General features: G+C 44.5%; 2 protein-coding genes across 2 annotated transcripts; both read right to left on the reverse strand.

Annotated features, from left to right (window-relative positions):
* Positions 1-3: 3 nt before the first annotated feature.
* Positions 4-32,740, reverse strand: LOC144741042 (cubilin-like; the record flags this gene model as incomplete). Its single annotated transcript, XM_078623732.1, is given in 56 exon segments — positions 4-107; positions 185-325; positions 617-826; positions 958-1,136; positions 1,303-1,477; positions 1,594-1,762; positions 1,835-2,024; positions 2,654-2,801; positions 2,884-3,081; positions 3,154-3,346; positions 3,467-3,648; positions 3,737-3,942; positions 4,177-4,309; positions 4,400-4,493; positions 4,495-4,530; positions 4,583-4,719; positions 4,788-4,841; positions 4,844-4,903; positions 4,979-5,075; positions 5,077-5,136; positions 5,217-5,372; positions 5,375-5,400; positions 5,492-5,660; positions 5,829-6,010; positions 6,078-6,237; positions 6,389-6,468; positions 6,471-6,572; positions 6,671-6,827; positions 11,380-11,561; positions 11,683-11,843; positions 11,917-12,106; positions 12,265-12,395; positions 12,482-12,707; positions 12,805-12,970; positions 13,089-13,157; positions 13,160-13,266; positions 13,337-13,493; positions 13,570-13,760; positions 15,060-15,222; positions 15,414-15,595; positions 15,682-15,916; positions 16,051-16,169; positions 20,632-20,824; positions 24,683-24,804; positions 24,873-24,968; positions 25,093-25,224; positions 25,599-25,767; positions 25,877-26,003; positions 26,274-26,377; positions 26,521-26,622; positions 26,735-26,773; positions 26,842-26,937; positions 27,447-27,576; positions 27,937-28,155; positions 28,866-29,093; positions 32,547-32,740. Coding segments are annotated over 56 exon segments (8,028 nt in total), but the record flags the coding sequence as incomplete, so codon positions are not given.
* A 1,824-nt stretch (positions 32,741-34,564) lies between these two features.
* On the reverse strand, positions 34,565-45,418 carry TRDMT1 (tRNA aspartic acid methyltransferase 1). The gene is made up of 11 exons (XM_078623731.1): positions 45,355-45,418; positions 45,170-45,279; positions 45,022-45,098; positions 44,882-44,953; positions 42,375-42,440; positions 42,222-42,291; positions 41,774-42,144; positions 41,155-41,212; positions 40,908-41,037; positions 40,570-40,743; positions 34,565-35,121 (listed from the first exon to the last, which is right to left on the reverse strand). The coding sequence occupies exons 1-11, from the start codon at positions 45,416-45,418 to the stop codon at positions 34,565-34,567; spliced, it is 1,749 nt and encodes a 582-aa protein (XP_078479857.1).
* Positions 45,419-59,546: the final 14,128 nt, after the last annotated feature.

Raw genomic sequence — 59,546 nt, forward strand, 5'->3', positions numbered from 1 at the left:
AAGCGGCACCACCAACTCCCAACGACACACTCGGCTGTGTGGATACAGGTTGGGATAGTTTGGAGATGAGATGGTTCCAAATGGAGCGCTGAGTTCACCTCCACACACTGCCGGACAGAAAACACACGACCCCTCTGATGTCCGCAAATAAAAGCAACGACCAAATGTTTGAAATCAGTTGGACCTTCGACGCTGGCCTCAAACGTCAGACTGAACCCCGCAGCATTTCCTGAGGCATCACTGACAAACCTCACGTACGCAAAACTGTCAGACGTGTCGATGGAGATTGGAGGGTTTGTTCCACAGTGTCTGCTCAGGAGGGGGCCTGGATGCATGAACACAAGATCACAAGAACACATGATCACTTGAACACCAGAACATATGAACACATTATGGAACACATGATACATATGAGCACATGAAGACATTATGGAACACATAATCACATGAACACATGATCATAAGAACACAAGAACAAATGATCATAAGAACACATGAAGACATGACTCTACTTACATGACATCTACTCTAATCTAACACAGATATAAAGCCTAATCACATAAAAATATGAACACATGATAAAACACATGAACTCATAAGCACATGAACCTTTCACCTGAGGCATTGTACTCTCGGACCTCCAAGTAGTCGCCCGTGCAGCCAGGTGTGTCGTCCAGGCTGAAGCTTAGGTACCTGAGCGTCAGGTAGTGACCCGTCGGACCCTCCAGAAACCACTGGCAGTTGGAGCTGTCAGGGTAGTTGGAGCCCGGGAATCCAGGACTGTGTATTGTTCCTGTCTGACCAATGTACGTTCCTCCACACGATGCTGCCAACACACACACAGTCATGTCTACATCAACATCGTCAATCACAACAGTCACCATGAAACTGAAAACCAGCTGTTGAAATGAAATCACATGAGCAGCAGTTTTTTGAAGGCACACACACACTGCCCACCGATGGAGATCTTGGCTTTGAAGCCTTTATGTGTGACGCTGGCATCTGTGCGGAAGCGCAGCAGCAGTGATGAGCCGGTGGAGCGTTGGGTTGATGGTCTGCTGTTGCCGCATAGCCGTGAGATCAGAGCAGCACTGGAGGTCGAACCATCACGCAGCTCCAGGTAGTCATAGAAACAGCTGACACACATGCACACATCATCAGTACCAACCACCAATTACACTGAATCGAACAATCAGTAACACAAAGCTCCAGGTACTCTTAGAAACAGCTGACACACATGCACACATCATCCGTACCAATCACCAATAACACTGAATCGAACAATCAGTAACACAAAGCTACCTGGATGTGGGTTCAATGTAGAACTCCTCCTCAAAGTCGACCTGCACAGATTCTCCATTGGGAACCGTGATGACCCAGATGCAGTCAATGTTCTGAGGGTAGTTCTGAGGGAAGTTTGGTGACGTGATGAATCCTGGAGGTGTGTTGTCATCCAAATCCATGGAGCCGCCGCACGCTGGTACACACACGTCACAGACTGAGACACCTTTGTGATCCCCAAATGTCCTCAGAGGACAGATAGCAGAAAGAGAGAGGACTGACCGAGGACAGACAGAGGATAGTGGGACATACCCAGACTGTGGGCCTCAAAGGTGAGCTTGAACCCACTGGCCTCATTGGACGCATCCGACACGAAGCGGACAAAAAGGACGTTGTCGGTGGTCTGGAAGAAAGGGGGAGGGTTGGACCCGCAGAGACGTCCCCCCAGCAGTGGAGACAAAGCATCGGGACCGTTTCTTAGCTGAGAGGACAGCAGATAATGAGATGGACGCGTTCACTTCCATGACCAAGGACAAACCGCTCATACATTCACCTCCACAAAGTCTCCAGAGCTGCAGTCGCTCCCATAGCCTTGGATCTGGAATGGGCTCTGGAATGAGACAGAAATCCTGAAACCGGGTGTCACCACCACATGCCAGCTGCAGTCTCGATTGGGAGGGTAGTTCTGAGGATGAGCGGGGCTGATGATCACCCCCCGGTCCACGTTGAGGACGCCACCCGCAGTCTGCAGACAAGGAGAAGAATCGTGTCACGTGGGATTCATGTGGACGAGAGGGAATGTTGTTACAGCTCCTGTAAACCTGATCAAAGAACCACAAACTGTTCTCGTCTCTAGAAGACCTAGAGCACACTGCGGACAGGATTCAAACAAAACAACTTACTGCGTGAGAGAACATATTTAGCAGTTCATCTGTCAGCTGAGGTCTCAGACATCATCAACATCAGACCAGATGTCAGATCAAACATCAAATCAGATGTTAGATCAGGTCATAGATCAGACCATGCGAAATGGGGAGTAATATGGACCCAAAAGCAACAAATAAGAACATTAGAGATTTGGGCAAATGTTTTATTGGGACAGGGGAGATAACTGTTGAGGGGAAACGGGGGAGGTATAAAAGGCTGAACTCAAAAACAGCCCTAACAAAATCTTCTTCAGTCAATTCTCAGTCAAAGATAACTTAACATAATCTCAGACGTCAAACACCAAACCAGACATCAAACATCAGTTCAAACATCCGATCAGATGTCAGACATCAAATCAGATGGGAGATCAGACATCAAACATCAGACCAGACGTCAGACGCACTTGTTCACACTTGTTCCATGTCACATGTAATTCAGTGGCAAACCTTTGGAGTAGGAAGCGTTGAAGCCCCGCCCACTGACTAAGCCATCTGAGGAGAAGTGGATGAACAAGGTGTCTCCTGTTGAGTGAACTGGACCTGGAGGGTCCCGACCACACACACTGGCCAAAACAGGGGACAGACTGGTCTCACCTGGGGACAGAGGCACACAACATCTCTGTTCCTTCACCTCCCTGCAAAGGACATGGGAAGTCCCTGAGGGAACGTTTCCTACCGTCCCTGATAACCAAACTGTCAGAATAACAGCTGGCCGAGTCCTCTGTGTCTAGGAACAACACGTTCAGCTCCACAGTAGCGTCAGGAGAGCGAATGAGCCACGTGCACTCCAGGTTCTCAGGGTAGTTGTCAGGCCAGCCGGGGGAAAAGAGCAGGCCAGAACTTTGTCCTGCCATCAGCACGCCACCACACGCACCTGAAACACACACGCACAGAAATGAGTTCATTCTACATTTCACTGAAGCAGCTCAGGGGAAGAACCACCGACCTGGAGGGACAGTGGGTGGAGGTCCAGAGTCCTGGACAGACGTCCACTCCACCAGGAACCCTCGTCCTCCGACCACTGAGTCTGACATAAACTGCAGTGTGAGCGAGCTGCCTGAGCTCCTCAGTGGGGGTGGCAGGTCCAGACCACAGACTGCAGCGATGGGGTAGTAATGAACGGTGGGACCGTCAAATATCTGGAGACGAGACAAGGAACTAGCAGGTTGTAGAAGTGATCCTCGGTCACACAAATAAAAAAAACTTTACTGTGAACATCATATTCAAATACTTCATCAGCACTAAACACTGCATCTCACTCTGAGCTCGTCGTAGTGGCAGTTGTACAGATCCTCAATGTCCATGTCCAGGAAGCGGATCTGGATGAAACTGTCGCCGTCCACAGTTATGGTCCAGTGGTAGTTGGCATTGTTGGGGTACGTTCTGGGGTAAAGAGGTGATGCTATCTGACCCACCTGCCCCGTCACATCGTTTCCATACACTGACACACACACACACACACACACACACACACACACTGTTTACAGTGGGTACATCTTGAGTTCAGAGAAGAAGGGACTCAAACTCACGGTGGGAGAAGGTGGCTGTGAATCCTGCTCCACTGATGGACTCATCGGACATGAACTTCACCCACAGGACGTGACCCATCACTGATGTGTAGTTAGATGGAAGAGCGCTTCCACAGAAACGTCCGACCAGAGATCCGGAGGAGTTTCCCTCCCTGATCTCCACATAGTCATTGTCACAGCTGGAGGCGCTCTGCAGGTGAAACGTCCTGGAGACAAGCAGACCATGAGACGGTTTCCAGAGGGACGAGACACATGAATGGATGTCTGTGTCCTCTGTGAATGTTCTCTGTCCGTGTACTTTGTCTTTGTCCTCTGTCCTCGTGTCTGTGTCCTCTGTCCGTATGTGATGTGAATGTTCTGCAGATGTTCTGCAGGTGTTCTTTGCATTTCCTTGTATGATTAAATGGAACAGCTGATGTGTGCTATGTACACAGACTCACGTGAAGGACAGCTGCAGGCGGTTCCCTGGCGAAGTCCTGATGGTCCAGACACACTCCACGTTTGGTGGATAAGCGTCTGGATAGTTTGGACTGTTGAAGGCCCCAGTCTCCATCAGTAGATCTCCTCCACAACCTGCAGGAAGACATGTGAGGACTGGGAACCGTTCTGTGATGTGTTAGCATCAATGTGGACAATGGATGTAGCATGGTGTTTTTGTCTTACTGGAGGTGGATGCCAAGAACGTGGCTCTGAAGCCTTTTTTCTGCACGGAGTGGTCGGACAGGAAGTTCACCACTAGAGAGTTACTAAACGATGTGGACTGGGTGAGGAATCTCCAGGCCACAGAAAACGCCCTGAGACGAGAATCAAGGAACGTGGACACAGTAACTACCAATGATCGATCACATGTCAATAATCAGCTGAACTACCTATCAAAGGTGCCTGGTAATTGTCTCCATCCAAAACCTCAACAGCATCATTGGAACAGTTGGAGTTTATCTTCTCGAGCTCGAAGTCGGTGAAGGACAAGGTCACATGGTTGACTGGCACACAGAGAGGTCAAAGGTCAAACCCTCATCAGTCTATGCACAAACACGCTGCAAACACTCACATGGTTCCTCAGCTCGAATGATCCAGCTACAGTTCTGATTGGACGGTATGACGACGGGTACCGTGGCGATGCAATGGCCCCACCCACACTGTCCGCTGTGATTGTTGCACCACAAGCTGTGGAGAACAACACCAGTTTATCAATGATACAAACACACTGATCAATAATTAATCACACCATCAAAGACCCACCGTCAGAGAAACGAGCGCTGAAACCCCGGTGATTTCGACTGGAATCTGACCTGAAGCGGACATAGATGACATTTTGTGTAGAAACAATGGGGGGGGGGCAGGTTGGTTCCACAGACACGGAGTAGCTCGGGAGAAGATATGGTTGGACCGTCATGAATCTACGGAGACAGACACGCCGCATGATGAAACTTCATTGACTTCAGGTTCTCTGTGTGTATGTGCTTGGACAGTCACTCACCACCACGTAGTCCCACTGACAGCTGCCATGACGCTCAATGTCCAGGTCGGAGAAGTTAAGGAGGACTCGATGCTGAGGGTCCACGCTGATCACCCATGAACAGTCTGCGTTGTTGGGGTAACTGCCAGGGTACAGAGGGGAATGGATCTCCCCCTGAAGGGGGCAGTGATGGGGCCGCCGCAGCCTGGGAGGAGTGGGGGGCGGGGGTGATGTCATTGATGTCAGCAGTGATGTCAGTGATGTCAGTGGTATTATCAGTGATGTCGTCAGCATACCTCCTTGTGCTTCAGTCCAGCTTGCATTGAAGCCTCGCCCGCTGATGTAGGCGTCTGATTTGAAGAGGACTGTGAGCAGATTTCCAGTGCTGGATACCTGCATGGGAGTGACAGTGGTCGAGCAGAGCTTTGCCAGCTGAGGAGCTGATGTGTCCGGACCTCCAAACACCTGACAAGAAGTGACATGAATGTTTCAGAGGGAAAGGAACAATACTGATGTACTGTCAGCAGCTGCCAGCTGTTCATTGGGTCAGAACATCAATAGAATAAGTGAATGGACAGTACACTTACTGTCAACTGTCCTTGCTATGAGGATGAAGAAATGATCCCTTCTCACCTCAAGGATGTCGTAGTTACAGTCCTGGTGGAACTCCACATCAAATTCATATATAGTAAGAGTGATGCTGCTGCCAATTGCCGTAGTGATGTGCCAGAGACACTGTCTGTTTGCTGGGTAACTATTGGGGTAGTTGGGGCTATTGAAGGAACCACTGGCGCTGAAGAACTCACCACCGCAACCTGCAGGTTTATTAGAGCACATTATTCACATGCGACAGACTGCACACACACACACGTGCGTCCTTACCCCCCTGGTCCCACACCATCTGGAAGCCGGACCTGAATATGGACGAGTCGCTGTGGAACACGATGGTTAACCCTGAGCTGGTGGTGCTGCCCGCCGGGGGGGTGGAGGAGCCACAAAATGTACCAATCAGAGGAGACTGCTCATTAGGCCCGTCATAAAGCTATGACAGGAAGACGTGAAAATATGTTTAGAATGAGTATTTTATAAAGAAACTGAATTCAGATCAGTGATTGAACATATTATCAGTTATTGATCGACTCTTTGCATGATCAGATGACCTATGGAGATAGTGTATGTGTAATGTATAATACCTTAATGAAGTCATAGGAGCAGATGTAGGACTCCTCCAGTTGGAATGCAGTGAAGCTGTAGTTGACACTGTTACTCCATTGGCTTGGATCGTCCAGCTGCAGCGGGCGTTGGCAGGATAGTCATTGGGAAAGTTGAGTGACTCGACCGCTCCACGGAATCGACCAGCGATGTTCCTTTGACAATCTACAACAAACCACAGGTTCACAGCTCAGAGTTCCAATGTAGCTGACACAGAGAACACGTGTGTGAGTGTGTGTGTGTGTATGTGTGTGTGCTCTCACTGGTGGTGTATGAAGCCAAGAAGCCTCCGGTGCTGATGCTGCTGTCAGTTCTCAGTTTGATGTAGAGCTGGTGGCTGGAAGAGTTGATGGTTCTAGGAGATTGAGACCCACACAGCCGGGCCAGTTCCAGAGCACTGCTGCTGTTCCCATCATACACCTGAGAACGTGCGCGTGCACACACACACACACACACACACCACACACACACACACACACACACACACACACACACACACACACACACACACGTGTCAGGTGCTCACTCATCAGGGGCGTTCCAGAATGCAGGCTGAGAATATCCTGAGCCCAATTGCGATCTTTCTATTGACAGAGCCTGAGATGGGAATAAAATGCGGTTGAACTCGGAATTTAACGGAATTTAACGGAGAGATTGAACCAGTGACATGCAGTCAGGGGAGGGATGTGAGGCTGTGCCTGAAATCATGGAAAAGAAATTGGAAAATGGAAAAAATAAATTAAATAGTTACATTTTTTAGATTTGTGCTATGAAGTTACTTTCCATTTAACTTCAACAATCTTGGATCTTGGATCAACAAAGTTGGATTGTATTTCCCGCTGAAATCCTGAGAAGTGACGTGTGTTGAGTCACCAGCTGTCTGAGCCTCACCGGGGATTGCTAGCAGGGAGACCGGACTGATGTCTCTCTGGATGTCAATGTTAAAATGCTCAAACACTTGCATATGAACTAAATTTACATAGTTTATCTGATGTACACAATGTACAGTATTTGTACAGTGTCAACAACAGTATGTGTGTGCATCACTATTGATGTGGTGAGAGAATGTAAGACGGCTGTGAAGAGACAATTGGTTACACATGCAGTAGCAGTGCCTCATGCTTGGGGGCCCTAGTGAGCCCACAGATTCTTCTTGCGACACCGTCCTCAGCAGAATAAGTGATAGCGGCTACAATCTACAGTCAGTGAGTCATTTGTTTTTACTTTCCAAATAGAGGATTACAGATCTTAACTCAAACCATTTTCTTAACTGGACTTTCAATGAAAGAAAGAGGTAATAATTAAAGAAGACCAGTGATCTCAATCGAGACAGGGAGACTTTTGAAACTGAGGGACGATAAGGAACTCAGGAATAAGGAACGGAAAAGGAATAAGGATTTCTACAAACAAGTTATGATGCTTAAGTGCAGAGGAGTGGCGGATAGACTTTTTTTAGGTAAAGGTTTTTGTTTGTTTCAGTTTGTATGTTTAAAGATGCTGATATGACACTTTAAACAACCCACTAACTGTTGACAATCAAATGGTGAATTATGCTTCATCTAGGGAGCCACTAGGGAGCAGTTGCGGAAGCCATTGTTGACTGGTGCCGGTCCCAAGCCCGGATAAATGGGGAGGGTTGCGTCAGGAATGGCATCCGGTGTAAAACTTATGCCAAATCAAATATGCGAGTGATCAAAATGATTTCCAAACCGTATGGGTCGAGGCCCGGGTCAACAACGACCGCCAACAGTGCTGTTCACCTACAGGGTATTGTTGGAAATTGGACTACTGTTGGTCAAAGAAGAAGAGGACGAAGAAGAAGAGGAGGACGATTGGTACAGGGAAAGAGGGAAAAGAGGAAGGTTAGAAGGATCAGTCTGAGGTTAGGAACTCTGAATGTAGGTTCAATGACAGGGAAAGGTAGAGAATTAGCTGACATGATGGAGAGGAGAAGAGTAGATATTTTGTGTGTGCAGGAGACTAGGTGGAAGGGCAGCAAGGCAAGAAACATTGGAGGAGGCTACAAGTTGTTCTATTATGGTCTAGATGGGAAGAGGAAAGGAGTAGGGGTGATTATTAAGGAAGAGTATGCTAGGCATGTGGTGGAGGTGAAACGAGAGTCAGACAGGTTGATGTGTGTAAAGGTAGAGATAGAAGGAGTAATGGTGAATGTAGTTAGTGGTTATGCCCCACAGGTAGGCTGTGAGTTAGAAGAAAAGGAAAAGTTCTGGAATGAGCTAGATAGAGTGATAGAGAGATATTCTATGTAGAAGAGGTCTTATGAGGGAGGTTAGCGACTGTAAGGTGGTGCCAGGAGAGAGTGTAGCCAAACAGCATAGGATGGTAGTATGTAAGATGGTGATGGAGGTGACAAAAAGGAAGAGGGTGAAGACAGAGAAGAAAATCAAATGGTGGAAATTGAGGAAAGAGGAATGTTGTGAAGAATTCAGGAAGGAGGTAAGGGCAGTGCTGGGCCGTGTTGAGGAATTCCCAGATGATTGGGAGGCTACGGCAACAGTGATGAGGGAGACAGGTAGGAAGGTGCTAGGTGTGGCCTCAGGACAGAGAAAGGAGGACAAGGAAACCTGGTGGTGGAACAGAAGAGAACAGGCTAGAGTACAAAGAGAGGGCAAGGGAAGTGAAGAGGGAAGTGGCCAAGGCCAAACATAAGGCATATGAGGAGTTGTATGAGAGGTTAGATACAAAGGAAGGTGAAAAAGACTTGTACAGGTTGGCGAGGCAGAGAAATCAGGCTGGGAAGGATGTACAGCGAGTTAGGTGATTAAGGACAGGGAGGGAAGTGTCATCACCAGTGAGGAAAGTGTGCTGAAGAGATGGAAAGAATACTTTGAGGAATTGTTAAATGAAGAAAACGATAGGGAATGTAGGAATGAGGAGCCAGAAATGATTAGGAAGGAGGTTGATCAGATTAGAAAGGATGAAGTCAGGAAAGCTTTAAAAAGGATGAAGAGTGGCAAGGCAGTTGGTCCAGATGACATACCAGTGGAGGTATGGAAGTGCTTAGGGGAAGTGTCTGCAGATTTTCTGACTAGGTTGTTTAACAAAATATTAGACAGTAACAAGATGCCTGATGAGTGGAGTGGAGGAGTGGAGTCTCCCTGGACTATGATGTTTGCAGATGACATTGTGATCTGTAGTGAGAGTAGGCAGCAGTTGGAAGAGAACCTAGAAAGGTGGAGGTTTGCTCTAGAGAGAAGAGGAATGAAGGTCGTAGCAAGACAGAGTATATGTGCATAAATGAAAGGGAGACCAGTGGAAGAGTGAGGTTACAGGGAGCAGAGGTGGTGAAGGTGCAGGAGTTTAAGTACTTAGGATCAACAGTGCAGAGTAGTGGAGACTGTGGAAGAGAAGTGAAGAATAGGGTGCAGGCAGCGTGGAACAGCTGGAGAAAAGTGTCAGAAGTGATTTGTGATAGAAGAGTTTCAGCTAAGGTGAAGGGAAAGGTTTACAGGACTGTGGTTAGACCAGCTATGATGTATGGTTTAGAGACACTAGCGATAGGCAGAAGACAGGAGGCAGAGCTGGAGGTGGAGTTAAAGATGCTGAGATTCTCTTTAGGAGTGACCAGGATGGATAGGATTAGGAATGAGGTCATCAGAGGGACAACACAGACAGGAAGGTTAGGAGAAAAAGCTAGAGATGCTAGATTGAGATGGTTTGGACATGTGCAGAGGAGGGACAGTGGATACATTGGTAGGAGAATGTTAGAGATGGAGTTGCCAGGTAGGAGACAGTGAGGAAGGCCAAAGAGGAGGTTTATAGATGCAGTGAGGGAGGACATGGAGGTAGTTGGAGTCAGAGTAGAGGATACAGAGAACAGGGAAAGATGGAAATCAATGATTCGCTGTGGCAAAGCCAAAAGGAGAAGAAGAAGAAGCTTCATCTGTAGGTTCATATGTTTGTAAATCTGATTGGGATGAAGTCAGTGGTCACCAGACATGAACCTCACTGCACGTCACTGGATTGAACATACAGTATATTTAGAAAAAAAACAAATAAAGTAGCCACAGTTAATCAGTGCGATTTGACATGGATGAATCTTGCAGAGCGTCTGCTCAGTAATGAGAAGTTGTGTAATGTGGTGCGGTGGTTCACCTTTAATTTCATGTATGAGCAATTTCATGCTCTGTCCTACATGACAACTTACAAGGTCCTCTAACAGATCAAATTTAAGGAGGATGATCACCTACCTCCGGAACACAACTGAGCAATGTTCAGTAATGTGCACCTGCATGTGTGCCATAATGAATTGATTGTAAGTAAATATTTGAAAGCACGTCTTTTTATCTGCAGGGCATAATACAGAAAAATAAATCCAAATTATGACAATTGGTGATTTCCATCAGGTTATTTGAAAGTAATATGAAGGCATGTGCTACCCACATTGGGGAGCACATCTGTGACTTCACATTGTGAGACAACAGTGCTAACCACAATAATTGCAAAACTATATATTGATTTTCCATTTTAATTTCATTTAATCAAAAGTGTATTTTTGTCTGAATGTTTCTTTACTCTCATTTTCAACTTGAAAAAAATGGCACATTGATGCTGTGAACTGACTTCCTATTGATAATATCTCTTTTGTTCTCCAACAGAGCTGTGATGGGGATGTGAGTCTCTTTATGCAGCCGATTCCACCGGGGAATCCTTAAATATGTGTGAGTATTATAATATATCTGAGTTCATCCTTCATTAACAAACAGACACATCACATCTGATGTGAAGTGATCAGTGTGAGCTAAAATGGAGCAAACCTGACAGCAGGTTTCTTTTACGGAACATGTTACCATCGCAATTCCTTCCGGGTTACGCCAAGCTTGCTTTCTGGAACATAAAATACAGACTTTCCCTGATCTTAGCCTGAGCATATTCAGAGTTTTCAGTAATCCTGCCTTCTAGATATAGCATATTGCTGGATATAAGTATATTGCTTGGGTGCTGCACTCACAGCCAGGTAATCGTAGAGGCAGGAGGAGCTGGATTCCAGGTGGAAGTTAGAGAAGGAGAGCAGCAGCTTGCTGCCCTGACTGGTCCTGATGCTCCAATAACACTCGGCATTGGGGTGATAGGGCAATGGATAGTTTGGGGAGGAAAATGATCCAGATGCAGTTGTTAAACTCCCCCCACACCCTAAGAGCAAAACATCATAGGACAATAGGACATAGGACAATAAGAATGTGCATGGGTGGATTGGTGTGAACTTATGCTGCATCACATCTTCTCTGAATGCTAAAGCAGAAGATTGAAGTACCAGACTGTGAGCCGTCCCAGTGGGCCATGAATCCTCCACGAGTCACAAATGAATCAGAGTGGAACCTAATCCAGTAGCGATTGCTATGGGATACCAGGACTGGAGGTTTCTCACTGCCACAGAATGTGCCGACCAGAGGAGACGTCTCATAGCCTCCGTCCCTGCGGACGTCCACAGAGTCTCACATACAGACAAAAAAATCAACAAATTACTGTTTGAGAATTGTGACCTCACCTGATCTCCACAAAGTCAAAACTGCAGGATGGAGTGGAACCTTCCAGGTCAAAGCTGCTGAAGTTCAGTGTGACCTGCATGTTGACTGGTACAGTGATAGTGAACACACAGTCTCTGTTGTTAGGATAGTAGTTGGGATAGTTGGGAGAGCTGAAGGATCCAGTGGGCGAGTTGAAGTTTTCACCACAGTCTGATGGAACATTTCAACACTGAAATCACTTTCACATCACAAATAGAAACAACAATAGTACTTATGGTAGTACAGGCAGTATACGTGCAGTGGTACCTATGGTAGTACAGGCAGTATTACATGCAGAAGTACATGCACAAGTACATGCACCTGCATACCTGTGGTGGCATCGATGGAAGTGTAGCTAGCAGAGAATCCCTCTGTTGCCAAACTTGAGTCAGACACAAAGAGCAGAGTCAGCAGTCGGTCCGTACTGGTGATTGAGGGAGGAACTGAACGTCCACAGAACCTGCACACAGACACGCACACACACACAGAGACACACACACACTGAGCACATGTAACAAACCTGAGCAGTTGAAACAATCCTCTCACCTGCCAATCTTTGCTCCGGTCTGCACAGTGCCATTGTCGTAGACCTCCAGGTAGTCGTAGTTACAGCCGCTGTGGTACTCCAAGTTAAAGGAGTCAAAGGTCAGACGGATCAGGTTGCCAGGGTCAACACTGATGTACCAAGTACAGTTGGTACCATGTGGATAATTAGTGGGATGTCCGGGGGTTGTGATGGTGCCCGATGGACTTGTGAACGTTTCTCCACATCCTGGAAAAACATGGAGGAACAAACAAAAACTTTGTGCTGACATTCATAAACATAAACACACACACACAAACACACACACACACACACACACACACACCCTCGGTCGCGGAGCCATAGGCAGCTTCAAAGCCCAGGTTGCTGACAGAGGAATCGGTCCTGAAGCGGACAAACATGGACCTCTGGCTGGACTGAAGCCTGGGAGGAATGTCAGTGCCACAGAATGTTCCCAGCAGAGGAGAACTGGATGAAGACCCGTCCCTCACCTGAAGACAGGAACATACAGTGATCATGGACAACAAATAGTCGACTTGACATTGATCATGTAAAATCACCAATCAATCCATCGTTCAGTCAACAGAAGAAACTGTCTTTCTGCTTCACCTCAACAAAGTCAAAGGTGCAGGATCCTCCCTCCACGTCGAAAGACAGGAAGGACAGCGTGACCACGAAAACCCGCCGGCTGGTTGATTGACCCACTCACACATCTTGTTGTGCGGATATGCGTTGGGGTGGAAAGGAGAACGGAACTGACCGGTTCCAGACAGAACGCCGCCACAGGCTGATAACATGGCGACAGAGAAGATTAGACACAAAGATCAAATGTGTACTGTATTGTGATTTTCTCTCACCTGTGGTGTAAATGGCTCTGAAACCAGCTCGGCTCACAGAGCTGTCTGACTTGAAGCGAATCCACAGGTGGTTGGACGATGAGCTGATTGGCGCTGGCAGAGAATTCCCACAGAACTTTCCAATCAAAGGATCAGCCTCGCTCCCTCCATCACGCACCTGAAGGAAAGAGAAGAGAAAGGTGGCAGCGACCTCACTGACTGTGAACCATCACAGATGAGTCAGGGTGTTTTACCTCCACATAGTCGAAGGTGCAACTGCTGTGACTCTCCAGGTTCATGTGGGTGAAGGTGAGATTCACCGTCTCAGCTGCCGGGAGACGGATCACGTAGATGCACTGGCGGTTGTGAGCGTAGTCGTTGGGCCAGTTGGGGGAGATAATGATTCCTTCGCTCTGCGTGAATGTGCCACCACATCCAGGATCACCTAAGGAAATAGGTTGTGTCAGCACACCGACACTGACACATGTCAGAGGCCAGATGTCATGTGTTTGCTTGTCGCTGGTGTTTAAATAAAACTACTGCACTGGTCCTCTCAGCTGGAGCCTCCAGCGAGCCAAACGACAGTTGCACTGACCAGCTTCAGTGGTTTTACAAAAGCATGAAACATATTTCAACATAATACCATATCATATAATTTGGCCAATAGCCAAAGCTCGAATCCAGGAGGAACAATGCGTATTTGTCCGGGCCGTGGAACACTGGACCAACTCTACACCCTCCACAGGGTGCTTGAGTGGTCATGGGAGTTTGCCCAACCAGTCCACATGTGTTTTGTGGACCTGGAGAAAGCATTTGACTGTGTCCCTCGTGGCATGGGGTCTTGTTTACAAGTAAGGGAAAAATGACGGATCTTTATCGGTCCCTTGTGGTGAAAAAGGATTTATCAATACTTATTAATCTATGTTCCTACCCTCATCTATGGTTACGACCTAGGGATCATGACCGAAGAACAAGATCTCGGACAGAAGCAGGCGAAATGAGGTTCCTTCGTAGGGTGGCGGGGCGCTCCCTTAGAGATAGGGTGAGGAGCTCTGTCACCTGGGAGGAGCTTGGAGTAGAGCCGCTGTTCCTCCACATTGAGAGGAGCCAGCTGAGGTGGCTCAGGCATCTCTATCGGATGCCCCCTGGACGCCTCCCTAGGGAGGTCTTCCAGGCATGCCCCACCGGGAGGAGACCCCAGGGAAGACCCAGGACACGCTCGGCTGGCCTGGAATCACCTTGGGGTCCTCCTGGAAGAACTGGAGGAGGTGTCTGGGGAGAGGGAAGTCTCGGTGTCCCTTCTCAGGCTGCTGCCCCTGCGACCTGGTCCCGGATAAGCGGAAGAAGATGGATGGATGAATGCGCTCCCTATGTCTGGGTTCGCTCTGGTTTTCTCCGACTTCCTCCCACCTCCAAAACCATGCTGAGGTGAACTGGTCACTGTATGTAAATCACCTGTAGGTGTGAGTGTGAATGGTTGTCTGTCCTTTGTGTGTCCCTGAGGGGTTGGTGACTCATCTGGGGTGTACCCTGACATTCACCCATTGACAGCTGGGAAAAAACATGACCCATAACAAATAACCCGGAACTGTAGTAAGTGGGAAAAGATAAATGAATGAATTAATAATATACTATAATATAATCAAATGGTAGATAGACTTATATAAAAAATAGTTGTCAGGATTTAAAGAACCAAGTAGCAACACCTGGATAAGTTGATGTGCTGCTGCTGCTATGTTCTTACTCTTTGATGTTGTGTAAGTGATGTGGAATCCCTGGTCGGACACACTGTAGTCAGAGTGGAAGTGAATCCACGCAGACGGGCCGGTGGTCTGCAGAGGAGGAGGCTGAGCAGTGCTGCAGAACTTCCCCAGAACGGTGGCATCAGGAAGAAGACCGTCACGGATCTGCCAAGTTTGAGCACACAGGAAGAGAGATGAACAGGAGAGAAGCACCTACTTATCTATCTATCTATCTTTCTATCTATCTAGCAGTGCTGCAAGTACACATACATGTACAAGTGGATGGAACAAGTACAAGTACATGTAACAACAAATACACAGGAACAGGTACATGTATCTGTCGGGGGCAAACTTACCTCTAAGAAGTCGTAGCTGCAGTCAGAATGTTGTTCCAGACTCAAAGTTCCAAATGCAAATGTGATGAGCAGACTCGGCTCCACCGCCACCGTCCAGTAACAGTCCCGGCTGGGAGGGTAGTTTCCAGGGTAACCGGGGGAGTTGATGCTGCCATACGGCGCCGTGAATTCCCCTCCGCACACTGACAGGGAGTTACACACAGGTGGAAGTTCTCTGGTTCTCAAGTAACAACCTTCTCAGCAGCAAAGACAAAAACACTCATGTTACCAGGGTCCTGAGACTGCCACGCCACTGTGAATCCACCGCGACTGACTGACTGGTCCGAGCGGAACCAGAAATACAAGGAGTTGTGGGAACTGAAGAGCTCTGCAGGGTTATTCTGGCCGCAGTACTTTCCAATCATGTAGGCAGAGGCGGTGTCTCCGTCATGGATCTGCAGGAAGTCATAGTTGCAGTTGCTGCTGCTCTCCAGGTCAAAAAATGGGAATGTAATACGCAGAATCTAAGGACAAAAAAGAACTTCAGTGAACTTCCACAGAGACTTCATCACAATCTGGGACTCCAACAGACTGAACAACAAAGAACCACAAGTAGAACCTTCACACAGATTCTCAGTGACACAAACGAGGCAATGACCTGGTTCTGTTGGATGCGGATCACCCATGCACAGCTGACTTGGTGGTTGTAGTCATCGTGACCGGGGGTGTTTGGGTAACTGAAGGATCCAGCAGGACCTGACAGAGAACCACCACACTCTGGAACAAAACATGGAGATGTCAGCAACTTAGCTTCAACTTTAGCACCGGCTCTGCATTCTTGATACTGCTTCCTTGCGTGGTTGGGTAAATACAGAAGCACTCAGATGCAGGACACATCTCAGAGCGTTTAAAACATTTCTCGAATAAACAAGTCTTGTCGGGGAAGAATTCAAATCCATATGATCATAAAATATCGTGGCATAATATGATGGTATAATCCTACAGTGAAAACCAGTTTAAAAAAAAAAGTTTTAAAAAGTACTTACAGGTACAAGAAAATCAAAAAGCTGCCACTCACATCTGTGCCCTTGATCAACTCAAAATACCAAAAATCAAAATACTTAAATCATCAGTACTCAACTCAGAGAGAGATGGAACAGATTGAATAGGAACTGGTATGGGGCCCTCTGCACCACAACTCAAAATTCACATACAAAATCCTGTAAATACATCAATCAGAATCAAACCTCATCTTCAAATTCCATTTCAGCACATCATGTCTGCCTGTGTTCTCTGAAGGACTTGCAGTTTTTACATAAAATTTGATCCAGTGTCCTTGTATGCCTTCTTCGCCCTTTGCTAGGTTAATCTGCTGGTTTGTCGTTTGATCCTCTCCAGCCAGACCTCACCCTCCTCGCGATACCATTATTTGTATATTTCTTCTGTATTGTAGATGCACATTTTTCCCTCAGAGAACACCCTCATTTTCATCGGAAACAGTGTCTGAAATCAAATTTCTCATGTGAAATACTCTCTTAAACATACTCCTTGTGATTTTTCAATGTTGGTTGGTTTCAGTTCAATGTTCAATGTTTTTTATGTTGTGAAATGATCTATGCCCTTAAAAAAATTCTCATAAGATCTTATATTGGAATTTCAATTACTCATTCAAGCTTTTTAACTCAAGATCAGGTAGCCCACTTTTTATATTGCTGCCATGTTGGATCTGCACCAGTTAACACAATGCAAAGCTTTTGGTAAAATGGAGCTAGGCTGGGTACAGAGAGATGTAGTGGACACCCTGCTTGGTATCATTCCTCCACATTCCTTTCTCATCACTTGTGAATCAGCCCATCTGAGGTCACACCAGCATGACACATGCTGACTTCTCCTCAACACAGAACCTCTTTATCAAGATGGCACTAAGAGCCATCTTGAATGGGCCTCCTTCCTCTTAGTTCACTCTCTGGGCATCAAACCATAAAGTTGTCACTGCTGACATAAGACAAACACCTTGCAGGGAGAAGAATCTTCCTCCCTTCCACAGTTTATGACTCCAATGACCCAAATCTCAAACTCCCCCACTCTCTTCTTTGGGGGCCAAACTCAACTCCAGACCTTTTCATACATTCCTGAGCAGGACTGAGACTCAGAGACTCCTTTGTTTTAATTGTAACCTAACAAATGTATTATGTATGTACATATTATGTGTCTCATGGTAATATTATATACTCGTATATAAGAACATTATTTCTTTACTACCAGTTTACCTGAGGTTGATATTAGAATCATGGACGTTTTGATGTTTGCTGTTCAACATTGTCCCCTTTTCTGATGACGTACTCTAAAGTCTTGCTAGAGACTTCCCCAGTGTGAAATGTGTAATGCCAATACGTCTTTTCTGGATGTTATTTCTTCTAGAATGTTCATTCTAGTATCCTTGAACCATTTAATATGTAATCTTCTTACAGATCCTGACTCTTCCTTATCGTAAGATAAGTAATGATGCGTAGTTATACTAGGATATCTAGTCTTTAACCTCATGATACATTCTGTGCCAGTAGTTTACAAGAGTTCACACATTGGGTCATGGTGTTTGGAGAACGTTAACACAAAAGATTAATGCGTGTCTCCTGGGGCCTGGTACAGGCACTGAGCCCGCCAGTCGTAAATTAGTACTATTATCTCCTCCTCTAACTTGTTACTTGAGGTGTGACTGGACATTAACTTGACCAATTCATGCATAGTGATGAGTTATCTGAAACCACCTCCTCCCATGATAAAAGGGCAACACACCCTTTGTCCTCCGAGCAGACGAGCAGTCATTTTATTCACTACAAGCAGTCATTTTCAGAGCAGAGCATTTTTCCTACCCTCGCTCCTACAGAATTCTGCAAGTTTGTGCCGCACGTTCGTTCAGCTTAGCCTTCGTTTTCTTTCTTCGTAACCAAGTTGTGCCTCTTAAGCTTGAGTATTAGTGCCTAGAGTTAAACCTAGTTTTTACACTTTTATTTTGGGGACTACAACTTGCAAACCGCGTTGTTGTAGCAAATCCTATTTTTCTTCTTTTTATTTTTATGGGTTTTATATTCTTGTTTTAGAGGATCCTGAATGCCTAGCCAACGTTTCAATCCTCTCCACAAACCAGGAATCATTTTTCTCAGATCGTTACCAGAACTTTTGACCAAAACTCTCAGCCACCTGCAGTCAAAACTGCATCTGCACGCATACACGCACGCACACACACACGCACACACACACACACACACACACACACACACACACACACACACACACACACACACACACTGCGATAGGTTAGTCATTAGTTCAGTTATTAAGGGATTAATAATTGATCAATAACTTTCTCCTACCACCATCACCCAGAATTTATCTTTTGTCTTCTTTTACATTCTGTTTCTGTTCTTTGTTTGTCTTGTGTTTTGTCATTTTATTGTTATATGTGTGTATTAGTGTCGATAAATACTATAATATAAATATAAATAATAAACTCGTTGTTGCCTTTTTCCTTTGTGCACAGAGACATGATCCATTGAATCTAAAAGATCTCCTATGCTGCCCATGAACAAAAACTGGGTTATTGCTACAGAGAGATTAAACAGGGTAGCTCTATCTCAGAGCCCCAGCACATCAGTTTCATTGTTTGAGCAGTTTATGATGTCGAACCCAGCCCAGCAGCTACCAGATAATGAAGCTATCTACAAAGTTGTGGCCAAAAACAACAGCAGTAAGCAACAACATGGCAAGAGGAATAAGGCCTTTGTCAGGGCTGGAGAGCAGCTGCAGTCACAGCCCAAGAGTCGGCAATCTAATATCAGCGTTGAACTGGGATCTGCGAGTTGACTTGGCAGCTCAAGTTTCCAGACCACGTCACAACAACCTCCCTGAGGCCAGACGTCATGCTTTCATCAGTTTCTTCAAGGTATACCATGAGCCCATTGAAGTGGGATATAGAGGCTTTTGTTGGCCACCCACTGCAATGCTACCCAAGTAGCATGTAAGGCGTACATGCTACTTGGCATCACAGGGGCAACAAAAAAGAGAGGCATCAAGTCAAGAGGCAGCAGAGAGAGCCTCCAGATGGATTTGGATCAGGAGGAGCAATCTGTGGGCTGATGCTACTGGGACACAAGCAAGGGTCTGATCAAACCTGGCTGAGTCATCTGAGGGAGGACATATAATGTTGAAAGACATGAAAAATCTGATGATCTCAGGAACATCCTAGTGAATCTTACGATGTATTTTTCATTCAATTGTGGCAACCAGGGACATTCAACATCTGCAAGATTCTGTCTGAAAAGGTGTCATCTGCTAAAGTAAACTAGGCAAAAAGCGGAAGCCTTCTATTGTGCCAGTGGAGGGATCAGGTAATCCTTACTCTCCCTGGAGAGTGAGTGGGGGAGTGAAGGCCTTATATAACACTGTATACTGAGGGTTTCATGCTAAGATAACTGGGAGGATGTCAAGGAGAAAGTGTGTGTAAAGTTTTCTAAATGGAAATGGCTGCTGCCCCAACTGTCTTGTAGGGGAAGTTCTGGTTGTCAACAACTTGGTTGCTTCGACTCTCTGGCATAAAGTGATTGCTCTGACACCGCCAAGCAAGCTCAAAGAGGAAATTCAGAGGACCATCCTGTAATTATTTTGGGTAGGGAAACCCTCGGTCAAGGCTGCAGACCTATAGGAGGACAGGGACTGCTACACATCCAGTCCAAGATGGCCGCTTTCACACGAAGACTTCTTAAAGATTCCTTTCTAACATTGGTCCAAGATAGACAAACATTGCTGCACTGCTGTTGAGGAAATCTGGACATCAGCTTTTCTTGCAGCTGTCCAAAGATGTGGACTATGCATCACTCAACCCATTCCACATCTCTGTACTGCAGGCCTGGAAACTTTGATAAACTGAACATGTGGCCAGTCGGGCTGCAGACATAGATAGATAGATAGATAGATAGATAGATAGATAGATAGATAGATAGATAGATAGATAGATAGATAGATAGATAGATAGATAGATAGCGGACACCCTGCTTGGTATCATTCCTCCACATTCCTTTCTAACCACTTGTCAATCAACCTTTTTCCGAAAGGCAGTTTGCAGTCCCTGTACAAGGTACCCATTGAAAGCATAGAATAATAAATACTGGAGGCAGAATGTGTCTAGGAGACAGAAAACTAACTACTAACCTAACTAACTAATCCACCCCCTCCTCATTACCTTGCTGCTGGATCTGGCAGAGTGGACCAGTCCACTGAGCTGTGCAGGAACACAAGAAACCGTTGTCGGCATCGGTGCAGGTTCCTCCGTTTTGACACGGGCTGCTGCTGCACTCATTGATGTTCTGGTCACAGTTGGTTCCCTCCCAGCCTGCGTCACATCTACAGGTGTAGCCAGGAGACGAGGTGCTGGTCTGAGGTCAGATGGAGTAATCAGGAGTGTGTGTGTCTGTGGGTGTTTGTATGTGTGTGCAACCCTGTCTTGTAAGAATAACATTCCCAGTCAACCTTTGACCCATGGCCTGCGAAGGGTCAGAAGTCCAGTGGAAAGGCCAGAGTGGACAGAGTGTGACAGCCTCAGGAATAAAAACAACATTCGTTGAACTCCTCTCTGCTGTGGGCTCCATTTTGGCTGAATATACATTAAAAGGCACTATTTTTATCAAGATTTTTTTCCTGATCCCAAATGTGCAAGTCTCAAACATGTTCCATTTTTGGGTAACATGCCGAGAAAGCCAAGGTCCTCTGATGAAATTGGAGCAAAATCATCTGACAAACAAAAAAAACATAACAGAACTTTTTCATGCTGTGGGAGCTACTCTTGCCCTAAGTGCATAAAAAACCAACCACGTAAGTCTGAAAGCTGGATGGTTTTCCGTTTTTTGCATAACTGCACCAAAAGCACCAGGTCCTCCTCTGAGCTGGGCAACTTTTTTACGAAACAATTTTGTGCTGTGGACTCTCGCTAGCTATGGATAACATTATCAACGTTATCAAAGCCAGCTAAAATGCCGTAGGGTTACAACCCGGAAGGAGGGGTTGTGTGTCAACCATCTGTGTTTTCGGATTATGTGTAAATAACCTGGGTAATTTGCATATTATACGTTTTTTTTACCCGCAATATATATATATATATATATATATATATATATATATATATATATATATATATATATATACATACAGTTGAAGCCAGAAGTTTACATACATTGGGCAAAAACACACATTTCATTTTTTGTCTCACTGTCTGAAGTGAAATCAGAATAAACCTTTCCTGTTTTAGGTCAGCCACGATTACCAAAATTATTTCATTTTGTTAAATGCCACAATAACGAGAGAGAATTTCTTAGAGAATTTTATATTATTTTTGTTGAGGTCAAAAGTTTACATACATTTCCTTAGTATTGAGTAGCATTTCCTTTGAACTGCATGACATGGGTCAAACGTTTTGGGTAACCTTTCACAAGCTTCTGACAGTACTCCTCCAGTACTCCTGACAGAACTGGTGTAACTGAGTCATGTTTGTGCTCGCACACTGTCATGAGTGTCTGTTCTGGGTCTGTTTTGGTGTTTTGTTTTGTTTTTCCCCCTGTGTTCCTCCTCCCTCTGGCTGGCAGTGGAGGTGCGGCCAGGCTGATTGGGAGCAATTGGCGCACCTGATTCTCATTGGCGTGCTGATTGCTCCTGCTCTTAAACTGTGCTTTGGCCTCACTCCACTACCAGATTGTTTGTGCTTTTCGCCTTACTGTCACGCCATCTTTCTCCACCTTCTCATTACCCATCTCCTCGATTCCGTGTTGTTTTCCCATTCCACCTTTGTGCGTGATTCTTAGTTCTTGTATCTGCCGAGATTTGCTCTGCCGTTGTGTGTGATTCTTCGTTCTTGTATCTCTCGTTTGTGGCGCTCTTCAGTGTTGCCAACTCCCCAGCATCGGAAGTCGCTATTGGCCCGCCCAGAAGTCGCTAAAAGTCGCTAGACGAGCGAGCGGTCCAATCCAAACGTGAGAGCGGGGGGTGGGTGGTGCAAGGAAGCGACAGTCCACGCTGTTCTCAACTCCGCCCCCGCCCCTCTCTACCTGTGTCTCTCTTCCACTGCCCCTCTCTGGCTCTTTCTCTGAATGGGGAAAGGGAGAAAACGGCGCAATTATTTTTCCCCCTCCCACGATCTTGGAGCCTTTGATCACCAAAAAAAGTCGCTAGATTTGTCGCTAGTCGCTTTTGTCTAATTTTCTCGCAAGGGGGGTCCAGAAAGTCGCTAAAAATAGTGACAAAGTCGCTAAGTTGGCAACACTGGCGCTCTTTTTGTTATCTTCATTTTCCGCCCTGTTTGTACCGCGTTCTTTCCTGCCTGCTCGCCACGGTGCAGTGATTTTATTGTTCTCGGCTGATTTTGTGTTCCTTTTGGTTTTGTCGTGCTTCTGCGTGTTACTTGTTTGTGTTATAAATCGCTCCCTTGATCTAGCTGATTGTTTCTCTGTGGGAATTCCTGCACACGTGGATCTGCTCAAAACCTCAGGCCACTGCCCGGCCTCAACACAACATGCCTTTTCAGATCTGCCCACAAATTTTCCATAGGATTCAGGTCGGGGCTATGTGATGGCCACTCCAAGACATTGTCTTTGTTAGCCTCAAGCCACTTTTTAACCATTTTGGCAGTATGCTTAGAGTCATTGTCCATTTGGAAGACCCATTGGCACCCAAGTTTTAGTTTCCTGGCTGTCTTGAGATGTTGCCTTACTATCTCCATGTAATGTTTTTTCTTCATGATGTCTTATATTTTATGAAGAGCTCCAGTTCCTGCTGCAGTAAAACAGCCCCACAACATGATGCTGCCACCTCCAGGCTTCACAATTGGTATGGTGTTCTCAGGTCTACAAGCTTCCCCCTTTTTCCTCCAGCTGTAACGTTGGTCATTATGGCTGGACAGCTCCACTTTAGTTTCATCAGGACATGTCTCCAGAAGTTAAGATCTTTGTCTTGGTATCTTTTTGCAAACTGTAATCTGGCTTTTTTTTATGCTTCTTTAGGAGTAATGGCTTAATTCTCGGTGAGTGGCATTTCAGCCCGTGCTGTGCAGGAATCGTTTCACTGTGGATAGTGACTTTCCTACCAGCTTCATTCAGCATCTTCACAAGGTCTGTAGTCTTCACAAGCTTTTGTTCTGGGGTTGATTCGCACATTTCCGACCAAAATATTCATCTCTTGGACACAGAGCCCGTCTCCTTCCTGAGCGGTGTGATGGCTGGACATTCCCATGATGTTTATACTTGCGTATAAGCAGAAGCAGAGTGTTAGATATGTGGCCTTAAATACATCCCCAGTCGTGCTGTCAATTAACTCACATGTTGTCAGTTAACCTATCAGGAGCTTCCAAAGCTATGACCTCATCATCTGGGCTTCTCCATGTTCTTTAAAGACATAGTACTTTTTGTGTATGTAAACCTTTGACCTCGACGAAAATAATGTAAAATAATATGTAGTATAAATCAGCCATGCTTTTACCTGTAAAAGTACCTGTACCCCCCTAAACTTTATCTTTGCGTTCAGTGAATCATCGCCATGCCAACCATGCGTGGTTTCTTAGCTTGTGTCCCGTGGACCCCGATTGGGCCACTCCACACAGTTGGCTGGACCTCTATGCTATAAAATACTATATGTACATTTCCTCTGTTATGATGGTTGTGTGTACATGTTTTGTATTGGTCGTTTAAAGGTTGTGTAATGGTTCTGATTGGTTATTTGTGTTACACACATTTATTCGTGTTGTATTATATATTCATTATGTAAAGGTTGTGGAGGTTGTAAAGGTTTTTATTGTGATTTTGTAAATGTTGTGAATTTATTGTGTGTGTGTCATTTCAGTGTTGTGTATGACATGCCATTTGTTCATAAGAAGGGCTTACGGTGCTCCAGCTCTGCATTTTGGAGCTAATGACACGCCGTTCATAAGAACAGCCAGCGGTGCTACGGCTCAGCATTTTTGATGACACCCAGCACCTTTCTCTTTCAGAAATGAACTTGTTAATTGAAATAGTACAGACCTATCAAGATTATCCAAAATCAAAACAGTGTTATAAATGTTATGGATTAGGGGAAAAGGGTTGTGTGAATGAACAAAAGATGCAAAAAGAACAAAAGAAAGCTCAACCAGTGTAATTCTCTCAATACATTACTAACGCAACATTACTGACATTAAGAATGTTTTAGTTGTGTGGGAATGTAATTATTAGGAGACAGGGTTGATGCGTGAGTGTGTGTGCGTGTCTCACCACACACTCTCCGTTCACACAGGGGTTGTTGCTCTGACAAATGGTGCTTAGCTGTGAGCAGCCCATTGGGCCAAAACCATTTCCTGTGAAACCTGGTGGGCAGGTACATGTGGGGAGGGTGGATTCTGGGGGGCAGACAGACATTTAAAACATGGAAGACAGAGGGATGGGCACAAGAACTAGCAATACTCACCTGGGTTGGAGGAACAGGTGGCTGATGGATAACAGCCTCCGTTGTTGTTGGCACAGATGTTGGTCTGGGTGCATGTTCTTCCATCTCCCTCATAACCTGAAATACCCAAATCACAGATTCATTAGTTCCTGTTCTGCTCGCTCCTCGGACTGCCCACATGAAACTGAGTATGAACAGGTCACAAAAAACATTTTGACGAGGGAGAGCAGTGAGTTGGTACCTGGGGGACAGGGTCCGCAGTGGAAGGAGCCCATGGTGTTCAGACACTGAACCAGAGGAGTTGTGGAGCAGCCACCATTACTGCTGAAACACTCGTCTATGTCCTGACAGCTGTAACCGTTCCCCTCCCAGCCTGAGACATGTTATATATGTATAAAATATGTTAGCACTGCACATTACAGGTCATTGACATGGCTTTAAAGAGGGAGATCTTTCCAGTTTTGTACCTTCTCTAATCAACAGTTTTCATGTGTGCAAACATAATTGCGCAAAGGTTTTCCAATCACATTCACCTTTTAACATGATTAGCTAACAAAATGTAGCATTAGCACACAGGAGCGATGGTTGGTGGAAAAGGCCTCTGTAGGTGTAGGTAGATATTCCATTAAAATCAGATGTTCACAGCTTAGAATAGTCATTTACCACATGTCTAGACCAGTCTGATTCATTTAACGTTGTCGTCATTGAAAAAAAAAAGAGAGAGTCATGGTGTCATGTCTCAGGCACCTGCAGGACACGTTCCACAGTAGAAAGAACCCTGGGTGTTGTAGCAAGGAACTGCCGGAATGCTGGAACACGGCTTGTTGGGAAGGTCGCATTCGTTCACATCAGCAACACATGCCGAGCTGGAGGCCGGTGCCTCCCAGCCACTCGCACACACACACTGGTACTTAGGCTGTTTGTGGGGACAATCACAGCACGTCACTTCCAAGAGTGTGTGTGTGTGTGTGTGTGTGTGTGTGTGTGTGTGTGTGTGTGTGTGTGTGTGTGCATGTGTGCGTTACCTCTCCAGGTGTTATCCGGTCTGCATCAATACATGTGCCATGCACACAAATGTTCTGTGCTCCAGTTCTGCAGTCATCATAGCGAACAGTGCAGAGTGTCCCGGACCATTCTGGAGAACAGGTACAACTGCACAAACACATAATGTTCATGCATTGATAATCTATAATAAACTATAATAATCAAACTATAATAATCAATCTATTACAGATTGATTATTATAGTTTTTCCAGCAGATCACGATAAGATGATTAAACACAGACTGTGTGTTTTACATTCAACACCACTTTTATTTATTTTCTTCATGAATAGGTTTACTGAGGACAATCTGTGTCTCTAGTGCTTCGTTAGTGTGTGTGTGTGTGTGTGTGTGTGTGTGTGTGTGTGCTGCAAACATACGTGTAAGATCCAGGAGTGTTCACACACGTCGCTCCATTCTGACACTCCTGCAACGTTCCTGAGTAAAGCTGACACTCATTCACATCTGTTGCACAGTTCGGACCCTGAACACACACACACACACACACACACACACACACACACACACACACACACCCCCTTCGCCTTCAGCTAACATTTGACAGCAGTCATTGGGTCTCATTCATCAAACTTTAGTAAATTTGTGTGGTAAAAAAAGTACACTCACAGCCCAGTTGTTGGGACACACACAGTGGTACGAGTTCAGCAGACTCAGACACGTTCCTCCGTTCTGACAAGGATTACTGCTGCAAGCAACCGTCTGGATGATCTGGGGTAAAGAAGCACAAGAAGCACAAGAAGGACAAGACGCACAAGGAGAACACTTGTTCAGAACAAGTGAATGTTTTAGCACTCCCAAGATCAGCTGAGAAATGTCTCACCAATTGCAGAGCCGACACCTGACTGACCAGCGTTGACACCTGAAGAGATGCAGGTACATCAGACAGGTGACAGGAAGTTATGTTTCACACTTGTTGCTCTGTCTCACCTGGGTGTCAAGTTGATTCAGCTTGTTGGTTATTTCTGGAGGAACTGCTCCTCCATGGGACTTGATGTTATCAATGTCATCTTTGTTCACTCTGATCTGAAGTCACACGTTCACAAAGTCAATGTCACTGTTCCATGAGTAAAAGTCACACACCTCCTGGATCCAGTTGTTTGAGGTAAATAATGTTAAAATGTACGAATGGACTGATGAACTAATGAACTAATGTTATAACTAAACAAGCACAAACAGGAAATTATTATCATTACAAGTGAAACAGCTCCTAAATGAGACATCAGATCTTCTTCATAACACTGGTCATTGGATGATACACAGGTGGAATATCTGATCTTTGGTCGTGACCTGCTGCTTCTTCAGTTAATAATTGAAGTGTCACATGAGGAGCAGCAAACCAACAGCTCTGGAACAGCTGATAACAATTTGTGATGGGACACTTCCTGTAGAAAAAGTGTGCTGTGTCATTAGTCATTAGTTAGCTGTCATTAGTTTGATCAGATAATCTGTTTCCGGTTATTTACCATGGGTTCTCAAAGCAAGTTCAAATGTACCTGAGTTCCTCTGAGGCCTTAGTCCTGAACTCATCTCACCTGAGGCAGAAGCTGACTGAGGTCTTCGTTTCCCACTTTGACACGACCTGACTCTGACACCATGAAGCGAATCTCCTTCCCGCCACCCGTTGAGAAGACAAGGTGACCATCATCTGACAGCACCCGCGGCCTATAGAGTCACATCACCGGTGTCAGCAGACATCCGTGAATATATTTAATATATATGTAAGGAACAGAAGCTTCAGTCATAGGTCAACCTTCGCGAGAACGAGAACAGACCTACACAGACATCAAACTGCAACTACATGATAGCAAATACAAACAGAATTTTGAGAACTTATTACATCACAAAAGGTGTGTCATATTGTCCCATCATCACTTGAGCAGACATTTCCATCACTTCGATCACACTTTGTGTGATCCCACCTGACAGATGATACATTTACTCTGATGACAAAGGCTTTTGCCCATGAGGTCATTGATAATAACCAAGTCTGTCAACCTCAGATCAGCCTGAAAGACAACTCACTGGTCGTTGCTCGGATTCCTCAGGTTCCTGTCTCGGGGTTCTCCTTTCAGGCCCAAAAGCAGGAAAATGAGTGTGAAGAGTTGTGACAGTCGTACCATCGCAGCCATGAAGAAGAGACGTGTTTTCTGCTCCCTGCAAAGAGCTTTGTTCTGTTTGATGCACTGCTGCTCACTTATGGTCAGCGAGGAGACTTTGACCTCATCATCCAGCCATAAAGAACTTCAAATTCAACAAAACTTCAGTTTACTGTCGCAGCAGAATGTCCCTCATATGACTGCCGGAGATCATTACACAGGATGACGGATAGAAAATTCCAGCAGCAGGAGCTACTGATGACTGATGATCTCTCTCGCTCTCTCTCTCTCTCACACACACACACACACACACACACACACACACACACACACACACACACACACACACAGGGCCTGCTCCATAAAGTAGGATTAATCAGAATCAGAATCAGAATGTTGCCATTATACACGATGTACAACCAAAATAAGACAAACTCCGGTGGTGCCACTCACAGGTATAAAATAAAGATAAGAAATAAATAGAGCAGCTTATGTGACTGTATAAATATATTTACAAACAGCAGCAGTGGAAATAAACCTATATTGCACACAGTGAACATGGCTGGAAACCTTAGCAGCATTTCAACAGCTACTGTGTGTTCAGTATTGACCTGTACATCTTCCCTGAGGGCAGCAGTGAGAACACCTGTACCTGGGATGTGAACTGTCACAGGTGATGTGTTGTGACCCTACGCAGGCATCTGTTGTTGTAGATGTCTGCCAGAGAGGACAGCTGTATTCTCATGATTCTCCGTGCTGACTTCCTGACCCTTTCCAGAGTCTTCTTGTCAGCCTGAGAGCTGATCCTGAACCACAACGAGATGTTGTAGGGTGAGGATGCTCTCTAAAGAACACCTGTAGAAGGACAACAGCAGGCTCTGGGACACGTTGACCTTTCTCAGTGACCTTAAGAAGTACAAGCGCTGCTGTATTTCCATAGTTGTCGAGGAGTTGAGTGCCAAGTTATTGAAAGAGCAATAGAAAGTGAGGTTCAGGACATCCTCCCTGTAGGCCGTCTCATTGTTGTTATGAATCAGTCCCACCACAGTAGTAAATGAGGCAAATTTTACCAATGTGTTGCAGCTGTTAATTGGTGCACAGTCATGGGTGTACAGGGTGTACAAGACTGGACTGAGCACACAGCCCTGAGGAGCCCCAGTGCTCACAGTCAAGGTTGCATTTACACACCGTGTGGAGGGCTGTGATGGTGTAACCCCTGGTTACCAGAGCCCTGTAAAATAGATATCTTTTTTTTAATGAAATAAATAAAAGTATTACCGAAGAAAAATTAAAGGTATTATTATTAACAGAAAAATAATGACTCACGTAATATTAAAGGGTGTGGGAAGGTGAATCTGGTCAGAGGATTTTCAGAATTGACAGAATTGACGTACACCCATCAAAGGGCTAACCAACCTCACGGTATTAGGTGTGGGGTTAGAGCGAGGTGTGTTATGAGTGTCTGTTTCGTGTTCTGTTTTGATTTGTTTTCCCCTGTTTTCCTCCTTCCTCTGGTTGGCAGTGGAGGTGCGTCCAGGCTGATTGGGAGCAATCAGCGCACCTGATTCTCATCCGCGCGCTGATTGCTCCTGCTTTTAAGCCATGCTCTGGCCTCACTCCACTGCCAGATTGTTTGTGCTCATTGCCTTACTCTCCAGCCATTTTTTTCCCGCGTTCGTTGCCTTTGTTCCGATTATTCCCGTTCTCATTTACTAGTTCCGCCTTCGGGTGTGCTTTCAGTTTTCTCGACTCTCCCATTTTTGTGGAGCTCTTGTTCTTGTGTGTTTTCTTCCTGCCCTTGTGGCTTTCACGTCGTTTGTCTCCTGCCCGCTTGCCATGGCACAGTGATTTTTCTGTTAATTGGCCAATTTTATTCGTTCTCGTGTCATGTTTATTACCTGCTTGTGCAATAAACTGCCTGTTTACCAGTGTATCCTGTTTCCGTGTGTTTTTCCTGCATCTTTGGATCCACCTTAGAACCTTGAGCTGCGGCCCTTAACAAGGTGATAATGAAGGAGTTGGGACATGAGCATTTTTGAGGGCTGATTGGGGAAAAATTGCATGTGTATTTGACACAGGAACGGAAACAACTGACACTAATACAGATGTTGACGCACTGTAACAAGGCGTGAGCCCGAGGTTTAGATTAGGATCCAAAAGTGCAGGAGAAACCACACAGGGAAACCAGGAGGCGTTGATCAACAGACGATTTATTGCACAAGCACGGGTCTGTACCACGAAGCTCGATTAATAAGTCCTGGATCAACTCCATTGATCAAGGACTGACTGACTTAGCGAGATCATGGTGATAAGGATCATCGGTACCACAAAGCTGGATATCAACTCGCTAATTCAATCCAGCGATGTCTCATCAAGACCCGTGAATGCGCATAAGAGGTGTGTTTGAGGCAGCAGACCAATCACAATCATCAGCGCACGAACGGGAGACAGAGCGCCTCTCACTGGCCACAGAGGTTAATGCTGGAAAAGTAGGAGGAGAAGTCAGTGATTGTAGAAAAGACAAACACCATGGAAGATGACAGAAGACGACAAAGCAGCTGGCAACACATCTCAGACTGTGTAAATCTGTACGTTGTTCATTAATGCCTCAATGAACCTACATCTGTGAATCCCTCGAAATCACATTGTTTTTTCCCAGTTAAAAGAACAAACATAAAAACACTAAAGCGTCAACTTTAGAATGGAAATCAATTCATTCATATCAATATACCAAGTTGATCGTCTGTATTGGGCGACTATGAAAACCCACGAGTTGTCAGGAGGCTGAGCACGGGGACAAGGTGTTTTGACGGACGGACTAAACAATGAAAACTACAGGCTCCAATGTCTGCTGTTTGTTTTCATTTATTAAGGCTAAAATCCAAACAGTGAATCCCTCAAAATACAGTGCAAGCCAGTGAGCAAACAAGCGGTCAGCAAAAGGTAGGACACCGCCCCACCAGTTCATTCATACATTCCGCCAGTAGAACAGCTGATTTTACTACTTCCCTCAAGTACCCCCCCCACCTGACTCCTCCTTGTGATGGGCGCAGAGCCCAAGTGTTTGGAGCGGACCCAAAGGCGCGGAAGGAACAGCAGAGGGAGACAGTCGGCTGAGTCAACAAGCGGTTTATTGCACAGCAGATTACACAACAACGCACACAGTAGCAAACAGGTCCAAAGAACAAAACAGTCGACGGGAAACAAAAGTCGCGCCCTATGGCGGATAACAAACGCTAGGGGAAACGAACCGAGAATCACGCGCAATGGCGGACACAGAATAACAGGAACTACAAACAGAAAATCACGCCCTATGGCGGACACACAAAACGCTGGGGACGAATGAACGAAAAACACGCAGCAAGGCGGAACAAGAACACAAGCACGGACTGAGCACGAGGATAGCGACGATGGCGGGAGAGTAAGGCGAAAGCACAAACAATCTGGCAGTGGAGTGCAGCCAAAGCACGGCTTAAGAGCAGGAGCAATCAGCGCACCGATGAGAGTCAGGTGTGCTGATTGCTCCCAATCAGCCTGGCCGCACCTCCACTGCCAGACAGGGGGGAGGAGGAAGACTGGGGGAAAAATAAAACAAAACACCAAAACAGACCCAGAACAGACACTCATGACAGTGTGCGAGCACAAACAAGACTCAGTTACACCAGTTCTGTCAGGAGTACTGGAGGAGTACTGTCAGAAGCTTGTGAAAGGTTACCCAAAATGTTTGACCCATGTCATGCAGTTCAAAGGAAATGCTACTCAATACTAAGGAAATGTATGTAAACTTTTGACCTCAACAAAAATAATATAAAATTCTCTAAGAAATTCTCTCTCTCGTTATTGTGGCATTTAACAAAATGAAATAATTTTGGTAATCGTGGCTGACCTAAAACAGGAAAGATTTATTCTGATTTCACTTCAGACAGTGAGACAAAAAATGAAATGTGTTTTTGGCCAATGTATGTAAACTTCTGACTTCAACTGTATGTATATATATATATATATATATGTATATATATTGCGGGTAAAAATAACGGGTAATATGCAAATTACCCAGGTTATTTACACATAATCCGAAAACACAGATGGTTGAAAAAACATCAAAACAAACCACAATACGAAACAAAAACACACAACCATAACACTCCTCAGATGTGACACAAAGAAAGAAGATACCTGACACCTACAGTCTGAATCAAGTCATCTGATGGATCTGTGTTAGAGATGATTAGGGACAAAGAGAAAAAATATCATGTCCCTCTTCAGAAAAGAGGGGGAACCCTCAAACACCATGAATGAAGTGTGGAGATGACACTGTTCACATTTCCTTTACTGAACCACATGTATGGAAAGTGTCTCGTGAAGACGATGAACTCATCTCTTAAGGGGTCAGAGGTCACTTGGTGGACCACCGACAGACGGTGTTTCATCTCCCACTGAATAAAGGAACTTATGAGAATCAACCCTGAAGGGATGTTCTTAGAGGACAACCAAACCTGTTGCCCCACCCAGTATGTGGATGCTGGAGTGTGCCACCTGTCCTCCACCCTCTTGTTGGTGTCGGCCATCCGCAGCAGAGCAGCCTTGGTGTCCCTCCAAACCTGGCGGCACGGGCGCAGGTTCTCCTGGATGAATGGAACTGCGATGTCTCTCTCTTGCTCAGGGAAGAGTGGCGGCTGGTAGACCAAGGAGGCCTCGATGGGGGAGAGACCAGTGGTGGAGGTGGTCATGGCGTTATGTGAATACTCAACCCATGGCTGGTGCTCTGTCCAGTCGGCAGAGTTCTGGGCTGCTACACAGCGCAGGGTGGTCCCCAGGTCCTGGTTGGCCAGCTCTGTCTGCCCATTGGTCTATGTGTGGTAGCTTGAGGAGAGGCTGGAAGAAGCACCTGATGCAGTACAGACCAAACAAACTGTGGGCCTCTGTCAGAGACTTTCCCTAGGTGCACATGGTGCAGGCGGCGACGAACTCCCATACGTCCTTATCCACGGTCGGCCACCAGAACCTCCATCGGAGGAAGGTCAACGTGCGAGTGGAACCCAGATGGCAGGCTTGCCTGGAGTAATGGCGACACTGCAGCACCTGCGGGCGTACCTCGGCTGGGACAAAGAGGGCATGGGGTGGGCCGCCGCCAGGGTCCGGTTCTGCCCGCCGGGGTACTGCGTACAGCCGCCTCCACTTCCCAGGTAGCCACCGCCACAACTCGGTCCAGAGGGAGGATGGATTCAGGCATATCCTCGGCATCGCGCTCAGTCTCCGAGAATTGCCGGGACAAGGCGTTGGGCTTCACACTGTGGGACCCTGGTCGATAGGTAAGAGAAAAATTAAGTCGACCTAACTGTTCGAGAGTTGATTCTTTTTGCCGACTGGATGTAGGACATATTCTTGTGGTCCGTCCATACCACGAACGGTTGCTCAGCCCCCTCCAGCCAGTGCCGTCACTCCTCCAACGCCAACTTAACGACGAGAAGCTCCCGGTTCCCCATGTCATAGTTCCGCTCCGCAGGGGAGAGTTTGCGGGAAGAAAAGGCATATGATATGATGTGGGGAAAGGGACTATTAATAAAACTGAAAATTCAGTGTTGAAGGTCGTATGTATAGATGGATCAAGGAATTGTCATTTGGAAGAAGTACACAAGTTAGAATAGGAAATAAATATTCAGTGAAAAAGGGGATTGAAAATGGAACAACACAAGGGAGCATAGTGAGTCCATTGCTATTTTCTGTAATGATAAATGATGTGTTAATGAAATTAGGACATGAAATGGGGGTGTCTCTCTTCACCAATGATGGGGCAATTTGGAATCTGGAGTGTCTCATACAGAATGTACAAGTGCAATAACAAAAATAAAGGATGGTACTTTAAATAAGGATTCAAATTTTCAGTGGACAAGACAAAGATAATGGTTAGATTGAAGGAATCACATGTTGAACCAGAGGCACTATGGATAGGATTAATAAAATTAAAAGAGTTAAAATAGGGTTAAATAACTGAATAAGCAATAAGTAATAACTAAACTACATAAGTGTGTGACTAAGTAAATTACAAGTAACAATTCAATCACAAACCTAAATCCATAAAATACAAATTAATACATTTACCTGGTAGGTGTATTCATAGTTTGACCGAAAGAGCAGAAAAAAGAAGAGATTAAAGGGGAGTGTTCTTTGTTTGGGGTTAGGGTTAGGGTTAGTACATGATGAAGAGTTTTGAATACATCCAGGTTGTAATTATTTTATTGTGATGTTTTTCTCCAAGAAAAAAAAGTTAAATCTGAAAATAGGGGTGTTTGGAAAAACAATAAAATAAATGTTTTATCTTTATCCTACAAAAACTTGTGCCACCATTCCTGCCCGAAGCCAATTTCTCCTGAGCGAACCAGTCGTCTGAGACCTGGCCATTTGGATTGTTGTCTCTGCTCTTAATTGCTCTTAATTTTAGTGTCGTGTCTCGAACAGACTTTCCCAGGGAGGCTGAGGAGCGTGATCCCACGATAGTTGGAACACATCCTTCGGTCCCCCTTTTTGAAAAGAGGGACCACCACCCCGGTCTGCTAATCCAGAGGGACTGTTCCCGTCTGCCATGCGATGCTGCAGAGACGTGTCAGCCACGACAGCCCTACAACATCCAGGGACTTGAGGTACTCAGGGCGGATCTCATCCACCCCAGGTGCCTTGCCACCGAGGAGCTTCCGAACTGCCTCGGTGACCTCAGCCTGGGTGATGGATGGACCAGCCTCCAAGTCCCCCGTCTCTGCTTCCTGTACGGAAGGCATGACAGTGGGATTGAGGAGATCCTCGAAGTACTCCTTCCACCGTCCAACGATATCCCCAGTTGTGGTCAGCAACTCCCCACCTCCACTGTACACAGCGTTGGTGGAGCACTTCTTCCCCCTCCTGAGGCGCCGGACGGTTTGCCAGAATCTCTTCGAGGCCAACCGGTAGTCCTCCTCCATGGCCTCCCCGAACCTCTCCCAGACCAGAGTTTTTGCCACCACAACCGCCCTGGCCGCGGTACGCTTGGCCTGCCGGTACCCGTCGGCTGCCTCAGGAGTCCCACGAGCCAACCAGGCCCGATAGGACTCCTTCTTCAGCTTGACAGCATTCCTTACTTTCGGGTTCGGGGATTGCCGCCACGACAGACACCGGAGACCTTATGACCACAGCTCAGAGCGGCTGCATTGACAATGGAAGCAGAGAACATGGTCCACTCAGACTCGATGTCCCCAGCCTCCCTCGGGAGCTGGTCGAAGTTCTCCTGGAGGTGGGAGTTGAAGACCCCTCTGATGGTGGGTTCCGCCAGACGAACCGCTCTTTGTCTGACCCGTCTCCTAGGACCTGTTTGCCTTGGGAGACCCTACCAGGGGCATAAAAAACCCCGACATAGCCCCTAGGATCATTCGGGTACTCAAACCCCTCCACCACGATAAGGTGGCGGTTCAAGGAGGGGTCAATTCAATTCAATTTATTTATTCAGAACTCAGACAGAGAGAAGGGGTTAGGTACATGCTGCAGATGTTTATAGAACAAATATTTGAGAATTTTTTTATGTATTTATGTAGCATAATGTGTGTGTGTTAGTGTGGCTCAACACATGCTGAGTTCCAGATCGGATATAAGTTAATTAATTCATAAATTCATTCATTAATAGTGCTTTGGGTGACAGTGATCGAATATTGTTGAGACCACATTTAATTGTTTTATGTTTAAGTGGATCTGTGTTGGTGTTTTTTATTTGTATTAGGTTATTGTGGGAGATCCCACGCCTGTTTGATTTATATTTATTATATGTGGGTGGTTGGGGGACAGACAGTCTCTACAGGATTCTGGGTGGGTGACTGTCCTAGAGGCACAGAGAAGTGTGTAAGACTACAGCTCTGCATTCTGATCTCACCTCTGGGAAGTCAGGTTGGGGGCGATCTAAACTTCTAGATAAAAGAGACACTCCTTCCTGAAGATCGGAAGTAGGATGGATTCCATCGCTTCTTTCTTTTTAGAAACACTCTTATATACATTTGGGCAGGCTAGACACACACACACACATACAGTAGCACCAAGAGTTATCAGTCATATGACAGCCTCTTTCTCTTTGAATGAAAGACCGAATGAGAAAAATGAGAATTGCGAATAATTATAGCGTGTTGGGGCGACACGGTGGTTAGCACCGTTGCCTCATAGCCCCTGGTTCGCTTCCTAACCTGGGATCTTTCTATGTAGAGCTTGCATGCTCTCCTCATGTCTGCGTGGGTTCTCTCCAGGTACTCCGGCTTCCTCCCACCTCCAAAAGCATGCTGAGGTTAATTGGTCACTCTAAATTGTCCTTAGGTGTGAGTGTGTGCGTGAGTGGTTGTCTGTCTTTCATGTGGCCCTGTGATGAGCTGGCGACTTATCCAGGGTGTACCCTGCCTTTCGCCCGTTGACAGCTGGGATAGGCTCCAGCACAGCCGTGACCTGTCACTGGATTAAGTGGCAGAAAATGAATGAATGAATATAACGTGTTGGTAATGAGAGATAAACTGGAAAAAGTATGAGACAGTTTTATTAAGATACTTACTGGATGATCCACCACTAAACTTTACTAAAACTTGGATGTTCTAAGCTGTGCGCATGTGTCGCGTTGGCTGACGGGCTACAGAGTGCGTGGTGCAGTGAGAGCTTGTGAGAAGAGGATCGTACCATTTGCAAGGGGTGGGGGGTGGCATATTCAATTTAATTCTTAAAATGTTATGTCTAACCCACAAATTTCTGACTCCATCATAGACACGTCATGACAAATTTAGACTGTAAAACAACTTTTTTAACACAACTGGGGGTGCTGAGTTTCATTTAAATAGGGCTAGCGACGCCCATGTAATCATTGGTGCACTCGAGAAGCTGGAGCCCTATGTACAGCGGTGGCGGCAGCACTGGCTCCAACAACAATGACATTGAAATATTAATTTCATTCACTTCATCACATGGATGCTACTGTATATTTATCATTTTCACTTCTTCTCCTTTCGGCTTTGTCCCTCTTCAGGGGTTGCCACAGCGAATTATCGATTTCCATCTTTCCCTGTTCTCTGTATCCTCTACTCGGACTCCAACTACCTCCATGTCCTCCCTCACTGCATCTATAAACTTCCTCTTTGGCCTTCCTCTCTGTCTCCTACCTGGCAACTCCATCTCTAACATTCTCCTACCAATGTATCCACTGTCCCTCCTCTGCACATGTCCAAACCATCTCAGTCTAGCCTCTCTAGCTTTTTCTCCTAACCTTCCTGTCTGTGTTGTCCCTCTGATGACCTCATTCCTAATCCTGTCCATCCTGGTCACTCCTAAAGAGAATCTCAGCATCTTTAACTCTGCCACCTCCAGCTCTGCCTCCTGTCTTCTGCCTATCGCTAGTGTCTCTAAACCATACATCATAGGTGGTCTAACCACAGTCCTGTAAACCTTTCCCTTCACCTTAGCTGAAACTCTTCTATCACAAATCACTTCTGACACTTTTCTCCAGCTGTTCCACGCTGCCTGCACCCTATTCTTCACTTGTCTTCCACAGTCTCCACTACTCTGCACTGTTGATCCTAAGTACTTAAACTCCTGCACCTTCACCACCTCTGCTCCCTGTAACCTCACTCTTCCACTGGTCTCCCTTTCATTTATGCACATATACTCTGTCTTGCTACGACTGACCTTCATTCCTCTTCTCTCTAGAGCAAACCTCCACCTTTCTAGGTTCTCTTCCAACTGCTGCCTACTCTCACTACAGATCACAATGTCATCTGCAAACATCATAGTCCAGGGAGACTCCTGTCTGACCTCATCTGTCAACCTATCCATAAGCAAAGCAAACAAGAAGGGGCTCAGGGCCGATCCTTGATGCAGTCCTACCTCTACCTTGAAGTCTTCTGTCCTTCCAACAGCATACCTCACCACTGTTCTACTACCTTCATACATGTCCTGCACCAAGCCAACATACTTCTCTGCCACTCCTGACTTCCTCATACAAAACCACAATTCCTCTCTTGGCACCCTGTCATATGCCTTCTCTAAATCTACAAAGACACAATGCAGCTCCTTCCTACCTTCTCTGTACTTCTCCATCAGCATCCTCAGTGCAAATATTGCATCTGTGGTGCTCTTTCTAGGCATGAAACCATACTGCTGTTCACAAATCTCCACTTCCTGTCTCAACCTGGCTTCAACTACTCTTTCCCAAACCTTCATGGTATGGCTCATCAACTTTATCCCTCTGTAGTTACTACAACTCTGTACATCACCCTTCTTATAAATTGGTACCAGAACACTCTTCCTCCACTCATCAGGCATCTTGTTACTGTCTAATATTTTGTTGAACAACCTAGTCAGAAAATCTACCGACACTTCCCCTAAGCACTTCCATACCTCCACTGGTATGTCATCTGGACCAACTGCCTTGCCAGTCTTCATCCTTTTTAAAGCTTTCCTGACTTCATCCTTTCTAATCTGATCAACCTCCTTCCTAATCATTTCTGGCTCCTCATTCCTACGTTCCCTATCGTTTTCTTCATTCAACAATTCCTCAAAGTATTCTTTCCATCTCTTCAGCACACTTTCCTCACTGGTGATGACACTTCCCTCTCTGTGCTTAATCAACCTAACCTGCTGTACATCCTTCCCAGCCTGATTTCTCTGCCTCGCCAACCTGTACAAGTCTTTTTCACCTTCCTTTGTATCTAACCTCTCATACAACTCCTCATATGCCTTATGTTTGGCCTTGGCCACTTCCCTCTTCACTTCCCTTGCCCTCTCTTTGTACTCTAGCCTGTTCTCTTCTGTTCTCTCACTGTCCCATCTCTTCTTCGCTAATTTCTTTCTCTGTACACCCTCCTGAACCTCAACATTCCACCACCAGGTTTCCTTGTCCTCCTTTCTTTGTCCTGAGGCCACACCTAGCACCTTCCTACCTGTCTCCCTAATCACTGTTGCCGTAGCGTCCCAGTCATCTGGGAATTCCTCAACACGGCCCAGCACTACCCTAACCTCCTTCCTGAATTCTTCACAACATTCCTCTTTCTTCAATTTCCACCATTTGATTTTCTTCTCTGTCTTCACCCTCTTCCTTTTCCTCACCTCCATCACCATCTTACACACTACCATCCTATGCTGTTTGGCTACACTCTCCTGGCACCACTTTACAGTCGCTAACCTCCCTCAGAAGACCTCTTCTACATAGAATATAATCTATCTGTGTAGACCTGCCTCCACTCTTGTAAGTTATCAAATGTTCTACTCTCTTTTGGAAATAGGTGTTTACCACTGCCATTTCCATTCTCTTGGCAAAGTCTACCACTGCCTGTCCTTCCAAGTTCCTATCCCTAAGGCCAAACCTGCCCATCACTTCCTCATCACCTCTGTTCCCCTACATGGCCATTAAAGTCTGCTCCAATCACTACTCTCTCTCCTCTGGGAATACTCTCTATCACTCTATCTAGCTCATTCCAGAACTTTTCCTTTTCTTCTAACTCACATATAACCACTAACTATAACCACTAACTACATTCACCATTACTCCTTCTATCTCTACCTTTACACACATCAACCTGTCTGACTCTCGTTTCACCTCCACCACATGCCTAGCATACTCTTCCTTAATAATCACCCCTACTCCTTTCCTCTTCCCATCTAGACCATAATAGAACAACTTGTAGCCTCCTCCAATGTTTCTTGCCTTGCTGCCCTTCCACCTAGTCTCCTGCACACACAAAATATCTACTCTTCTCCTCTCCATCATGTCAGCTAATTCTCTACCTTTCTCTGTCATTGAACCTACATTCAGAGTTCCTAACCTCAGACTGATCCTTCTAACCTTCCTCTTTTCCCTCTTTCCCTGCACCAATCGTCCTCTTCTTCTTCGTCCTCTTCTTCTTTGACCAACAGTAGTCCAATTTCCAACAATACCCTGTAGGTGAACAGCACTGTTGGCGGTCGTTGTTGACCCGGGCCTCGATTTGGAAATCATTTTGATCACTCGCATATTTGATTTGGCATACGTTTTACACCGGATGCCATTCCTGACGCAACCCTCCCCCATTTATCCGGGCTTGGGACCGGCACCAGTCAACAATGGCTTCCGCACCTGCTCCCTAGTGGCTGGCCTCGCCATTTATCTGGGCTTGGGACCGGCACCAGTCAACAATGGCTTCCGCAACTGCTCCCTAGTGGCTGGGTTATATTTATCATTTTCACATTTCTTCTTATTTAATTTTTTTCCTTCCCTGGGCACCAGATGGTTTCACCCTTTGAACATTGATCCCCCCATCCCCCATATAATTCTGATCAGCTTCCACACTCATTCCAAGATTCCAAGCTCAGGCTCAGTCAATTCAAAAATGGTATTTGGGCCTGCTTTCAGGAATGGACCCCAGGTTTCCTCAGGCATGTGTGATGGCTCATTTCACAAAGTTAATGGTCTTCAACTCGTTTGAACTTGAACATCTACTCTGCTTGTCCTTGATCATTTTCCACAGAAACGTCACAACCAACGTGCACAAATAACTTCAGGTTTATTACTTAGAAATGAACATCGCTCCATCACTCTCTGCTGTCCTCTGTCCAGTTTCTGTTAGCAGCTTCATTCCAAAGTGTTCCTCGTTCCTCCAGTGTGCAGAGGGGACAACCAGCAGACGCAGGAGTTTGGAAACCACCAACACGTTCAGGCTGTTTCCCAGAACTCTGTACTGCTGCTTCACAGAAACTGGCTTGGGAAACGCTGGGACACACAAAAACAACCGGTGACAAGCATGATGGTTGAAAACAAAATGTTCATGTATTCACTCAGAACGTTGTGTCGCTTGAAGATGAGGTCATATCATATTATCATTTTTTGTCTTTCATACGAGTTTGTCATTGCAGGTGAAGTTGACGGTGACTCACAGAAATGTGCAGGGAACCCCATTAGGTTAGCAACTTCTCTGGGAGTAAAATAACGAAGCTTCAGTCTCTGCAGCTGTTGGAGTTTCTCGTCCTCTGAGCGCTGGTCCAAGTCTTTGAACACACACTGCAGCTGCACGACGCAACGCAGAGACTTCATTAGCTGTTTAGTGTGTTTGTGTCTGTTCTGTTTCAGTGTGTGTCTGTTCTAGTGTGTGTGTGTCGGTTCTAGTGTCTGTGTGGAACTGACCTGTGTGTCCGTGCAGCTCTGCAGCACTGAACCAGTTCCTTCAACATAACGTCTGTACCTGAAACATGAAACATTGTTTGTTACTTTCAGAGTCAGTGCCGGGCTCTGTCTCAGACTCGGTTATCTCCTCTGGTTCCAAGTCTGCTTGTCACTGAGGGACCGGGACTTGGTGTCTACTGACCGAGGGCTCCATGCCGTGGCTGGATGAACTCTCATTATTGGCACTGGTTTCATTACATTTCTTCATTTTCCCACTTTTTGTTGCATTTGGTTTCCTTTTCGTTTCAGTCTGCTGCCAGCGCTCAGGTCGCTTAAACACACAACCGTGAACAGGACCATAACCAATCAGAGGCAAAGACCCGCCACAGTCTGTCTCTTATTGGTTTAGACAGGAGTGTCAGTTCAGTCACAGGAGAAAAGAGAGAGATGATGCGCTTAAGAGAAAAATTAATTTTTTCACCTGGGTAGTGTAAGGTACGATTTAGAAAAAAAGTCCCAAAATGGTCGCATGCTCAAAGCTCACTCACTCTCCATTCATTCACTCACTCACTCACACATTCATTCATTCATTCACTCACCTCACTCACTCACTCTCTCACTCACTCTCTCACTCACTCACCCTCTGGTGAAGCAAATGGACCTCCTACTGTCCGGCTGGACGATGTCCAAGATGGCGGCGTACCTCAGCAGTGTCTGCGCAGGAAGTCGATGTTGGTCTTCGTCAACTTGACTCAGTGGTTCCAGAAAATGTTTGATCTGTCTGACGGACGAATCACAGTCCTGACTCATCTTCCTCAGCAGGTTGTTCTCAGTTTCTCGCTTGTACAGGAAGTCATGTCTCAGCACTTCTTTCGCAGAGTGAGTGGCTGGACAGGGGGGGGCACACTGATCAGACTGTTCAGATCGATCACACTGTTGATCAGATCGATCAGACTGATCACTCCTTTGAGCAATCAGGTAATAACGCAGTCTTGAGTTTGGGATCCCAACCTGGAATATCAGAGCAGTGATACGTTTGTCAGCAGTTGTGTTGTGATGTGATGTGCGACATGTGCCAGGACTCTTACACTGATTGGTGAGATCATGAGCTCCTGGAATGTGAATCCACATTTGATCAGTGTTTCTACCAAACGGTTCCTTAGAAAAAGAATGTAGGAAGAAGTATGTCACACATCTTGGCAGGAGATGAACTGCATGAAATAATTGATGAAGGACATCACCTGGCAGCAGAGTTCTCGAAACCTTTGACATTCTCCAGAAGGATGAATCGCGGTGGCCGGCTCAATCTGCATAAACTCAAATTAAAGAAAGGAACATTAAAAACGTTCAAACATAAGTTTGATGCTCGCAGGCCGAGTGACATGGTCAGGGAGGGGTGTGATCAGGTCAAGTCAGTTTCAAACTCGGTCGGGGTGTAAATCACCAGCTATATCACAATACGACAATATATCGATATGTTTGCATGACAATACAATTTTTGCCAATATCACAGTCTGTCACGATACAAATTCACTTTGATTCTATTAAGGAGCCGATATGAGACAATATCATATACATCAACTCACAAAAACAGCCAGAATATGATTGACCCTTTTATTTCAGAGTACTTCCGCAGGATTCTGGCACACTAATGCTGGAGCTAGCATCAGCATGCAGGTGAATGCCGTGTTTCCTCTTGAGGTCCACGGCCAATTTGTTGTGTTTCACCTCGCAGTAGGATTATTTACATATGGAGCATGTTCTGTCTGAGAACATATTGTGCTGCCTTTAAAATTTAAATTGATGGGTTTCAGTGAAAGTTATTGGTATTACTGTTTTTCTTTAACAATGTCGGAGTGAGACCTCTGTCTATCGCGTGTCGGAGAGAGCATCCGAGCGAGCGCTGTTGTTTTCAATTTACCTCAGAGTGAGCGTTCCTTTTTTGTTGTCGCATCTTTGACACCTTGAGCACGTTTTGCTAGCTTGGTGCGGCTGCTACACACAACGAGAGAAGTTCGAATTCATGTTTCTCTTTTTCTACACGCTTCGTATCTTGGAGACTATTCGTCTGTGAGTAGCTGAATGTGTGAGAATGATGTATATTTTGACATAGATGTATGTATGTTCATTTTGTCTTTCTTTGTGATGTTTCAGTTTTACAAAGTAAAAAGTGAGAATGAAGACTATCTAGTAAAGCCAAGAAAACTCACACCTTGTGTCTTCATTGGACATCTAATTTGTCAGCTGGCTGTCTAGCCCATGCACTGCAAAGGCAGTACACACATCTTTCCTCCAGAATACCAAATATTTCCAGAACACCAACTTTTTCCTGATATTTCTTCTTCCTCTTTTTCTATGCTGCTAGCTATGACTAATGCTGGGCAGTATACCCGTTCATACCGAATACCAGTATTTATTTTTCATATGATATGAATTTTTTCATATACCCCAACATTGTTGTACAGCGTACACAACGTTGGGGACACCGGAACGTAGCGCCGCAGACATTGTTTGACAGGGGACTGTTTTACAGTTACACTCAATGTGTATGTGAGTGTCGAGTGCACAACAGCACGTTGAGCGGTGAACATGAATAAAAACAGTGAAAGTTCCAAAACTGAAGTTACGAACGAGCTGAAACATGACACAGACGAACTTGTACCGATAAGAGATAGAGATAAGATATGCCGTATCTGTTGTTTGGAAGTTCTTTGGCTTTAAAAAGAAACAACGTCGAACAAACAATTCGGCACAAATGTTGTAGAGCTACAGTTGTAGCCGCAAACATGTCTTGGAATATCGAGAATGCCTGAAACTACCTCCACATCTGCAGGTAATGTTAGCGCTGCAAGAGAAAAGTTCAGTCCGATGTCACTTACCCGCGTTTGCTAGGGGAACTACAACAAGAAAAGCTAACAGTGGATTGAGATTACCAACGCTATCACTATCCACTGAGCCAAAGACATGGTACGGCTGAGTAGTGTTGACAAAGTCGGCTTCAGGGAGATGATTCAAACACTGGATCCCACATATGTGATACTGAGTCGAAAAATACTTCAGCCAAATAGCTTGGAAGAGTCCATCTTTTTGTTTACATGCCTAGACTTGAGAGTACAGTTGCTGTATGTTCAGTGGTTGTTTACATTGTGTACTTGATTTTTACAAAATGTTTTTTCAAGTTGTTCTCAAAATTGGAAAAATAAACAAGTTCTTTATTTTGACTGCAACTGTCATACATTGTGATTTAACCACTTCATTAGAATCATGAGTGCCACCTCTTTGTAAACAGTAACATTTTTGTGAGGGCATGCAAACCTAATACTAGTGCAGACATGTGTTTTTCTACAATATTTACTCCTCATGGCAGCGAAATATGCCATTCTAAGCCAATTTACTGCAGCAATTTGTGTCTAAATCAATGAAAAATGTGGTTAACACAGTCATGCATGAAAAAAAAAAATACTGTGATATACCGTGAAACCGATATAACTGAAAAATACCGTGATGTAAATTTTTGTTCATACCGCCCAGCACTGACTAGGACCCATGACATCATGCTCAGGTAGCGCACTTAAATGGAAGTTGAGACATAGATGTGGTCTATGAATTTGAAAATACAGATGACAATATTGATTGATGTCATTTTGTGTCGAATTGTTGTTAATCGAATTGTTAATCAATGATTTGATCGTTACACCCTTCATCAACACTTTGAGACATAGATCATGAAGAGCTGCAGGAGAAATACCTGGGCAGAAGATCTAGGATGTAGAGGAAGCTCTTCGTTCTGGCATCAGCAACGTCACCATGGAGACCTAACCTGCAGGACATCTCTATGTCTGAACAGTGGTTTGATTTGTCCCACAGGTGGCCGTAGTATGCTCTCACCTGGTGAACGGCTGACAGGGAGGACTCATCAGCAGCATGTCGAAGGACAGTTTGTTGAAGTCATCGAGTGTCACACCCTGGTGAAAAAGCAACATTGCAGGTGACAAATGTTACTAATTGTTCCTTTCAGTCCTCCATTCTCACCCACCTCGATAGTTTTATTCCAGAGGGGCGTGTGTGGGAAGTTGTGTCTGTAGATTTGATTGGCTGTAGTATTTATGTCAACTGCCGCCACAACTTCAGCAGGGATGAGACTTTCTGCAAGAAAACACTCCTTTACGAACTGCACATGACAAACGTCTCTTCACCGGTCCCGGAAGGACTGTACGTCACCTGTTAGCGCGCAGTGCATCCCTCCGATCCCGCTGTACAACTCCAGAACCCGCAGCGGCTCCATGGCATTGGCACGTCGTCGAAGGCTTCGTCTTCCTTGCTACCTTTTCTTCTTCGTCATCTCTCTTCCTTCTTCTTCTTTCTTCTCCTTCTTCGTCGGTTGCCAAACAGCGATTTGGTGCATTACCGCCACCTACTGGTATGGAGTGTATATAAAATGCTCTAACTAAATGTTAAGGTCATATGGTATCTTGTTTCTCTCAAGTTTTCTTATCCACCTGTCTTCCTTCTTCATATACCCGACATTGCACCATCACGTGTTCTATTGGTTTTAACTGCCCACATTTCTCTGTGTCATGTCTCCCTATTTTAGCCAGTGAACCATTCAGTGAAGTGTTAAGAGGTAAATTGAAGGCCTCTAACTTCCAGGATGAGCGAGAGCCAAACCTGAGTCTTGTTATTATTGTTTCTTCTCTTCTGCCCCGTTCTGTATTTCTTATGTTTTTAATTTCTGATTTACTGATGCTTATTGTATAAGTCCACTTCCCTTTTCTTTGTTGCTTCCATCGCTGCCTTATCGGCCGCCTCATTCCCTTTCACCCCAATGTGGGCCGGCACCCACACAAACATCACTGTGATCCCCATCATCTGAATTCTGTATAATGTTTGTTGAATCTCATTTAATATATCTGGTCTGCTGTGTGAGTGATTGTACCGAAGAGTCTTTGGTGCTGATCTTGAATCCAAACAAATAACTGCTCTGAGGGGTCTTGCTTCCTCTACCTGTACTGCTAAAAGAATTGCTACCATTTCCCCTGTGTACACCGAAACTTCCCTAGTGATCCTTTTCCCTACAGTTACGTGAAATTCAGTCTAAATATTTGGATGCATCTGTATACAGTAGAACGTAAGACTTGTAATTTTCCATACTTGCCTGTACAGTCTGTACATTATACCCCAATTTTTTTCTTTTTTCTTCTGCATTAGAGAAAAATCTACTATATTTTTTGGCAATAGCCACGGTGGAACGTTTGACAGTGATACTGTAGGACTAACCTCTACATGTGCAATTTCAATTTCTTCTGTTTCATGAGTTATTGTCCATCCAGAACTTTTATTGTCTCTGTTCCCTTTCTCCCAACACGGTTCTAAAGTGCATCTTGTTGGATGTTCTGTTCCATGACCCTGCAAATTAGCCCAATACACCAGTGATAATTGTAACCTCCTCATTTCTAATGGCATTTCCCTCATTTCCACCTGTAATGCTGCTCTTGGTGTTGTTTTAAATACCCCTGTACATACTCTCAGTGCCTGATATTGAATTTGTCCAGCTTTTTCATGGATGTACTTGCCACTGATTTATATACTATGCCTCCATAATCTAAGATAGACCTTATCAGTCCGCAGTATATGGCTTTCAGTGCCCTCCTGTTCTAACCCCAATCATATCCCACCAGGCACCTCATCACATTTACTGTTTCACTCTTTCCAGTTCTTGATTGTACAATTTCAATTTAACTGTGTCACCAATTCTTTTCCTTGTAAAAACCATTGTCTTTGTCTTATCTACTGAGAATTTGAATCCCCATTTATAGGACCTCTATTTTTGTAATTGCACTTTGTACATTCTTTATGATGGATTCCAGATTTCTTCCCCTCTTCCAAATTGCCCCATCATCGGCAAAGAGAGACACCCCCATTTCATGTCCTACTTTCATAAATATTTCATAAATTATCAAATTATTTTCGAAAATAGCGAAGGAGGTTTTCAATTCCCATTTTCTCTGAATATTTATTTCATATCCTTTCTTGTATACTTCTACCAAATAAAAAATCCTTGATCCATCTGAACATACGTCCTTTAACACGTCCATCTCCTGAATCCACTTTGATATTTAGATACATGTCCTTCATGTCCTACATAATAGTTTAATCTGTCACCATCTTCTCCATTATTTTACATACGTTGGATGTTAGAGCAATTGGTTGATAGTTTCCTGGATGATTGCAGTCTTTTCCTGGTTTACATATTGGAATTACTATTGCTTGCTTCCACCTCTGTGGCAACTTCCCACACTTTCCTCCCACACTTTACTATATAATTCCAGTAACACTTCTTTTGCTGATTTGCTGAGTTGTTTCATCATTATATTCCAAATCTGATCTGTGCCTGGTGCTGACTTCCTAGTTCCTAGACAGTAAAGAGTGTCATTAGTATGTATAATAGTATAATATGTCACTAGTTTCTTCCTCAGCTTGTACCACTCCTACATTCTCTGCTATTGTAGTTTCCCTTCCTCTTGCCCCGTCCTCATTGATTTTCCCTGAACTGTGACAAAAGCCTTCACCAACATTTCCGCTTTCTTCTCATCTTTTACTGCTATCATTTCACCTTCCTTTAATACTGGATACCCATAATCTCTTTTAATACCATTCATTCTCTTTATCATTCCCCAAACTTTCCCAATTCTGTTTCCCTCCCCACCGAATCACAAAATTCCCTCCAATACTCCCTTTTTGTACTTTTTTATGACCCACCTTACTTGTGCCTGTTTTCTCTTACATTCATTTAGATTCTGAGGACTGTGATTTCTTTTCAACACTTTAAATGCTTTATTTCATTTTAACTGCCGTATCACACTCCTCTGACCACGATGGGACAATCTTCTTCACATGCTTACCTCCTTAATGGATTCCCTCTCTGCATCTAAGATTCCTTCACACACAGAAATATTTAATGTGTCAACATCAGTACTAGTATCAATTGTTTCCATTCGTCGGCCAAATATACATGCAATTTTTCCCAATCAGCCCTCCCAAATGCCCACGACCCCACTCCTTCTTTATCACCTCGCTCTAACCCCACACCTACCACCGCTTTAATCGGATAGTGATCACTTCCAATTGTAGTGTCTCTGTTCACAGTCCATGTACAAATACCTGCTAGTGAGTCAGTTACAAGTGTAAGATCTATAGCTGACTCTGACCCCATTCTAATATTAATTCTTGTTCCACTCCCATCATTTAAGCATACTAAATTTCTACTCTCCGTTAACTCCTCAACCACTATTCCATTATCATCATTCCTACCACCCCATAACGTACTATGTGCATTAAAATCCCCACACCATACCACTTTCCCCACTAAATGTACACTTATTTCATCAAACATTTCTACTGTCAGCCTATTGCCTGGGTTGTAAAAATGTACTATCTTTACTTTTGTCTGGCTTTCTATCATTAAACACGCCCACCCTTTCCCTTTCCCTAAAACTCTATATTGTACCCCTTGCTTCACAAATGTTACACACCCCCCTCCACTCCCCTCTCCTCTATTGCTTCGGATACTATCATATCCCCTAATTACGAAATCCAGTGATGGTTTGAGTCTGGTTTCTTGAACACGTATTACTTCTGCTTTCTTCTCTAAGTCTTTAATGAGTCCTTTGAATTCTTGTCCATGAGACTTCTTGCATTCCATTGTAGAATAATCAGCTTGCTTTATCACTCGAAGCACCTGGTTTCCCATTTATTTCCAGGCTTTTGTTAATTTGTTCCCATGACACCCCTGTCATGCCTAAGAACTTCTCAGCTCCCTTCACAATTATTTTAATATTCTCCGTTTTATGTTTAACTTGATCAGTGCAGTTAATTACATAAGCCATGAACAGAATCAGCTTATCAACTGAACGATCGACATTGGTTTCCTCTGTTCGGCCTTCCTCTGCTCTGGGAACCACCTTCACCGTGTCAGCCTTTCTCTTTTGTCCTTGCACCCTTCACTGCCTCTGCATAGCTTATGTTGTTTACAGCTTTCACTTGCTCTATTTCTACAGCTTCTTTCCTCACTTCACATCCACCAAACGTGACCCTGTGTTGCCCCCTACAATTACAACATGTATTTTGTGCATCCTCTGCACGCCTCAACTTTATGTTCCCCTCCACATTTGAGACACCTATGTTTCCCCCTACACACTGCTGCAATATGCCCATATCTTTGGCATTTGTAACATCGCAGTGTGGTGGTATATAAGCTCTAACCGGAAAGCTCATACACCCTATTTTCACTCTGCCTGGAAGCATTGCGCCCCTAACTCCAGAACTGACATACTGTCCACTCTCTCCCCATTCATTGTTTTTCGCAGTCTCTTTGCTCTACTTACTTGACTTCCCACAATACTCCATGTCATTCTTTCCAAATCTTCATCTACAGGAATCCCTGTTATAGCTCCCCTTGCAATTTTCTTCTCTCTTAGAAATCCTTTTTTCATTTATCATCTTCTTGCATATACTTCTATCATAACTTTTTTCGTTCTGGGCCTCCATTAAACATATTATCAATAAGTTGCCATCTCTCAGAGTCTTACCCGTCTCCACCTCTCCTAGCTTCTTTCTCAGTTCCCTTGATAGCACCACCGATTATCTGTCCCATCTTCCTCCGAACTGTTTCCATCCCAACTTCTCTTGCTGCTCTGACTCCTTCCCTCCTACCTGCTTCTGTCATGATGGTCAAGTTCCAGTCATCCCATGTGTCGACTTTCTGTTTTGTTTTGCCACTTCCTGCTTTATTTTGAAAGTCACTGTTTGTTGTCATTCCTGCCACCTTGCCCTTTCTCCCTGATTACCATCATTGTTTGCACCTGTTGCCCCCTTCTCCCTATTTAAGTCACGCCTTATGTCATGTTGCCAGATCGTTACCGTTGAGTACGAGAAAGCATTGTCGAGTCACAGACTGTCAAGTTTTCCTTGTGTGAGTACCTGAGTTACCTTGTCAAGTTTCATAGCAGTTTGCTTTGTATAGTCAACCCTTAGCCTTAGCTTTGCGCTTTCTGTTCAGCCATTCTAAACTGCCCTTATTCCCCGGTCTGGGAGATTTCAGTTTTGATATAGATCTTTTGGTTAAGTTTTTTCACCTCCTAGTGAGTGTCGCTTTTCTGATGTTTGCAGATGACATTGTGATCTGTAGTGAGAGTAGGCAGCAGTTAGAAGAGAACCTAGAAAGGTGGTTTGCTCTAGAGAGAAGAGGAATGAAGGTCAGTCGTAGCAAGACAGAGTATATGTGCATAAATGAAAGGGAGAGCCAATGGAAAAGTGAGGTTACAGGGAGCAGAGGTGGTGAAGGTGCAGGAGTTTAAGTACTTAGGATCAACAGTGCAGAGTAGTGGAGACTGTGGAAGAGAAGTGAAGAATAGGGTGCAGGCAGGGTGGAACAGCTGGAGAAAAGTGTCAGGAGTGATTTGTGATAGAAGAGTCTCAGCTAAGGTGAAGGGAAAGGTTTACAGGACTGTGGTTAGACCAGCTATAATGTATGGTTTAGAGACACTAGCGGTAGGCAGAAGACAGGAGGCAGAGCTGGAAGTGGCAGAGTTAAAGATGCTTAGATTCTCTTTAGGAGTGACCAGGATGGACAGGATAAGGAATGAGGTCATCAGAAGGACAACACAGACAGGAAGGTTAGGAGAAAAAGCTAGAGAGGCTAGACTGAGATGGTTTGGACATGTGCAGAGGAGGGACAGTGGATACATTGGTAGGAGAATGTTAGAGATGGAGTTGCCAGGTAGGAGACAGAGAGGAAGGCCAAAGAGGAGTTTTATAGATGCAGCGAGGAGGACATGGGAGTAGCTGGAGTCAGAGTACAGGATACAGAGAACAGGGAAAGATGGAAATCGATGATTCGCTGTGGCAACCCCTGAAAAGGGGCAAGCCGAAAGAAGAAGAGAAACCCTCTCTCAACAGGGGAGGGGGCCTACAATTTATCTAACACTTACAATGCAGTCTTAGGATCTCTCCCCAAGAGGATCAAAAAACATTCAGATACCTGCAGCTCCAACCACTCCGCAATCCAACGACTTACAGGTGACTCTGACAACAATGGAGGGGGACCCAAAACTCACACCCCTTTTAGGTAAGCCAACGACTTAACGACTCTCAGATGACTGACAGCCATGGAGGGGGACCCGATACCCACACTCCTTTGTGTGAGGTAACGACCCAACTTAGTATTAGTAGCAGGACTCCTGAGGAAGAAAAATTACTTTCTCCAAGTATAAGACAGACATGCTGATTCCTTGTTGTGTTCTGATGTTAATCAGAGCTTTAATTTACTCAGACATTCTTCTGTCCCTTGCTCTGCACCGTCTGATGACACATAGGTGTTATCATCTGGTGCTGTCCTTCTCCTTTGTTCACCTGGGACCAAATGTCTACCTTACCTCCATGTCCCTACCTGCTTCCGACCCCCTACTAAGAGTGTCTGGGAACCGCAACTGTAATGCAAATACCTTTTCCTGCCTTTTGTTTCGTTCATCCTGTCTGATCACACTCTGTAAACCCACTGTATAATTGTCGCTCTGCCCTGTGCTCTTGGTCAGTCTCCTGTACCAGACCTGCTCTGTGTCAGAAGGCTCACCGTTTTCCGGATTACTATTAAACCACCACCACCACAGCAAACCCTGGGTCTTGAGAATTTTCTTCAACACTCCCCACTAGTCTGTTCAGAACTGAAGAAGCTTCTCGGATGAGTGGCGAAACGTCTTCAAGTAAACCAGAAGTCCAGTTGCCTACGATTTAACCCAGCAAGAAAATCATACATGGACAAGACTCAGGAGGATGAGGCAAGTGCGTCTTCAGTCGGGCCACTGAACGGCAAGTTTATTTAACAAAATATTCAAATTTTGGAATATTTTTGAATACATTTTGAATAGTGCACCTGGCCTAACTGGTTTGCGGATGTGCTTGACCTTTACTTTTGGATTTAATTTATGAAGCACAGTTGGATTTCAAATTTTCTCTTCTTACTGTATTCAGTTGATTAGACATGCACTACAATTTTTTAATATCCTAGAATTCCAAATCTTTATCAGGAGACCTTTAGCAGATATGACATTAAAATGCGACTAATTCGATTAATTAATTACAAAATCCTGTAATTAATTCGATTATTTTTTTTAATTGACTGACAGCACTATTTTTAACAAACCAAACCGCTAGGATATCATGTGAAACACATGTTATGTTGAAAAGACAGACCAATCTTGCCTCGCCACTAATGTAAAATTGCTGGGTAACGTTAAACAACAATAGGTCTCACTCACAGGCTGTTGTAATTAGCATGCTAATAAATACAACCACATGCACAAACATAGTCATTTAGACAAACGATTACGTTGTCATAAGATCGTTACTGGTCTCAGGAAAACTTATATAATAATTGAAAATCTCGATTGAGGTTTCAGCCTTGACAACTTGAGCAAGTTGCGGTGACACACAACTATGCTGCACAACTCAGTCGATTTTTTTTGAAAAAAAAATCAGCAATTTGTCAAATTATAGCTACGTCAATCATGTTTATAATAAACCAAACCGTTTGTAAATCTGTCAAGATTTCAGCAAGTTCAGAGTAATTTTGTTTTAGCAGGTCACTCACCTTCCTATTGCCTATGCTGTAGGCTCCTCCTTGAGACATCTAGCCTTCTATATATGTCTATGGTCCTAACCATAGATATATACAAGAAGGCTAAATGCGTCAAGGAGGAGCCTACAGCGTCGTTCACTGGCGGCCATCTTGCCACCTTGGAAGGTGAGTGACCTGCTCAAACTAAAATACTATTAACTTGCTGAAATCGTGACAGATTTCCAAACGGTTTGGTTTATTACAAACGTTATTAACGTGGCTAAGATTCGGGATGTTTGGACATGTTGAAATTGCTGCGTTTCTTTTCGAAAACACGACTTAATTGTGCAATTCCTTTTTCTTCTGTAAACAGTTGACCATTAACGTTTCTGAATGCTTGCTGCATGTTTTCATCAGCTACTTCCTTCCAAAAATTACACACTCGGCTGAGACCTCATCATTCATAATTCTTCCGTTTATTCCAGTTTTGGGTCGTGCCGGAGCCGATCCCAACTGTCAACAGGCGGGACGGCGGGGTTCAACATAGACGAGTCACCAGGTCATCACAGGAGACCTGACCAGTCCTTCAACCAAAGGAAAGGTAAAGTCGAGACAGAGTATAACTTTATTTTTTCACCTCTCTGTTAAGAGATTCAGTACTGCTGTGTCTCCTTTTGTTTGTTGTCACAGTAAAGACACTCGTGGGAATTAGTTACTGTAATTATCTCAGAAGTGTTGAATTGCAATGATGGTCTATGGCAGGGGTGTCAGACTCCAGTCCTCGAGGGCGGCTATCCAGCAGGTTTTTGATGTCACCCAGCTCCTACAGGCCTGATTCAAATCAGCAGCTCGTTACCAAGCCTCAGCAAAACGTCACAGAGACTGATTCAGGTGAGGGAGGAGGCGTCTAAAACCTGCAGGATAGTGGCCCTCCAGGACCGCATTTTACACCCATGGTCTATGGCATTGAGAGCCAAGTGTCAGTGACAGTTAGTAAGGACTGAAAGTAGAATGCCTTAATAGGGGGTCTCTACAATTAAAAGCAGTTTTGAGCTGTCGTAAGTGGGTCACTTACAAACAGATGTATGGATAAAGTATATAACATAAAGTCATTGAATGCTTTTGAGCCAAATAACAATTACTGTATTTTAACACCTTTTGAAGTCAGAATCACCAAACACATTATTTTTGGATCAGATTTTGAGCTTACAGTCAGTCATGTCTCTATGTATTTGACCTCAATATTTTTAAATCTTTAACTATATTGTTATATTGTTCATTTTAAGTTTCCGCCTCCTGTGTTTTGTCCTCTGTCAAGTAAAAGATGAACAGATATATTTAAAATGAAATGTAACAGCAGTCTCATACAGTCAGATTCCATCATTCATTGAGGAAATGTAAATGATGAATTAATGGACAACACTGAATAAAACTGTTGCACTAATGTATTGACACTTTTTTTTCTCTTTTTTGCTCTTTTCTTCTTTCTTATCACTGCTAGGGACTCTAATAGGATGAATAAACTCATATGTAACGCTGGACAAGTTATTGGACACAGCTTGGAGACGTTTGAGTCAGTGAGGGACAAACCGATCTCCATCATGGACGACCCCTCACACACCCTTCATGACTCACTACAGAGACAGTGGAGCTCCTTCTCAGACAGGCTCACTCAGCTCTCCTGTCACAAAGAACGCTACAGGAAATCAATCCTGCTCATCACACTCTACAATCAGTCACCTCTATGTGACAGAAACACTGCTGTTAAACTGTAAATATTTAAATTGTTTAATTATCACTGCTCTGCATTTGCACATACTGTATTTATACTATATCTACAAGAACCGTCATTTGCACATCTGTATATTTCCCCTTTCTTTCTAAAAGAATTTGTAATTATGTCTAATTTTATTTTTTTGTAGTTTTGCTAAATTATCTTAGTTTTGTTTTTGCTATTATTTTTACTTTTGCTATACTTTTGTACTATTGTATTCTAATTTTGCATACACTTGCATTAACATCTCTGTACACTGGATTAAAATGGAGCTTCTGCCTATTATATACATGTTGCCATGGTGAATTGTGATATCGGGGCTAAACACATTTAAATTTAGTAATTTCATATAAAATAAATGGTAATAAATGGAGTTCAAGAATTTATTTAGTTATCTATTTATCTTTGGTTTTGCTTTGGGGCAGATTGATACAGTAACTCTGGTCCACACTCCAACACAGTAGGTGGCGGTAATGATCCTTAACGTTGGTTGCCACCCGCCAGAAAACGCCAAGAAGAAGACGAAGAAGTCCGTCCTGCACGCTGACATTGAATAATTGTCTCCCGGTAGGAGAAGACGATCTCGACCCAGACTTCGACCCAATCACCGTCCTTCTGCAGGCTGCAGGTTTGTGGAGCAGGTTCCTGGTCTTGGTTCAGATTCTGGTACTGGATCAATTTGAAATGACAAAGGAAGACAAAGTCACATCGCTGTTAGCTAGCTGCAGCCTACTGTTCAGAGATTAAGCTGTAACCAACTGAATTATACACATGTACCGTGTTCGTGAGATATTACAACCTGTCGTGAGTTACTATTATATAAATCGTGAATTCGTGTGTTGGTCATACATAATACGTGTTGCATAATACAATAGTTAGTGTTGGTCACGTTTAATACAACCGGCCATGTGTTATCTAACCTGGCGTAAGCGTTATTCAACGTGTTGTGTAATGTTTTGAGGACCCACTGATGTTTCTTCTGTAACGTCAGTCACATGAGTATATGATTTAAATCGGCAGACGTTCTATCACAGCACGGGACGGACTTGATGTTATTGATCACTGATCAGGTCCCTTGTCAGTGACGTAATCAGCCAGCGTTGTCCCAGGTGAGCAGCTATGGCTCACTGAAGTAACCTGTATATGTCTATGGAATAACAGTGTGGGCCTTTCCAAAACCGCCCACTATATACTACCTCAGTATATACTGCATACTGCATACTGCATGGTGCATTCATTGTGTCAATCGGAGCAGATTGTTCACAGTACGCAGTACGCCATAATGTCACAGAATGCCTTTCGCTTGCGCTTTCAAAGCAGGCTAAAAGATTATTTAATTTTCATTATTTGGACTGTTTATATGCCATTTTATGAAGTTATTAAAATAATTCATGCGGGGGAGTAACACTTTTAGAATATGCATTCAGTTTATCCAAATATCGGCTGTTTGGAAGCAGCTGGCCGTTGTTCTGTCGATTTCTGCTTCAGATTTTGCTCCCGCCGCATTTTCCGACAGCGCCATCACCCTGTCAAATTTCGCTACCACTGCTCATTTTGTTTATTTTCAACCATCACTTACCTCCCTGGCCATATGAGAATATACCAGTGCATTTATTAGTATTAATTCAGTCCGTTTCTTCAGGGTAGCAGTTTTTGGTAGTTCAACGTGCACCCTGTCAAATAATGCTACCACTGCTTATTACCTTTTTTTCAACCACCACTTACCTCACTGGCCATATGTGAATAATACCAGCGCATTTATTAGTATTATTTCAGTCAGTTTCTTCAGGTTAGCAGTTTTTGATAGTTCAGTTTCTTCAGGGTTGCAGTTTTTGATAGTGCACCGACACCCTGTCACCCTGAAACTGAACTATGCTTTGCTGAAAATAAAGGTAATAAGCAGTGATAGCATTACTTGACAATATGAAATCCAGGGTAGCAAAAATTTATGGGCGTGACCTAAAGACTCCGCAATGTGTTACAGCGCATGTGCTGGGTCATGAGGTAGCACTTCGTGATGGTAGCAGAAATCGACAGAACACAGAGAGCAGCCAGCAGCCTGGAATACCGATGTGATTGCCGGTCATCAGAGTGATCCAGTGAACTGTCCTGCAGCTCAGAATTAACGAGAATTAACGCAGGGCTGATGGAAATCCTTTGATTAGCTAACTGTTGGATTGATAGATGGAATCTAATAATAAGTTGCTACATTAGTTTGTCTGAATGTAAAGTTTTACACTTGGACAGAGCAGCGCTGCCCCTGGGGCTCCAACATGTACAGTACAAGCACTTTATTGAAATCATGCACATATGGAGAACAGTTTTAAATTATGGCCAAAACGATCAACAAGCATACAAATACAGTTTTGTAAAAGACACCAAAGATTGATAATTTCCAAAGAAAAAAGAAAAACGATCTGGTCATAATTATTAGGTAGGAAATAATTTACTACATAACAATAATTATGACATCGTTTCTAACGAAGTACAAATTAACACATTTACTGTAAATGTGTTCATTTGTGTATTGTTGACTGAATATGTTGAGCCACAAGGTCACGCTGTCCATTAATATAATAATCATAAAAAAAAAAAAAGAAATCCAATATTGACTAGTCATGTTTATAGCCTTCATATAACATGTTGGAGCCCCAGGGGCGACCGGCGATCACATCGGTATTCCTGGCTGCTTAGGTGCTCCTGGCCAGCGGCTTCCATTGGTGGCTCTTCTCATAGACATATAAAAGGCTAGATACCTCACCGGCGCTGCTGGCCAATGGAGAGCGATGTCACCATACCGTGGCCATCTTGCCACGGGGGGTACTCGCTCATTCAACATTGTGTCTATTGCGCATGTACTTTTTAAATAACCATAACTTGCTCAAATAACGGATTTTCAAACTGTTTGGCTTATTTTAAACATTGAAGTTGTATTCATGATACTGCATACTTATGATGGACTTTATATGAACATAACCTCATGAAGATAGGTGAAGCAATAGCTACACACGTAACATTTATTACCATTTATTTTATAGGAAATTACTAAATTTAAATGTATTTATCCCCAATGTCATAATTCACCATGGCAACATTTTTATCCAGTGGACAGAGATGTTATGCAAGTGTATGCACATTAGAATACAAAAGTACAGCAAAAGTAAAAAGAATAGCAAAAACAAAACTAAGATAATTTAGCAAAACTAAAAAAAAGGGAGGATTGTAGAGTGTGATGGGCAGGATTGATTTCCTGTAGCGATCTTTGTGACAGGAGAGCTGAATGAGCCTGTTGGAGAAGGAGCTCTGCTGTCTCTGTAGTGGGTCATGAAGGGGGTCTGAGGGGTTGTCCATGATGGAGATCGGTTTGTCCCTCACTGACTCAGACGTCTCCAAGCTGTGTCCAATAACCTGTCCAGCGTTACAGATGAGTTTATTCATCCTATTAGAGTCCCTAACAGTGATGCTGCATTGCAGGATCTGAGAAAGGAGCCTAAGTCAAAGCAGAAAAAAGTGTCAGTACATTAGTGCAGCAGTTTTATTCAGTGTTGTCCATTAATTCATCATTTCCTCAATGAATGATGAAGTGATGGAATTTGACTGTATCAGACTGCGGTTACATTACTTTTAAATATGTTTGTTCAGTGTTTGCTTGACGGAGGACAACACAGGAGGCAGCAACTTAAAATTAACAATATAACAATATAGTGAAATATTATATATAGAGTATATAGAGTTCAAATACATACTGTATACAGACTGTACGCTCAAAATCTAATAAAACAATGTGTTTGGTGATTCCGACTTCAAAAAGTGTTGAGGTTAAAATACAGTTTACAAATACATTTTATTTGTATTTGGCTCAAAAGCATTCCGTGACTTTATGTCATATACTTTATCCATACATCTGTTAAGCGTCCCACTCATTGCAACACAAAATCGCTATTAATTTTGTGGGACTCCTATTTAGGCATTCTACTTTCAGTCCTTACAAACTGTCCCTGTCACCTGGCTCTCAATGCCATAGACCATCATTGCAATGCAACACCTCTGGAATAATTACAGTAACTAATTCCCATGAGTGTCCTTACTGTGACAACAAACAAAAAGACACAGCAGTATTGAATCTCTTAATGGAGAACTGAAAAAATAAAGTTACGCTCTGTCTCGACTTTACCTTTGTTGTAAACCTGTGCTTGTCTTCAGAGCAGGATGGGAGCCTCTGGGTCTACACATGCTGCTCCCACAGTCAGAGCGGAGGCCATGATGACTGACCCCCCTCAAGGCTGCCCCATGCATAAAGAAGCTCCAACTGTCCAAGGTAACGGTGGATTCACAGATATGAGACCAGGGGTCTGTACCACCAAGCTCGATTAATAAGACTGACTTAGCGAGATCATGGCGATCAGGATCATCGGTACCACGAAGCTGGATAACAACTCGCTAATTCAACCCAGGTTTGTCTCATCAAGACCCGTGAACGCGCACGTATAAGAGGTGTGTTCGAGGCAGCAGACCAATCACAGTCTTGAGCGCACGAACGGGGAGACAGAGCGCCTTGCGCCGGCCGCAGAGGTTGATGCTGGAAAAGTAGGAGGAGAAGTCAGTGATTGTAGAAAAGACAAACTCCGTGGAAGGTGCCAGAAGACGACAAAGCAGCTGACAACGCATGTCAGACTGTGTAAATGTGTACGTTGTTCATTAATGCCTCAATGAACCTACAACATCCGTGAATTCCTTGAAATCACATTATTTATTTTGTTCCCAGACAGTTATCCTGCTCCAGAGCAGGATAGTTTTTCAGAGTAAATTACCATGGAGACAGGTCTTGATAAAACGAAATCCGGCTTGGTGGTACAGAAGATCCAGGGTCAACCCTGAACTTATCTCGCTAAAACCAAAATCCTGCTTCGTGGTACAGGCCCCAGATGTTGCGAGAGCTGTGAGGTGTTTTCAACGTTAATGTGTAACTTAATGTGTTGCAGTGTCTCCTCCTCCAGAGTGTCCTATGCATCAGGTGGCCAAAGG

This window comes from Lampetra planeri, unplaced genomic scaffold (genome assembly GCF_965212315.1).
Source record: "Lampetra planeri unplaced genomic scaffold, kcLamPlan1.2.h2 scaffold_408, whole genome shotgun sequence".
NCBI lineage: Eukaryota > Metazoa > Chordata > Hyperoartia > Petromyzontiformes > Petromyzontidae > Lampetra > Lampetra planeri.

Bases quoted from the DNA above. Each gene is read 5' to 3' on its own strand.
- TRDMT1 (XM_078623731.1), bottom strand. From the start codon at position 45,418: ATGGAGCCGCTGCGGGTTCTGGAGTTGTACAGCGGGATCGGAGGGATG. The intron at 44,954-45,021 runs GTGAGAGCATAC...GATGTCCTGCAG, and splicing joins CCCTGTCAGCCGTTCACCAG to GTTAGGTCTCCATGGTGACG. The intron at 42,441-44,881 runs GTATTTCTCCTG...GAGTTTATGCAG, and splicing joins ATCCTAGATCTTCTGCCCAG to ATTGAGCCGGCCACCGCGAT.